The sequence below is a fragment of the Pan troglodytes genome, chromosome 13 (genome assembly GCF_028858775.2).
Source record: "Pan troglodytes isolate AG18354 chromosome 13, NHGRI_mPanTro3-v2.0_pri, whole genome shotgun sequence".
NCBI classification, from domain to species: Eukaryota; Metazoa; Chordata; class Mammalia; order Primates; family Hominidae; genus Pan; species Pan troglodytes.
This window is the reverse complement of record NC_072411.2, coordinates 20346394-20405627: the sequence shown is the minus strand read 5'-3', so window position 1 is coordinate 20405627 and position 59234 is coordinate 20346394. Positions and strand designations below refer to the sequence as shown.

The window sequence follows — 59234 nt, the reverse complement described above, 5'->3', positions numbered from 1 at the left end:
TTATAGTTTTATAATAAAGAATATCAATCAAGAGCATAGGACAAGACCTAAGAGCTTCTAGAATGCAGAGCTTCTGGGCCCTCTCCCCATGGAATTGGGCCATATCACTCTCCCAGTGCATCAGTGTGTTCATTAACCAGGAGATCCACTGAGCTTCAACATCCAGAGTTTTTATCAGAGTGCCATTCCATTGGCATGACTGAACATTGGCCATGTGGTTGAACTCAATCTCCAGCTCTCCTTCCCTCCTTGGAGGCAGGGCTGGTTCAAAACCCCAACCCTCTAATTACGTGGTTGGTCTTTCTGGTGACCAGTCTTAATCCTGAGCCATCTCAGCATAAACTCAGGTGTAATCCATGGAGCTCATGAATAACAAAAACACTCCTATCCCCTGGGAAATTCTAAAGATTTTAAGAAGCTCTGGGCCAGGAACCTGAGACAGGACCAGACAAATTCTTTCTTATACAACCCTGACCTTCAGACAAACCTGAAGGTTATGGAGAAAATACTGATAGAACAGAAGAGAGACAAAGCCAGAGCCCATACTACTCTGCATTCTCTGAAATATGAGCTAGTACTTTCCTCATTATTTAAGCCAGTTTGAATTGGGTTTCTGCACTTGTAGATAATTGATCTTACATTGACTATTATACTTTGAACTGCAAGAAACAGAAAACCCAACAAAAAATAACTTAAACAATAAGAACTATTATTCCACAAAATGAAAATCTGGAGGTAAAATAGTTCCAGAGTTTTCACTTTTTCACTCAGGGTTGGGACAAGGCTGGCACAAAATTTCAGGCGTCCAAAAAAATTCAGTCAGCAAGATAAATAATATTTATGACAATATTTTAAAAATGAAAATTAATGCAAAAAGTTGACTGGGAATAGGCTGGGCATGGTGGCTCATGCCTGTAATCCCAGCACTTTGGGAGGCCAAGGTGGGCGGATCACCTGAGGTCAGGAGTTCAAGACCAGCCTGACCAACATGGAGAAACCCTATCTCAAAAATACAAAATTAGCTGGGTGTGGTGGCACATGTCTGTAATCCCAGCTACTAGGGAGGCTGAGGCAGGAGAATCACTTGAACCTGGGAGGCAGAGGTTGCGGTGAGCCGAGATTGCGCCATTGTACTCCAGCCTGGGTAACAAGAGGGAAACTCTGTCTCAAAAAAAAAAAGTTGGGAATAAAATATCAAAATTTTAAGTAAAGACAATCAGCATTACTGATTTTCTTTTTTTGCACTGGGCTTCAATATCACTCAGCATGGCACTGTTAGTAACGCTGTGTTTATTTAAAATTTTGATATTTTTAACAATTTTGGATATTTGCATTATTTTATTTTTAAAACTGTTAATTCTAGGCTAGGCACGGTGGTTCATACCTATAATCCTAGCACTTTGGGAGGCTGTGGTGGGAGGATTGCTTGAGGTCAGGAGTTTGAGACTGGCCTGGGCATCATAGGGAAACCCCCATCTTTACAAAAAAGATAAAAATTAGCCAGGTGTGGTAGTGCACAACTATAGTCCCAGCACTTTGGGAGGCTGTGGTGGGAGGATTGCTTGAGGTCAGGAGTTTGAGACTGGCCTGGGCATCATAGGGAAACCCCCATCTTTACAAAAAAGATAAAAATTAGCCAGGTGTGGTAGTGCACACCTATAGTCCCAGCTATTTGGGAGGCCAAGGTGGGAAGATTTCTGGAGCCCTGGAGTTCGAATCTGCAGTGAGCTATGATTGCACCACTGTACACCAGCCTGGGTGACAGAGTGAGATACTGTGTCTAATATATATATAGAAAATCTTGATTACTGAGATTGAGATTTTGGGTACCCCTTAAACTTTGTGCCCTAGGTGAGTGCCTCCCTGACCTAGGCCCATTCCCACTCCATTTCACCTTCCCATCCTCAGATGTTGACTGGAGACCTCAGCTGTTTCCCTTCATGATTGTAAGCTGACTGCCACTATTCTGGGAACAACAACCTCAAACAAAAACCAAAGAGTGTTTTGTTCTGTGCATCTTTTCATCAACAAGGAAAACTTTCCCAAAAGCTCCCAGCAGACTTTCCTCACTAGCCAGAATTGCACCTCATGCCATGTCTAAACCAGCCACTGACAAGGCCGGGGCAGCACCCACGCTTGGCTTACAGCAATCACACTCTGAGCCTGGGGAGGATGTTGCTTTCCTTGAGCACCTGGCCTCGGGGAGGCTGGACACCTGATCAAGTTCAAGACTTTACCCCAAAGAACACATACTATGTAAAGTTTAGAAAGAAGCCACACATCTCACTTCTCAGCCTTTTGGCTAAGATTAAGTGCAAAAACAAGCCACACTAGTCTATGGCATAGAGCTCAGGAGTGTGGTCATCTTAGGGGAGGTGGATGAGAGTAGTGATTGGAAAGGGGCAGGAGGGCAGCTTCTGGGATACAAGGAATGTTCTCTGTTTCTTAATCTGAGTCATGGGTACTTGGGTGTGTTGACCATTAAGCTGTGGGCATGATTCGTGAACTTTTCTGTAGGTATATTTGAGGCTCAAAGTGTGGTCCACAGCCCAGCAGCATTAACATCACCCAGGAGCTTGTTAGAAATGCAGAACCGAGGTCCCAGCACCTACTGAATCAGAAGCTGCACTTTAACAACATTGCCAGGCAATACACTCACACGTTAAAGTTCGAGAAACACAATACTATACTTCAATTTTAAAAAACTGCTTTCATAGGAAACATCGGGGCTTTCCCAGCAATGAAGGTGGGGAGACTGGGTTTGGGTAGAGCAGGAACAGCGCTGACTCGAAAGCCTGTTACAGGGTTTACGAAGTAGCTACTCACCAATCCCTACTCAGTGGCAGCTGTTTCTGCCGCTCTTCCTCTCTTCAACTGTTCTTCACTTTCTCTCCTTTCAACAATTTGTTTTTCATAAAACAGGGGCTCAGGCAGCACCTGGGGGCTCAAAACACACTGGATGCGGACCTAGTCACGTGATAAGGACAGCCACATGAAGTAAGAGTGAGATGGTGATTTCCTCTGAAATATGAGCCTCATTCCTTTGAAAGTAGCAAATAATTATCCAGAGGCGTTGGGAAAATAGTAAGAAAATCTTACCTCTATTGAGAAAGAGTGAATGCCAAAGGCCTCCCTTCACCTGCTCCATTGCCTGAAACCAAGCACTCGCCCACCTCAGCTGGAGACATTAGATTGAAAACAAACCCCCAGTCCCCGTTTAAAGAGGTCAGCCCTGGGCAGTGAGGATGGGATGTTCACGGAGGTGGGGTGTGTGGTACTCCTTAGTGGGGGAAATGACTTAAAATATACATCAGCGTAATGGTGATTTCAGCCTGACACAGCTTGGTAAGGAACAGTGGTTCTGCAAGAATCCTTTGTATATGGTTTGCCAGAAGGAACATAAACTGAGATTCTAAACTCTAGAAACACAGGCATTTTAGGAACTGTCTGCTTTATTCCTTTTGCTCTGATTTAAGATAAAAATTCTGCTTCTGATTCCTGCCTGCAATTTCAGCTTACTCAGACCCCTATTTGTGCCCCCCCTCCCTTGGTGCTGAAGACCCCCTAGGGACAGCAGAACGAACCAGCTCGGAGAAGGGACCGGGAAGCAGGAGCGGGGAAGAGGTATCAGCTAATACGTATCAGGCACATCCTCCTTTTAAAGACTCAAGTCGGCCAGGTGCGGTGGCTCATGCCTATAATCCCAGCACTTTGGGAGGCCGAGACAGGTGGATCACCTTAGGTCAGGAGTTCGAGACCAGGCTGGGCAACATGGCAAAACTCCATCTCTACTAAAAATACAACAACAACAAAATTAGCTGGGTATGGTGGCACACGCCTGTAATCTCAGCTACTCGGGAGGCTGAGGCAGGAGAATTGCTTGAACCCGGGAGATGGAGGTTGCAGTGAGCCAAGATTGCGCCACTGCACTCCAGCCTGGGTGACAGAGCAAGACTCTGTCTCAAAAAAAAAAAAAAAAAAGAAAAGAAAAGACTCAAGTCAATGGCAAAGTCAGCCATGGGGGAACTGAGAGAGGTTCCAAGAAGCTGTGGCCTAGTAATCAGACAAAAGGTGTATCCACCACCCAGGGGCCCACAGAAAAGCTCCTGGGTAACCCACATCTACACTCATAACTATGGGCAGGGCCAGCTTCCTGGGGGTGCACCCAGTGCAGGCATATGGGGCCCCACACTCACAAGAGCCCTGCCACTGTCTCAGACTTTCTTTCCTTTCCTTTTCTTTTTTTTCCAGATGGAGTCATACTCTGTTGCCCAGGCTGGAGGGCAGTGGTGCAATCTTGGCTCACTGTAACCTCTGCCTCCCGAGTTCAAGTGATCCTCCCACTTAATTAGTTTACACAAGGGGCCCTGCATTTTCATTTTGTACTGGGCTCCCCAAATTATGTAGCTGGTCCTGAATGCTAGAATGGCCAGCAAGGGGAGATGTCTTTTGCCTCTGCCCCACCCCCGAGGCCCATGGTGTCCCATGAAGAATCAGATCTTGGCAAAAGCCTGTCCCTTTTGTATTAACCATAAAGAGAAACTGATGGAAAAAAGAAGAGAAAAAGGGGTGGGGGGAGAGAGGTGAAGGAAGTAAACATGTTCATCATCTCTCGATTTATGTTTTTACGTTCAAAACTCCCTTCACTACTTCCACCTCTGTTTAGCACTACTATGCCTTACGCACTTGAAGATCTACAACATTTTTAAACTTTGAAGGAAAATGTACTTATGAGAAAGTGATAGGAATCATACCCATTGAGTAGACATAGGAATTGAGGTCTTAGAAAAGGGCTTTTCAGAAGGAGACTAGAAGAGAGAGACCCCCAAATAATTGCATTTCCCTCTTCTGCTTCTGAATATGGGATCTATATTCTGGATCTGACTAACTGCCTGAGACTCTTGAATTTCCCTGGAAAGTCTTCAGTCCTTTCCTCCTTCTAAGGTTCTCCCTTCCTTTGAAGGAGCATGTGGAGCTCCAAGTCAACACAAATTGTTCCCCTGTGGGTCCCTTACACCCATTTCTCCCCTGGCTGGGACTCGAGCATTGCAAACACGAGCTCTTGGGCATATTGCTGAGAGAGGATCCTGGCGTGGCAAGTGCAGCCAGCTGGTCTCGTACCCACATCTTTTCAGTAAATTTCTCTCAAGCATATGTACACACACAAATACGCCTTCTGTTGAAGGCAATGAAATAATCTTTCACTGCAGAGGCTGGAGAAAATGTGCAGAACCATGAAATGAAAGCAGTGCTTTCGGGTCTGGGGATGGTTTTTCATGGAGTAGAGACCCTGTTGTCACTATTGCTGAGCACTCGCAGGCCACGTGGAAGTCTGGTGGGACACGCTAGTCTCCAGTGCGGGCTCCTGGGAGAGGCATCCCTGTCCAGCCTGGCTAAGGAGGCTCCACAGTCAGCCCCGTCGCAGGACCTGTCTTCCTTTCTTGGCGGCACAGATCACTCTCGGATATCACTTTATGGATCTGCTCATGTGTTGTCCAACTCCCCACCGGAATGCAAGCCGAACCATCTGTTCTGTTTCCTGCTGTTTCCCCAGTGGACTTAGATGCCCAGTCCACTCTGTCACATGCCTGGGTGTGGGTAAAGTGTGTCTTTGTTCTGGGCCCATGGGTCACTGCGCTTGTGGGTTGGGCCACCCTCCCCTCTGACGCGGGGTTGCCTACCTGACCCAAGCTGCTGGCCCGTCTGCTTCTCCCTCTGGGGAATCCGACTTACAACACAGGGACAGGCTTTGCCAGCTAGCGGTCACCCTGCAGGAGACATGGGGTGCACCAGGTCCTGGGGAGCTGAAACGACAAGAAAGCAGAGGAAGCTGATTGCTGCCAGGACTGGGGCAACAGCAAGGGAAGCCGAAGTTCCGCTGGTCCTTCTCAGGGCACCGTCCAGTGGGAGAGAAGCAATGAGCCCTTACAGCTCAGCACCATGGTGCTCTCACGGGGCCAGCTCTGGACTGCTGGGCACAGAAAAGCAAACTGCTCTTTCCGTCTGAGGGCAGCCTGGGAAGGCTTCCAGAGGCAGGGATCTTGAGTCGAAACTTGAAGAATGAGTGGGGGCATGCTGGGGGTGAGGAGATGAATGCAAATCCCGTTACTGCTGCTGTGCGAGATACTCTCCCTAAAAGAAATCTTCTGTCTGTCTCTGTCTCTCTCTCTCTTTTTCTCTCTGTCTTTGAGACAGGGTCTTGCTCTGCTGCCCAGGCTGGAGTGCAGTGGTGAGAACATAGCTTATTGCATCCTCGACCTCTTGGGCAAGCAATTCTCCCACCTCACCCTCCAGAGGAGCTAAGACTACATGTGCAAGCCACCATGCCTGTCTAGTTTTTATTTTTTATTTTTTGTAGATGTAGGGTCTCACTTTGTTGCCCAGACTGGTCTTGAACACCTGGCCTCAAGTGATCCTCCTGCCTTGGCCTCCCAAAGTGTTGGGATTACAGGTGTGAGCCACCACACCTGGCCTTCCCAGTTTCTTTCTCTGTGAAAGAGTGATAAGAGCCTCCATGCTTTGGGCTTTTGGGGGTCATGACAATGGGAGCTCAAGTGCCTGGTTCCTAGCACTTGTAGCAGGTAGTTCTCATTCCAGGTGACAAGGTGGCATACACTTCCTGTCTGCTCTCTGCCCTTCATTCCCTCCCTATTGCCTTGTCTGGGTTCAAACCCTCTTCCTTGCCCAAGCTTGCATTGCAGCTGTTGCCTGTACCAATTTCACGATTAAGTCCCATGTGCCTCAGCCAGGGCTGTGGGGTCAGTGTGACCCCTGATCAGTAGCCCAGGCTGCCCCCTGGCCATTTTCTTGCCTTCATCACTAGGATCTAAGCAGCCCCCTCGGGCTTGCAGTGACCCCCAGCACAGCTGCTGTCATAGCCTGCCAACTCTGCCTGCCTCACCCTTTGCTGCTTCATAGCCAAGCCCTTAACTAGGCTGGGTCTGAGGAACAGAGTTGGGGCAGATCGAAGGAGTGGTCATTTGAGGGGCATCCCATGATAACATCTCCAGCAGCCAGATTCTGCTGCTTTGGGGAAGGCACCCATGCTTTGTCTCACCTTCTTTTTCTATATTTTTCTCAGGGCCATGGAGAAAGGATTCATGAGCTCATGTCTCGGAAATGCTTTGAAGATGAGAAACACTGAGCATTTTCCCAACAGCCCTCAATTTACTTTTTCAGCATTCTCTCTGGGTTGTCAAGCCTTTGTAGTTATTTTTATAAATAGCAATTGCTGGCTGCTTCCATTTTTACCCAGGAAAACTCCACCTCCAGCTGGAACTGGCTGCCATCCTACGGCAGATCAGCCATGGGGCTAGATCTGTCCCCATTTCTCTTGACCAACTCCTTTTGCACATCCCTCCCTTTGTTGCAGACCCCACCTCACTGTCTCTTGTATGCCTCCAATGCCACCCTGTCTCCCTGTCACCAAGCCACTGATCTGTCCCAGTGACTCCTCTCTTCATACACAGCCCAAGTTCTCCAACATGGCACACAAGGCCCTCTGTGCCTTGGCCACCACTCATCTGTTCAGCCACATCCCTGGTCTCGTGCCACTTCTGGGCTCAGTCATCCTGAACTACCTATTGTTCCCTGAAGCGGCAGGCCAGGTCATGGCTCCAGGCCAGGAGGGAAGACAGTCCATAGAAAATGGAGATGGAGCCTGGTGGTGGGTCTGCCCTGGTGTGGAGGGTAGAGCAGGCTCCTTGACTGATGCACAGTTATGTTTTGTTTTGCTTTTTGGAGACATGGCCTCACTCTGTCACCCAGGCTGGAGTGCACGGGCACAATCATGGCTCACTGCAGATCCAAGCTCCTGGGCTCAAGTGATCCTCTCACCTCTGCCTTTCAAGTAGCTGGGACTACAAGTGCCAGCCATCCCACTTGGCTAATTTTGTTTTAAGAGATGGGGTCTCTCAATGCTGCCCAGGCTAGTCTGGAACTCCTGGCCTTGAGTGATCCTCCTGCCTCGGGCTCCCAAAGTGCTGAGATTATAAGCTTGAGCCATCATGCCAGGCCAAATGGTACACAGTTTTTAAATGAAATATTTAAATCATACAAAAACTCATGGGGAATAATATAACGAATATAATACGATACAATGCATGCAATGAACAACACGATGGCCTAATACATGACAAGTCACCTTTATTATCTATGGGCCTCTTTTTACCCCTCCAGCTCTCCCCACCAATGAAAACCATTATCAGGCCAGGCACAGAGGCTCACACCTATGATCCCAGCACTTTGGGAGGCTGAGGCGGGCAGATCACCTGAGGTCGGGAGTTGGAGACCAGCCTGACCAACATGGAGAAACCTGTCTCTACTAAAAATACAAAATTAGTCAGGCGTGGTGGCACATGCCTGTAATCCCAGCTACTCAGGAGGCTGAGGCAGGAGAATCACTTGAACCCGGGAGGCAGAGGTTGCAGTGAGCCGAGATTGCGCCATTGCACTCCAGCCTGGGCAACAAGAGCAAAACTCCATCTCAAAAAAAAAAAGAAAACCATTATCATAAGTTTGGTGTCAAATATTTCTAGGCAAATCTTTATGCTTTATGTGTGTATGTACCTAAATAATATATAGCATTGTTTTGTGTGTTCTTAGACTATGTAAATGCTGACTTAATGTACATATCCTTATGAGATTTACCCCCTGCTCAACAAGCTAACTCTTGCTTTCTTGCTGATACCAATAATAATCTTTTTATTACAGTCTTAACAAGAGTCATGCCAGTCAGTGAGGTTCTAAGGATGGGAGTGGTGGGAGCAGTCTAGGCTGCAGGAAGGAACATTTTGTCACTGGCATTGTTTAGAATTGCTGGTGCATGCATGCTGGTAATAAAAAGCAGACCAACTTTCAGTGTCAGGCTGCCCTAACAAAGTACCATGGACCGGGTGGCTTAAGCGATAGACATTTCTTTCTCACAGCTGTGGAGGTTGGAAGTCGAAGGTCAAGGTGTTGGCAGGGTTGGTTTCTCCGGAGGCCCCTCTTCTTGGCTTGTGGATGCCGCCTTCTTGCCGCGCCTTCATGTGGCCTTTTCTCTGAGCCCATGCATCCCTGGTGTCTCTGTGTATCCAAATTTCCTCTTATAAGGACACCAGTCACACTGGATTAGCGTCCACTCAAATGACCTCATTTTAACTTAATCATCCTTAAAGGCCTTACCTCCAAATACAGCCCCATTTTGAGATACTGGGGGTTCAGGCTTCAACATATGAATTAGAGGGGACACAAGGCAACCCATCACAATCACCAAGCCCCAGTGTCCATGGGGGTGAAATATACTCTGCTGCTGTCGGGCACCGCAGAGCCATGCGGCAGGAGAGAGTACAGAATTGACAGCAACAATCCACCTATCAAAGTGAGGTGCTATCTCCATTTTTACAGATAAAGAAACAGGCCCAAAGACCAGCCCCAGGCCACACCACATATCTAGGAAGCCGCATCAAGGGGTGCCTTAACGCCAACGTCTCAGACAAATCCAGGTCTCTTTGCTGCCCTGGAGCGCGGCTGCTCCACCTTTTTCTTGTTCTCAACCCCCAGGCTCTGGACCTGTCTCTGTCCTCAGGACCATGCACGTGGAAATTCTGCTGCCGGAGTTGCCAGCCCATAACTTTTGGGAGAAACTCTCCCATCAGGTGTCCAGTGACAGCTGCCAGTGGGTGCCAGGCTAACAGGGTATTTGTGTTCCAGGTCATCTGGCGTAACTTGCTCCTTTCCCACCCCAGGACTGTCATCTCGGGGAGCCTGTTCTGGTGACTTCTGGAAAGGCCTGGACTCCTTTGTTCCATGGAGTCATCAGGTAACTACGAAGAGTCCTCAGTTTGCTTTTCCCCAGCGCCTTGTCGAGCTTCCCTGGGTGTCCCAGGTCTTACTGTGTTCAGTGCGGCTTGGGTCATACTTGGTCTTCTTGGGCAATGACAAAGGTGGCTTTTAGTTAGGGAAGGAAGACAGCCTCAGAGGCGAGGTGGCTTTTAGTTAGGGAAGGAAGACAGCCTCAGAGGCGAGAAGCCTATCAGTATTTCAAGCCCCAGGCGAGGTGAAAAACTGAGCCTTTGTTTGGGAGTGTCAGCCCCCAGGACTTGCCTGTTTCTGCCCTGAAGCGTTTTCTGCTTTCTGAAGGCTGCAGTTCTCTTCCACGTTTTATTGACTGCCTACGTGCCAGGGGCTTTGTGAATATTACCGCACTGAAATTCCCAATACCCAGCAAGAAGGCATTATTATCCTTATTTTACAGGTGAGAAAATAGAGATTAAACAACTTACTTAACTGTTTGAACTCCGTGGGGGCACAAACATGAAATGATTCTATTTTTTCTCCAGATCTTTTTAGAGATTTATACCAAATCTCCTTTTCATAATTCCATAGGTTTTTGGTTGCTTTTAGGTATTAAAAAACCCCTACGGTCCAGTCCACTTTCTTTTCAAAGCCTCAAATCTTGAATCCGATATCATATCCACTGCCTGCGCTTCCCTCAGACCAGCCTGCCTCGAGCCAGGCACCTATCGTGAGGGTGGGGTGGTCGGTCTTCATCCCTCTCCTCCCTCTTTTGGTGCCTCTCTCTTCCTGTGCTTGGGGACTTGGGGAAGAGGAGGGAGTGCAATGGGGAAGATAATCTTTTCACTTCACTGGGCATTTGATCGTAGCCTCTTCTTTGCAGGTTTTGTGGGTTCTCTACTGCTGTTCTCAAGATGGCAGGTGTTGGGCCGGGCGTGGTGGCTCACGCCTGTAACCCCAGCACTTTGGGAGGCGGAAGTGGGTAGATCACGAGGTCAGGAGATCGAGACCATCCTGGCTAATACAGTGAAACACCGTCTCTACTAAAAATACAAAAAAAATAGCTGGGGGTGGTGGGGGTGCCTGTAGTCCCAGCTACTCGGGAGGCTGAGGCAGGAGAAAGGCATGAACCCGGGAGGTGGAGCTTGCAGTGAGCCGAGATCGTGCCACTGCACTCCAGCCTGGGTGACACAGCAAGACTCTGTCTCAAAAAAAAAAAAAAAAAAGATGGCAGGTGTCCAAGTGCCATCTCCCAAGGGGGATGACTTTGGGTCTCTCCCTCAAGACTCTCCCTCTGACAGCTGGAGTCCCTCTGTCTGGGGTGGGCTCCTGGGGGCAATGCCGGTAGACAGGCCAGGAAACCTGCTGCCCCACTAAACTCGTGGGTAGGGCTTGGGCATGTGAGCTGCTCCACTGCAGACTCCTCCATCCTGCCCCGTGGATGCTCAAATGTGCTTCTTACGGGCATCCATGATCTGGAATTCTCTTTCAGTGCCTCCCTTGACTGAGGAGGGGAAAGCCAAAATACTGCCCAATACACTGCTCCTATAAACTCCAGGGAATTTCCCCCTGGAATCTCATCTTCTGCTTAACACAGTCTGAGGGGATGGCAAGGCTGGGGTGTGGTTGGGTCTAGCAGAGCTGAGTTAGGACATTCTAACCAGTTTATTTTTATTGGGGTGAAATCCACATCAAATAAAATTAATCATCTTAAACTCAAAATTCAGTGGCATTTAGTATCTTCACAATGTTGTGCAACCACCACTTCTATCTAGTTCCAAAACATTTTAATCACCCCCAAAGAAAACTCTGCACCCATTAATCAGTTACTCCCCATTTCCCCTTTCCCCAGTCCCTGGCGACCACCAATCTGCTCTCCATCTCTATGGGTTTACAAGTGCGTACATTTTGACATCTTTCTTTTGGGTCTTCTTTCCCTAAGATTAGCTGGATGACTCTATCAACCATGACCAAAAACTCCTTTTTATTTATTTATTTATTTATTTGAGACGGAGTCTTGCTCAGTCGCCCAGACTGGAGCGCAGTGGCGCGATCTCGGTTCACTGCAAGCTCCACCTCCTGGGTTCATGCCATTCTCCTGCCTCAGCCTCCCAAGTAGCTGGGACTACAGGCGCCCACCACTACGACCGGCTAATTTTTTTGTATTTTAGTAGAAACGGGGTTTCACCACGTTAGCCAGCCAGAATGGTCTCGATCTCCTGACCTTGTGATCCGCCCATCTTGGCCTCCCAAAGTGCTAGGATTACAGGTGTAAGCCACTGTGCCCAGCCTAATATTTTTATTTCATTTTATTTTTTGTAGATATAGGATCTCACTATGTTGCCCAGGCTGGTCTTGGACTCCTGGGCTCAAGTGATCCTTCCCTCTTGGCCTCCCAAAGTGTTGGGATTACAGGCATGAGCCACCATGTCTGGCTCACCAAAGGCTTCTGATATCCCTAATGGATCAAATATTTCTTGAAAATTCAAAGGGATTGTAGTATGTGGTGGGATTTTTAGGCAGGAACCACCAATTATTAACTTTCAGTAACCATCTCTAAATGGCCACGACTGCATTGACCTCAGAGCCACAGTCTGTCAGGCCACAGGCACTTAGTGAGGACCCTTGTCTGCATGTCATAACACAGTGGTGGGTGCCACAGAAAAATGGAAAGAGACGCGCATGGTACAGTGGAAAATCCACCCAAAGTGGATGCCTGTTCTGATGCCAACTTGCTGTGCATTCTTAGACAAATTACTCAGCTTCCCTGGGCCTCAGTTTTTTTATCCATAAGATGAGTGATGACATATTATTTATGCAAATTGTAAAACAATAAAAAAGAAAAATCAAGTCTCAGAATAGGTAACCTTTAAGTTTTCTTTGATGTTAAGGTCATTATGAGACTTAGTTCTTGCCTCTGTGTGGCATTACCTAGTATGAGGAAAACAAAACAAAGAAATGTAGAAAACAATAAAAGAGTCAGTACCAAGCTGTGGCTCAGTGACTTGGAGTCTCTAGGGGTCCAGAGAAGGGAGGAGAGGGTGTGTGCCCTGTGAGAGAAGGGCTGTGGACCAAAACTGACAGGATAGTTTTTACAAAGAGTGCTGTGAGAAGTGGGCATGAGCAGGGTGTGCCAGTGCGACTGTGTGTGTGTGTGTGTGTGTGTGTCTGCGTGTGACTGTCTAGTGGGGAGGACTGCTTAAGATTAAAAGACGCTCCGGAGACATATCTACCAAATGCAATGTGTGAACCTTGTTTAAATCTTGATTTGAACAAAGCAACTGTAAAATAGACATCTTTGGAACAATCAGGGGAATTTGAATATGGATTGCATATTTGATGGCCATAAGGAAGTTTTGCTCATGTTGTTAGGTGTGTTAATTTGTGAACACGGGTGTGAACAACTAAATATGCCTGTTATGTAAGAAAATGTCCTTATTTTTCAGAGATACATGCTGAAATCATTTAGCAACATTATGATGCCTGAGATTTTTTTTTCCACAAAAATAAAAATAGATGAAACAAATGTGGCAGAATGGTAATCATTGTTAAAGCTAAGAGATGGGTGTTTGGGTATTTCTTGTATGGTTTGTATGAGTCAGGATCTAACCAGGAGACAAAGACCACTGGAGTCTTGAAAACAGGAGGACTTTGAGGCAGAGTATTGGTTATTGGTTACACAGTGGGTGGGAGACTGAGCAGCCAAACACACAACCCTGAGATTAGTGTCAGATGTGACAACCCTGGGCTGGGGGGCAAGGCCAGGAAAGTGCTGTCGCTGGAGAGCAGGGGCTGTAGCACAGGGTCAAAACAGAAACCACAGCAGGCCTTTTGGGAGAGGCGCTGGAGCCATGGCAGAACTGCAGCTGCAGTAGGGACACTACCCAAGGTAGAAAGAGAGGGAAAACCTTGGCTTGTCCCATCCTCCCACCTCCCCATCTCCTGCTAGTGCTCCCCGTTGGCCAAGCCCCGTCTCCAACCAAAATGGAGTCATCAGGGCAGCTCCATGCAACACGGAGTGGAGGAGGGGAGGGGCGAGTGGCATGGATGTGAAGCCAGACAGGTCCAGGGCCTAAGCTCTGTTCTCTCTGTGCATTTTTGTTTGTTTGTCTCATCTCTGCCCTGAAGCATAGTTTGCACATTAGCATCTCATCCCTTCAAGCTTGCCATGGAGGCCTCTTGCCACCTTCCAGAGAGCTCTGGACAGCAGGGCCCTTGGGGCAGAAGAGCCATTATTTCCATTTTACAGCAGCTGCTGGAAGCTCAGATAACACCTTTCTGGCAAAGAAACCAAGAACGTTTCTGTGTCAGCTTCGCCTGCTGACAAGGACCCAGAAAGAATCCACTGCTGTCACTGCAGAACCTTCAGCTTTGAGGAACCATGGAGATTTGGCCTAATTCTCCGCAGTGGTCCCAGTGGTGACCTAACCCAAATCCGTTTCCTTGTCTTCCTGCCACCAGAACCTTGATTTTGTTCAGGCTGATAATGTGCCCAGCTAAACGAATTTGCTTCCCCAGTGCTCTTGGGGTTACTGATGATCACGTGATCAAGTTCTGGCCAGTGAGGTGTAGATGGAAGTCCTTGGGGTGGGTGTTCCTTCCAGAACAAAAAGGCAAGTCTCAGGCCGGGCGCAGTGGCTCGCGCCTGTAATCCCAACACTTTGGGAGGTCAGTAGTTCGAGACCAGCCTGGCTAACATGGTGAAACCCTGTCTCTACTAAAAATACAAAAAATTAGCTGGGCGTTGTGGTGGGTGCCTGTGGTCCCAGCTACTCAGGAGGCTGAGGCAGGAGAATCGCTTGAACCTGGGACGCAGAGGTTGCAGTGAGCCGAGATCATGCCACTGAACTCTGGCTTGAGTGACAGTGCGAGACTCCTTCTCCAAAATAAAATAAAATAAATAAATAAAATAAAAAGGCAAGTCTCTTTACTCTCCCACATCTTTCTGTGTGAAACATGGGTGCAATGCCTGGTGATGCAGCAGCAACCTTGTGACCATGAGGGCTAATGTTAGATGCTGGGAGAAGAACAAGGCTGGGACAATGATGACATTTTTGAGCAGCTTCACCGGTCCTAGAGTGCCTAACCCTGGACCTCTTGTAAGGTAATTAAAATAAATCTCTTATTTAACCCACTGTTTCTTGGGTTTTGTGTTATTTGCAGGTAAATACATACCTGATTCAAAGCAAAAAATATGTTTTTTAGTCAACAAAAGAAAAAAAAAGGAAGCTAGCTTTTCAAGGAGGTAACACAAAAGAAGCAAAGTCAGTTACCAAGGAAGAGACTAGCAGCATTACCTCTGTGGCCCAGCACTAGCCACTCAGCAAAGGAAATATATGCTGACAAATGGGTGAACAGATGTGAACAAGTGAGTGGCCATCTGAGCAGTGAATCTGGAAAGCGTGAAGACTCCTAGTGGTGAGGCCACCCCTTCCATTTCCCCACAGGAAACCAGCAACAAATACTGCCAGAATTCGGCCAGGCGCTGTGGCTCACGCCTGTAATCCCAGCACTTTGGAAGGCCGAGGCGGGCAGATCACCTGAGGTCAGGAGTTCAAGACCAGCCTGGCCAACATGGCGAAACCCCGTGTCTACTAAAAAAACACAAAAAGTAGCCAGGCGTGGTGGCACGCAATTGTAATCCCAGCTATTTGGGAGGCTGAGACAGGAGAATTGCTTGAACCTGGGAGGCAGAGGTTGCACTGAGCAAGACTGCGCCACTGCACTCCAGCCTGGGTGACAGAGCGAGACTCTGCCTCAAAAAAAAAAAAAATATATATATATATATATATATAAATATATAATATATAATATATATATAAATATATAATATATAATATATATAGAGAGAGAGAGAGCCAGAATTCCTGGCATTGTCACAATTACCAGGGGTTAAGGAATTATTTCCTGAATGTCATGGTAAAAATGCAAGTAGATAACATGGAAGGAAAATACATAAGTTTGTTCGTCACCCAACAGGACTCTAAGGTGATAGGTGTAGTGGACACACCCTAAAATGGCCCCCAATGAGTCACACCCTGTATAACCCCCACCGTCTATTCTTGAGTGTGGGAGGAAACTGGGACTTGCTTCTCATCAACAGAATATGGCCTGGCCAATGTGATGGACTGTCAGTCCCTTGATTAAGTTACATTATATGGCAAAGGGGGTTTTATACACACACACACACACACACACACACACACACGGATCCGAGTGGGCTGAAGGGAGAGAGTAACTCGTATGTGCTGACTTTGTGGAAGTAAGCTGCCATGTTGTGAGAATGCCACATAACAAGGAACTATGGACAACCTCTAGAAGCTGAGAGGGGCTCCTGCTGACAGCCAGCAAGAAAATAGGGACTTCAGTCCTACAACCGTAAGGTGACAGATTCTGCCAACAATCTGAATGAGTCTGTGAGACTTGGGAGACCTTGAGGCTACTCAACAGTGTGTGCCCAGGCTCTGAGACCAGCCCCAGTCCAGCCTCCAGTTGAGAATGCAGCCCAGCTGATCCTTTGATTGCAGCCTTGTGAGTCCCTGAGCCGAGGACCCAGCTAGGCTGTGCCCAGGAACTGTGAGATAATAAATGTGTGCTGGAATAAGCCACTAGGTTTGTGGAAACCTCATACACAGCAGTGGAATAGAGAATAAAGATGCTTTGGTACAAGAAGGCTTTGAAAAGTCAGCCTGGGACCTGGCCTGGGGAGGGGAGATCTGGGCAGAACATTCATTTGTTCATTCATCCATTTGTCAGCTGCTTAAAAAGAGCCACTAATACGTGCCAGGAACTAGGTCACCAAATGAGGCTTTTGTCTCACACTCCTTTTTTCAGTTTTAGCCAGAGCCACAACTTTCCCTTCCAGATGTGGTTGAAGGGACAGGAAGGGGAATTCAAATTATACTGAGTTCCCACAGGACCTGGGCACAGAACCAGATGCTTTCCATATGTTGACTCTATCAATCAACACAATGACCCATAAGGCATGGATTAATATAACCATTTTACAGATTTATAACACTGAGGTCACACAGTGGTAGAGCTGAGATTCTGAGAAATTAAGTCAGCTCCTCCTATTCTAAGCTGGGTTTTTGGCTTAGGGAAAAACCAGGTCATCTGAGCTCATGTGGCCTACTTTATTTTCTTATGTTTGCACAACGATGAAAATGTGTCCTACTTTATCAAGCCACCTTCCTCCTCCTCCTTTCCTCCCCTTCTTCTTTATCAGAAGCACATTCTTTTTTTTTTTGAGACGCAGTCTGGAGTGCAGTGGCACAATCTTGGCTCACTGCAAACTCCACCTCCCAGGTTCAAGCGATTCTCCTGCCTCAGCCTCCCAAGTAGCTGGGATTACAGCCATGCGCTACCACGCCCAGCTAATTTTTGTATTTTTAGTACAGACGGGGTTTCACCATGTTGGCCAGGATGGTCTCAATCTCCTGACCTCATGATCCACCCACCTCAGCCTCCCAAACTGCTGGGATTACAGGCGTGAGACAACATGCCTGGCCCAGAAGTACATTCTTAAGAGTTAAAATATTATGCATTAAAAAAATACAATCTGGTAGTAACTTATGGCAGCTTCTAAATGGAATAAATGTCTAGAGTACCTTCTTCACTTCCTTTGTCAGCATGTTCTTCCTCTTCCATGGAGACATTATTAGACCATGCTTTCAAATGCTTTCTAAATTTGAATCTGGTGTCAACACTCCTTTCAGCTGCATTCCACTGCATTGCTGTGAGGGTTTAGTGAAATAATACAGATAAAGTATCTGCCTTTTTTTAAATACAAAGTTCTGTATTTTTCTCTTTTCACTTACCATGTGCATTGGTCAGAGTCCTGGCAGGAATGGCATTCATACTGATGCTTCAGATGAAGGGCTATTTAGTAAAGGATGATTTACAGAGATGTGGACAAGTTTAAGGAAACCAACAAAGGATGTTGAGGCACCCAGCAGTTGGCAATAGCAGGAAGCTGTTACCACCCTTAGGATCAAGGGGGTAAGGGCAAAAAATGGTGGTCACAGAGTCCAAGGGGAGGCTGTCCAGTGGAAGCTGCAGTCCTGGAGGCCCTGAGACAGGCAGAGAGTGGAGGAGACAGATCCCAGCCTCTCCTCCCAGCCTTCCATCTTCTGCTGGTGTCTCCTGTGGGCTGAATCCAGCTTGGAGCCAGAGGGGAAGGGAGTCGGGGTGATCCGGAGCATGGGACCAACCTCCTGGGGTGCGGGGCAGGGCAGAGCATGATTCTGGAAGAACGAATGGAGAAAAACATCCACATTATATGTGAGCACTATCCCATGTCATTAAATATCCCTGGACGCCAGGGTTTTTAACTGCTAAATGACATTTCATCATACGGTGGGACTACAAGTTATTATCAGTAGTAGTATGAAGAGACATTTGGAATGGCCCCTGCTCAATGAGTGTGATGGGCATCTTTGCCCATAATTATTTGTCAACATCTGCCATTTTACATGACTCAGTGGATGGGGCCTCTCCACAGGCCACAGGCTTGGAGAGTTCAGGCGAGAAACCCCAGAGGCCCAGCCTCGCTCCCAGCTGTCCCAAGAGGTCCCTGGAAACCTTGATGTGCCATCAACTCCTATTTTCTTTGTCCAGTTACAAGTCAGGAGTAGCACCCAAAAGAACTGTTCTAGAGGAAAATGCAGGGCTGGGCCCAGGGCTGAGGGCTGAGGGATAAAAGTCTAACGGTGACAAAGGTGCCACTCCCTAGCAGGCTAGTAAAGCGAGGAGGCGCTCCTAGCTCTCTGGGCTTCCACCGGCCCTTCTCCCGCGGGCTCCTGCTGAGCCGGCCACGCCCTGGGCCACGGTGAGCTTGCTCCCCCTGCTGGCAAGATAGGGCATCTGCGGGAAACAGTGCCCAGCGGGCTCCTGCCGGTCACAGGAATTGGCCACTCTGAGGATAGTATGCACCCAGGCTCTGGTACCAGCCCCCTGAGAAGTTCCCACAGGGCTTTGAGCATCCAAGGGATGACATCCCTGGGATAGAGGACTGTTTTGGTTAGAGCAGGAGGTCTGACACTATTGGAAATTTAAATTGGCATACATATCAAGAACCTTAAAATGTTCAATTCAGCCTCACCTCCTCCAGGAAGCCTTCTGCAATCACACTCCCCAACCACCCAGTGCAATCTTTATGCCCTTTTCCCCTGATCCCATGGCATTTTTGCTTGTCTCTGACTCAGGTGAATAAGAAAAGTAACTTTATTTTGCATTAATTTTTACATTTTTATTTTGAACTCCAATTCCATCAAAAAGTGGTAGTAACTTAATTTTAGTCATTTCAGGGTTCTCTCCTGCCCTTTCCCTGGGATTATGTCCTAGAGCAAGGTGGGTAAACAAAGGAACTCTTATGTAGTGCCAAGACATAGGAGCCACCAATCCTCTTTGTCATCTGTCCTCATAAGCACCATCTCACTCACTGCTGAGATGTTCCTGGGCAGCAGCCAGCAGCCAGCAGCGAAGGAGTCCCCATGAGAGGCCCCGCATTCCTGATGGTGGGACCCCTTCACTTGTTACATTGGTGAAACTGCCTTTGCAATATTATAACTGAGGAAATGATGACAGTGAAAGAAATCAGACCTAACCGACCCCATCTTGCTTCTAACATTTAAGCTGTCCTTGTTCATTCCTGGGTGTAGGCCTAACTAACTTTGGGAAGGAATTCAGTTCATGGTTTGACTATGAAACAAAATCAGTTCTTGCCTGGGGACCAGCCCGGCTTTGCAGGACTAACAAATTAGCTACAGGATGAGAAATTACATTTTGGGGGTCATGCAGCCTCCAGCTCCAAGAGTCTGAACTTCCCCACATTGCTCCTGAGGATAACATCACTATTGTAAAACCTAAGATCCGTGCTTGAGATATTTTGCAGACCCTGCATTCAATGGATCAGCTGAGAAACTAGACTGGTAATCTGACTCAACCTGTTCTGCTGTCCCACCCAGGAACAGAAGACAGCAAGAAAAGCTCACTTTGATCCTCTCTGATTCCCTCTCCAATCTGACCAATCAGCACTCCCCACTTCCCAAGCCTTCCTATCTGCCAAATTATCTTTAAAAACTCTGATTTTAGTAATAATAGAGACTGACTTCAGTAATAATAAAACTCCCGGTCTCCCGCCCAGCTGGCTCTGCGTGAATTCCTCTTTCTCCATTGCAGTTCTCCTGTCTTGATAAACCGGCTCTGTCTAGGCAGCCAGCAAGGTGAACCCATTGGGCGGTTACACTGGGATTCACTGGAACCCCTCTGTGGCCTTGTCACTGTGCTGGGACACCGGACTTTCTGAAAGAACAGGTAAGGAGAGCTCTATTCAGCTCTCCGCACCCCACCCCCAACTGGGCTCCCCCGACCCCCTAGGGAAATGAGGGCCAGGCTCCCTCTGCTCTCAATCCCCTCAACCCACTCGCGGTCCTGCCACCTCCCAGGGCCTCAGTTAGGAGGCAGGACCCAGAACCCGCTTTTCACCTTTTTCCCTTCACCCAGCCCCAGGAACCTTAGCCTGGCTCAACTTCCTCTCTTTTGCTCCTGTTGTTTTCTCCTAGATCTTTTGTCCAAGGCCAAGTAACTTTCTGTTCCCCTATGGCTCTAGGAAGGCTTGGAAAACAAAAGCCAGGAAGCAACTCCTTTTTTCTGCTTTCTGCTCTCATACCTCTTCCCTGGGGCAAAGGACACAGCAGCTTAAATAGGGAGAAAAAAGGAATAAAGGGAAAAGGAGGTCGGAGGGATGGGGGAGGAATAACCTGCTGTTTCAGAACTACCAGGTCACCACACATTCCTGCCCTCCTGCCTCCACCTCTGTCCTTGGCTCTCTTGTCCCCAGGATCAGTCAGACCTGTGGCGAGTCAGAGAAGAGAAGGCTGTGAGCCTTTTAGGGACAGGGTCCTCCCTGTGGTCGCTAGCACAGGCCTGGCCTGAGGGAATTGCAAATGCATGCATGTAAAGATCTCAAAACAGCCAGAAAAAGCAAGGTTACCTATTCATGAAAGAGGCCGAGACAGCTGCGGAGAAAAACAAAGCCATGTGGATCTCCTAGGACAGAAATCTGCAGGAAAAACTGCCTTTAGTGAAGTGACACTTGCCTAGGAGCCAGGAGACCTACAAAATGGTGTTTCCATTTTACCATAGGCCAGGTCTTGTCATTGAATCTGGGAGGCAGAAGTAAAGAGAAAAGATCATGGCCTTTGCAGTTGATGCTGCCTTTTGAAACATGGCGCGATGGTGGGTGCAGCTGTGGGTAAGTTCTTAACCCTTAACCTTTCCATAAGTCTCATTTTTCTCATCTGCAAAGCAGACAATCTCCCCATTGCAGTGTTGTGAGGATTAAAGGAGAATATATATCAGAAGACCTAACATAGTACCTGTTTGGCGTATGGAGATGGGGCATTCTCTCCATGTGGACAAGCTCGAGTTGACCCTTGCTTTAAATGTCCCGGAAAGCCAAGGACAATGCCACGGGAACTCTCAGGCTCCCAACAAGAGTAAACTGAAAGAAACAATGATACTGGCCTCACCTTGAAAGTCACTGGCCTGCAGATTCCCATGGCACCCAGCTTCCTGCTTGTTCCCTCCCACGATCCATGCCCCAAGTACACCCACCTCTTGTTCCCATTCCTGTTTCCTGTTCCTTCTTTCTTTCTGTTTCCTTTTAATTGCATTTATTTTATGCTGAATTTATTCCAGAGCCATACGTTTTTGTTTCTTTAGTTTCTTCTGCGCTAACTTTTTCTTCTGGGCAACCTCCTCTTCTGGTTTAGGAACAATTTGTTCCTTTTCAGTAAGGATGATCTCGATGTGGCAGGGAGAGCTCATGTGTGGGTTAATCAACCATGAGCTCTCTAAGTCTGGAGGGGCATTTTACGTGCTTTATTCACCTGGATGTGCTCAATGACCAAAGAATCTACATCTAAACCCTTAAGTTCAGCATTGCTGTCTGCATTTTTAAGCTAGTGCAACAAAAACTCAGCACTCTTTTTGGACCACTGACCTTGTGTCCAGCCTCACTTCTTGGCCTGGGCACTACCAACTCCCCCACTGTAACATCAGAATGGCACTGATATGGTCTGGCTCTGTGTCCCCATCCAAATCTCATCTTGAATTGTAATCTGAATTGTAATCCCCATGTGTTGGGGGAGTGACCTCTTGGTGAGACAGCCAGGTGGGAGGGGGTCCCTGGAAAAACTTCAACCGGCTTGCACCCTGGGGTGGAGCCTTGGGAAATTCACTCCTTTTGCAGTGGGGAGGAGCCTGGCCCCTCCTCTTCCTGTGTGGAACCTGGGATTCTAGCTGCGGGTGGGAAGCACCCTAGTAGGGACTCTAGCCTAACAAGACAACGGAACCCTGTCTTACTCACCATTCAAATTGTCTGCAAGCCTGAATTTTCGTAGCTGTGGGACAAAGAGCCCTGTCTTTAGCTGAACTAAGGAAAAGTCCTGCCACAGTGGGAGGGGATTGGATCATGGGGGCGGTTCCCCCATGCCGTGCTTGTGATAGTGAGTGAATTCCCACGAGATCTGATGGTTTTATAAGGGGCTCTTCCCCCTTCGCTTGGCACTTCTCCTCCTGCCATCTTGTTGAATAAGTCCTTGCTTCCCCTTCGCCTTCTGCCATGAACGTAAGTTTCCTGAGTCTTCCCCAGCCATGCTGAACTGTGTGAGTCACTTTCCTTTATAAATTACCGAGTCTGGGGCAGTTGTTTATGGCAGTGTGAAAACGAACTAATACAGGTACACACTGTCTCTGTAAAGTCACATCGTTCAGACACTTCGTGGCTTTTCATATAAGCACACCCTTGATGACCTGGGCAGTTTCATGAGTGTCCTTTTTTTTGGTTTTGAGACAGAGTCTCACTCTGTCGCCGAAGCTGGAGTGCAGTGGCATCGTGTTGGCTCACTGCAACCTCCATCTCCTGGGTTCAAGCAATTCTCCTGCCTCAGCCTCCCAAGTAGCTGGGATTACAGGTGCCCACCACCACGCCTGGCTGATTGTTATATTTTTAGTAGAGACGGGGTTTCACCATGTTGGCCAGGCTGGTCTCGAACTCCTGACCTCAGGTGATCCACCCACTTCGGCCTCCCAAAGTACTGGGATCACAGGCGTGAGCCACCACGCCCAGTCTCACGAGTGTTCTTAAAGTGAACACAAAGATGGAAACACCTTGATTTGCAAGATTTAGTAGGGTTTTCTGGGTCAAATGAATAGCGAACCATTTTCACAGATCATCTCAAGCCACTTAGGAGAAGACCCCCATCTGCTGTTTCACTTCCATCCTAGGTTCCTCTTCACCCTGAAGTTTGGTCATTAGAACCAGTGAGCCAATAACTTGCCTCCTTACCTCCTGTTGTTCAGCCAGGATGTCTTGGCACCTGTGTGCAAGCTGCTGGGGCTCAGAAAATTATACCTCAAAGTATGGTGCTTCGGTGTGCTGAGCACTTTTAAATGAAAGGAAGTTGGAAGGCCTTAGAAGCGGTCTCAGAACCAAAGACTTTCTAGCCTTCTCTTGTTTCTTCCCCCACCTGTGCAGGGAGGGGATCTCTCTGAAGTTCCCTCCAGAAGGAACACTTTGACCCCCTTCCTAGGAATCTCATCAAATAACCGGAAAGATTAACCACGGGAGAAGAGAAAAGAATAAAAGTTGCTACCACACCCAGGCAGACTTTTCATCTGTTCTTCTGAGGGCCGCTCCAAAAGATTACCGGGGAGACTTTGCCTGCAAAATAAGGCAACCTCTGTTCACCGTGAAGTTCTGCCCCTCACCTTCCTGCAAGTTGGCATTGCCTCCCCTGGAGCTCAGAGGAACTTCATCCCAGGCTATTGTCTGTTTTTTAGGCTCATTCATTTCCCCTAAAAATAATTTATTATGCCTCAAAATTGCCTATGTTCCCCCACCTCCCTCTCCCCTATGAAGAGGGTGCTATTTAAGCTCCAGCCATCTGGCCCTTCTTTGAGCCTCATATTTTGTATGGCTCCTGTGCATACTTGCACATTCATACATTTGCATGCCTTTAATCTGTCTAGTATCGTTTCATTTCAGTGAACCTTCAGAGGGTGGAGGGGAAGCCCTCAGCGATGTTGCTGTGAAGAGGAGGGAGACAGAAAGCAAGGAATCCAGAGTGAGAGAGAGAGAGGAAGCTGAGGGAGCCACGACAGCACAGACAGAGGGGAGGGGTGAGGAATCGAGTAGTTTTCTGGGAAGGGGGGCCTGCAGTGCTTTAGGCAGAGGGAACAACATGTGCAAATATCTGGAGGTAAGAAAGAATAGCCTGGACTTCGTTTTGTTTTGTTTTGTTTTGTTTTGTTTCGAGATAGAGTCTCTCTGTTGCCCTGGCTGGAGTGCAGTGGCTCCATCTCAGCTCACTGTGACCTCCGCCTCCTAGGTTCAAGTGATTCTCCCGCCTCAGCCTCCTGAGCAGGCACACACCACCACGCCCAGGTAATTTTTATATTTTTAGTAGAGATGGGGTTTCACCATGTTGCCTGGGCTGATCTCAAATTCCTAGGCTCAAGTGACCCACAAGCCTTGGCCTCCCAAAGTGCTGGGATTGCAGGCATGAGCCACAGCACCTGACCAAATAGCCTGTACTTCTACAGAGCTGGATCCCTAAAGCAGGCACATGTGGAGACGGGAAGTGGAGGCAGACCCTGACCCTGCAGTCCTGTTTAGGAGTTTGGTTCCGTGTTTTGTTGTGGTTCAATTCAAGGCAAGTTGAGTGTGACCAGCACCTCTGGGAACTGTACCTTTGGATCTCCTGAGGAAGCCAAGGTGTGCTGGAACTGTCAGCACCAGCCTGCAGCTGGTCAGCCAGGTCTGTGTCTGGCCATGTGAGAATTTCCCCAGGGCAGGGTGCTTCCCTCAGAGACCGGAGTAGCTGGAGAGACAATGGATTTCAACAACAGAGTGAAGCTAGAACAAAAGCTTCCAGACAAAGGTGGGGAAACCCCTGTCCATCCTTCACAAGACCCTATACAATCTGGCCCCTTCCCCCACCTCCCTAACGTCATTTCCACTTCTCCCCTCCGACCTCCCTGCTCCAACTTCAAATGTGCCAGGCCCGCTCCTGCCTCAGGGCCTCTGCCCTTGTCTCCCCTCTGCCTGGAATGCTCTTTCCCCGGATTTCCACTTGGTTCACTTCCTCTTTGCTCCATCGTCACCTTCTCAGTGTAGGCTGTCCTTGGCCACACTGTTGAGAAATGCATCTGCCCCCTATACCCAGCCCTTCCCATCCCTTGTCCCACTGCTGCCCTGCTTATCATCCTGGATGCTCTATAATGACTTATTCCTTGTTTATTGGCTGTGCCTCTCACTAGAATATAAGAGCAGGCATTTTTATCCATTGTGATTTCTCTAGGGCCCAGAGCCTGGCACATAGCAGATGTTCAATAAATGTGTGCTAATAAATGAAGGGTTGGTGGTAGGGATGTGGCAGGTTTGTGTGAAGCACTGCCCCCACACCGTGGTCACCATGAGGTCCGCGACAAATGATAATACCAGCAACAGACCTTCTCCCCGGGTCTAGTCCTACTGGGGTTTACAGTACCCTCAATAATGACCTCAACAGCTGCCACCCAGCTACACTCTTCCCTTGGTTCTAGTTTAATCCCTGAGGACTGAGCTCTGCCCTCATGCTTTTGAACAGCTGGGATTTCTGAACACTGTCCCCATTCAGGCTGCCTATACCTCACTCATGCATTAATTCACTGCATGCCTCCGGGGCCAGGCCCTGTAGGATGGTCTGCAGCCACAGAGATGAGATGGTCACAGCCCCTTGCGCCGCTCCCTGGTCTGGCTCACCCCTGAGGTCTGAGCTTGCCCACAGACTCAGGGCAGCTGCACACCTTTTGTTGGGTAAATCAAACAGTCCTAGGTTTCAGGCCAGGCTGGGCCATGCTTGCAGTGGGCCCCTGCAGAGCCAGTCCCCTTCTTTTGCTGCTGAGGCTTCCCAAGACCACACAGCTGGATGGGGGCAATGCCAGGACTCAAAGCCAGATGCACAGTCAAGGCCACTGCCATTTGTGCTATACACCACATCAACTCTGTAAATCCACTCTCAAAAGAGGATCAACTGTGTACAATTTACTACCCCAGGGTGCTGTGAAGTTCAAAAAAATAACATATATGAGAGTGTTTACAAACTGATAAATATGTCTTACAAATCTGGACTTTTCCCCAGAGCCTTGCGCTGTGACTTGTACACAGCGGGTGCTCACAAAATGCTTTTGGGTTGGATTCTCAGCCCGCAGGCCGTCCTGCATGGTGCTTCCTCCCCACCTCTCTGCCCTTGCTCCATCTCCCATACCCCCCACCCACTCACCAGTCACTGAGCACTCCAGCGGACCAGGTGCCCAGCCAGGTGCCCAGGATGCAAGAAGGAAGGCCAGGCCCCGCCTGTGAGACATTCACAGCCCAGTTGGGAGAGACAGACAAGGAAGCAGACAAAATGCAGTGTGAAAAGTGCATGGCAGAGTATGCCAGGCTGCCATGGGAACAGAGGGGAGGGCTTGTAACCACAAGAATGAAAACAGCTCCTTACATCTGTGCATTGCTTTCTGCTTTTCAAAGGGCTGGGTGTGAAAGGTGGGGGAGGGATAGAGAATGAAGACATGGCGTTTTCCCAGTCCCATTTGTCCACATTCCGGGGCTGTCACCTTCGTTGAGCTTACGCTCTTTCAATGGAAAAAAAGGAAGGACATAGAGAGACTCTTTCCTACCCAGAAATGAAGGATTTTTAGCAGCTGTGTTGCACAATCATTGCCCGATGTTTGTTTTTCAGAAGGGCTTTGCCGTATCCGCTGACACTGAGCTGTAAAGATCCAAGCATTAAAAATGTGCAGCGCTGCCTCCCAGGAGCAGAATTCTCACCTCTGCTTAATGAGCCACTCCACACGTCCTTCTAGCTTAGTGCCCAAATGACATGAATTGTCCAAATAGAGTGAGTGAGCCCTTGTGGTGGTTTGGCTCCTAAGTGTGGCATATAAGCAGGCTGGGGTAGGTGATGCTGTGGTAGCAACCCCCAAATCTGGGCCTTAAAAGTACAGAGGCTTATTTATTGCCCTGCCACAGGCCCATGATGCAGTGGGCTCTGCTCCCCGCCACCCTCACCGGGGGCCCAAGGTCTGGGGCCCCATCAGGGGCATGTACGACAGAGAAGGGCACCTTGGCTCTCAAATGCTTTCGCGGGGAAGTGACCCTGCGCATATGAAATCCACCGGCCAGAGCAGTCATGTGGCCACACCTACCTTCAAAGGGGCCAGGAGGAGGATGGGGACAGTGCCCGGCCAACAGCACTGTTGCACACACAGGGTCCAGGGCAGAGCCCGCTCCTGCACTAAACTCCAGCCCTGCTGTCTCTGAGGGGCCCTAAGGCCCTACTAAGAGCTGACCCACTCTCCCCACACCTCTGCTTCAGATATGCTGAGAATCTGGTGGGGGCAGTGAGTTAACATCACCCTTATTTAGGCTGGACTTCCAAATGCTGCCTGAGGGGTGTGTGTGTGTGGGTGTGTGTGTGTGAGGTGTGAGGTGAGCGGTGTGTGTGGAGGTATAGTGTGTATGTGTGTGTGTGGGGTATACCACACAGGTGTAGTATGTTGCACATGTGTGGTAAGTGTGATGTGTATGTGGTATGTGTTTGTATTGTGTGTGCATGGTATGTTGTATGTGGTGTGTTTGTGTGTTGTGTGGCACGTTGCGTGTGTGTGGTATGTGCAATGTGCGTGGCATGTGGTGCATGTGGTATGTGTTTGTGTGTGCCGTGTGTGGTGTGTATGTTGTGTGTGTGGTTATGTGTGATGTGTGTGGTATGTGGTTTGTGTATGTGGTATGTGTGTGCTGTATGTGTGTGTGGTATGTTGCATGTGCGTGATGTGTGTGGTATGTGTCATGTGTGGTATGTGTAATGTGTATGTGGTATGTGGTGTGTGGTGTATGTGGTATGTGTGTGTGGTATGTTGCATGTGTGTGGTGTGTTTGTGTGTTGTGTGTGGGGTATGTGTGATGTGTGTGGTGTGTTTGTGTGTTGTCTGTGTGTGGGGTATGTTGTGTTTCTGTGGTGTTTGTGTTGTGCGTACAGTATGTTGCATGTGTGGTGTTTGTGTTTTATGTGTGTGTGCCATGTTGCATGTGTGTGGTATGTTTGTGTTGTGTGTATGGTATGTGTGATGTGTGTGGTATGTGTGATGTGTATGTGATATACATTGTGCATATGTGGTTATGTGGTATGTGTATGCAGTATGTGTTTGTGTGCTGTGTGTGTGGTATGTTGTGTGGTGTGTTTGTGTATGGTATGTGTGATGTGTGTGGTATGTGTAATGTGTATGTGGTGTGTGTTTGTGTGTCGTGTGTGTGTGGCTTGTGTGATGTGTGTGGCATGTGTGATGTGTATGTGATGTGTGGTGTATGTGGTATGTTTGTGTGTTGTGTTTGTGGCATGTGATGTGTGTGGTGTGATGTGTATGTGGTATGTTTGTGTGTGATATGTGTGATGTGTATGTGTGTCTTCTGTGACTGCAGCTGGTGGGCAGCGGTCATGTGGGTGGGTCACGTGGCACCCACAGGAGCCCTTTGCTTCAGGTGTGGCCGAGGCCTTTTTCCTCAGAAGGGGCTGCATGGGCTTGAGAGGCTCTGCCCCCAGGTATTTAGAGAATGTCAGCCTCAGTGTTGGCTTCCCTAAAAGTAGTGAATCTTGACCTCTAGGGCACACACGGGTCAGCTCAGAGAGAAGCTTGTGCAGACAGCAGCCTCTGGATCTTGCCTGTGGACAGTCTGAGTGGCTCCCAGGCCAGCCTGAAACTGCATTTAACAAGGGCCAGGTGGTGCAGATGCTCCTTCTCCAAAACCTGACCCAACTTCACTCCGCATCTTCCTCTCGGAGGAAGTTTTAGGAGAGACCGATCTTTAGCAGTGAGGCCTCCGGCCAGCTCTGTCATACGAGGACAGAACAGTGACCGCGTGACTGAGATGCCCATTCAGGGCTCCTGGGTGCCCTGTGTGCTACTGCGTCAAACCCACTCCCCAAAAGCACCCTACTACAGGGCGGGGCACCCCAGGGTCTCCAGGGGGCTTTGCTGCTCCACAAAAGGGTGCTGCTGTGGCCCCTACCTCCTCACTGCGGCCACGGCCTTGACCTGTGACCCCCTACCTCCTCACTGCAGCCACGGCCTTGACCTGGGACCCCCTACCTCCTCACTGCGGCCACGGCCTTGACCTGGGACCCCCTACCTCCTCACTGTGGACACAACCTGGACAGGGAAACAGCACAGGCTTTACGTGCGGATGCTACAGGTCCCCATGCCGGCCCCACTGCCTGCAGCTTTGTGTAGTGGACCTAACCTCTCTGAGCCACTGCTTTCCACAGGGACCTGGGGACAAATCCCTGCCTTTTTTTTTTTTTTTTTTGAGACAATCTCGCTTTGTCACTCAGGCTGGAGTGCAGTGGCGTGATCTCGGCTCACTGCAACCTCTGCCTCCCGGGTTCAAGCGATTCTCCCACCTCAGCCTTCAGAGTAGCTGGGATTACAGGTGCCACCACCACACCCGGCTAATTTTTGTACTTTTAGTAGAAATGGGGTTTCACCATGTTGGCCAGGCTGGCTCAAACTCTTGACCTCAAGTGATCCACCTGCCTTGGCCTCCCAAAGTGCTGGGATTACAGGTGTGAGCCACCATGCCCAGCCTACCTGCCTTTCTCTAAAGGATTCATGGTGGCTGAATGAGAAGGTGAGGAAACAGCCTGAGGCACTGTGTGGGAGCTGGGATGTTGTTCCCTGAAAGAAGCTCCAGCATGGAGCTGGGCAGAACAGGCCAAAGGGAAGCTTCACCTCAGGTGAGGCACCAAAAGCCAACTCTGCCACCTCTGTGGAGGGCCACCCCAGCGCCGACCTCGTCAGGGGTTGGTGGGAGCTGCTGTTCGCCTGGGGACATGGCCTGGGCTACACCTCACGGCTCCCTCCTCGGGCCACAGGCCTTCACGCTGGCTGGATCTCTCTAGCTGTATCCAGGCTTTCTTCCTCCTGCCCTTTGCTGGGCTGTCAGCTCAGCCTTCCCCAGGTTAATGCAACCTCTGAATAATTCAGCAAATCTCCTCTTGCTCAACTGAAGATCTTAGGAGGCAAAACAAAATCGATTCATATGGATGCAAGCATTTTCCCACCAGCTGCCACCAGCTCAGGCACAGATGGCTTCTGACACCCATTTGGCTGACAAGGAAAGCCTTAGGGCTGCATTCAAAATGGCTCCAACGGGAGTTGTTAGGAGGTAGAGGAAGTGAAGGGTCTCCAGGCTTAGGAGAGGGAGGCACTGACGGGACAGGATGGGAAGCTGTGGCCCAGCTCCCGAGTGGTCTTTGCACCTGTGACATCGGTTGTGCTTCCTCTGCAGGGGTGGAGTCCAGACTGCGAGGCTGGGCCATCTGCAGGGACCAGCACAGGACAATCAGGTGTCAGGACGTGGGCACGTGGCTCCGGACCTGGGGATCTGGGGCTGAGGGCAGCCTCCAGCTGCTGCCACAGCAATGTCACCAGGTGATGGGGACCTTTCAGAGGAGCCTAATCCAGAGGGGACAAGACTGGGGTCTGCAGGCCTCGCCGCAGCAGCCTCTCCCATGTGGCCCCCAGAGAAGTGTGTGCTGAGCTGACCTTGACGCGGCAGGACCTCTGGGGCCTCCCCACACGCCACACTCCCTTCCCTTCTCTCACACAGGTCATGTGTCCAGCAAACACTTCCTGAACAGCGACATGGTCCAGTACTGGGAAGAAGAGGTGCATGTGGCCCACTGCTGCCCCTTACAGAGGTCCCAGCTGGCAGGGGCGTCAGCAACATCAATAAAACCGTACTGGGGGCTTGAGAATGTTGTGTGAGGCAGTGCTGCCAACCCTGACTCACCTCCCTGCCACCTGAGACATCTCCAAAAGTATCACCCTGGGCCAGCTCTAATTCAGTCACTGCTTGACAACTGCACCTTGGGCAATGACTGGTGAATGGAAACTATGCTCCGTTTCCTCAGGCTTTAACTCTGTGCCAGGCACTGTCCAAGGTGCTTTAAAAATATTCACTCAAACCAACCCCAGGGGCTGGGCACTGTCATTATTCCCATTTACATATGAGGGAAGCTGAGGCACGGAGAAGCTCAGGAACATGCCCACAGCAGTGAGTTGCAGAGCCGGGATCTTAGCCCGGGTGGTCTGGCTCTGAGGCCAGACGCTGCCTGGAGAGGCGCCCACAGATTTGCCCCCCGGCAAGGGCACCTCAGTGGACTCCAGGCTTCCAGGACTCTGATTCCAGATCCTTCCTGCCTCAGAAAATCAACAAAGACATGTATGCTTCAGGCCTGCAGAGCTGCTCACAGCTATGGAACCAGAAGTGCCTTCCCAATCTGCTGTGCTTAACCCTGAAGTGGACCAGCCCAGGGACCTGGGAAAGTGAGGGTGTCCCTGCTGTGGGGGAAAAGGGCTAGGACTTTGGTCTTTCACAAGTGGATAAAATTAGGGAAAATTCAACACTGACGTTGATTTCAGGTCTTGGAAAACCAAGCCAGTGAGCTGAAAGTGTCCACCTGATGGGGATGGGTAAAAGCGAGCATAATTCCAGCCAGGCTGTGAGCTGTCCGTGCTTAACTAGCGAGCCAGCGTCAAGGGGTTAAGACTCTGGCAGGTCTCATTTGATGATGACAATGAAGTCTATAAACACGCAGGGTGTGATGATAGAGCAGTGACACTGCCGTCCATGTGGCATGTGGACGCCGGCTCCCTCCCTCTCTCCACGTGGGCTCTGCTCCTCAGTTTGCTCCTCAGGCCCAGGCCCCAGCTTAGGCCCTGCAGCCTTTGTAATGCTTTCAGGGTTTGGCATGAGCACCCTGTCCTCACAGCCTGCTGGGGAGAGGGTAGGAGAGGTATGGGGTAGGGGTGGGCTGTATTAGTTCATTCTCGCATTGTTATAAAGAACTACCTGAGACTGGGTAAATTTATAAATAAAAGAGGTTTAACTGGCTCATGGTTCCACAGGCTGTACAGGAAGCACGACGGCTTCTGGGGAGGCCTCGGGAAACTTACAAACATGGCGGAAGGTGAAGGGGAAGCAGGCACGTCCTACACGACTGGAGCAGGAAGGAGAGAGCGAAGGGGAAAGTGCCACATACTTTTAAATAACCAGATTTCGTGAGAACTCATGAGACAGCACCAGGGGGACAGTGCTAAACCATTAGAAGCCACCCCCACGATCCAATCACCTCCCACCAGGCCCCACCTCCAACACTGGGGATTACAATTCAACATGAGATTTGGTTGGGGACACAGATTCAAACCATGTCATGGGTAATAACAAGAGTCTGGGTCCATTGCTATGACTTACCTTTGACCTCTAGCGGGGAGCAAGGCTCTTTGGGGAGCAAGGTCTCTAGGGGGCTGAGACTGGAAGAAATCCAAAGCTAGGGTGGCTCTGAGTCCAGGTGGCTCTGGACTTCTTACAAGCCAGTCCTCATCACTCCAACCCTCTGTTGTTATAATAGTAATAATATTCCTTACAGAATAATAATCCTTTATATTAAATTCTCTCTGTTCACATTACAGTACGGTTTCAATCTCTTGGTTGGACCCTGATAAAGCCTACATAAACTATCGCATTCCTGGCTTGGTACAGGCTGTTCCCATGGCCAGTTTCACTTGCCTAAGTGAAGGTGGAGTGGTTAAGGGCACAGGCATTAGAGCCAGACTGCCTGGGTTCAGTTCCCAAGCCCAGCACTGGCTGGTGAGAAGCCATTCGACTTCTTTATGCCTTGATTTCCCTACCTGTAAGATGGGGATAATAGGATAGTTGTGGAAATTTTATGAGTTCTTATATGTAAAGCACTTGGCACAAAATAAGTGTTAAATAAGTGTTTGGTATTATTGTTGTTGACTTCCTTCCATTCACTCCTAGGGGTTTCAGCAACAGGGTCACCTCTCCTGGGAAGTCCTCCCTGACTACCTCCCATCCCAGCTGAGTTGGCTGCCCTCCTCCTATGCTCCCTCACACATCTTCACAGCACTGAACTCACATATTGTCACTGCAGGTGTACTTGTCAGACAGTCTCTTCTGTAGAACTCTGAGCTGGCTGAGGGTACTCACAGCAAGTGTCCCCAGGACCTCACACTGCACCTGACTGAGTGAGGGGTAACCGTGTTAGTGGAGGTGCTCTGAGAACCAGACACAAAGACAGGATTGCATGAGTCAGAGCCATATTGGGGGAACTGCCTGTGAAGGACAAAGAAGGAGGGGATAGAAGGCAGGGAGATCCTTCAGACCACAGTACAGGTGTGACACCCGTGGAGGAGTGGGGACGATGGGCCTCAGACTTCAGAGCAGTTCTGAGAAAGGCTTGCCCAGGCCACTGCGGAGTTCTCGAGCCACAGTCACCTACTGGAGGAGTCCCACGATCCACTTGCGGCAGTACTGTCCCCACGCTCCATCGCTGGTGGAAAGCAGCCTGTGGAGGCAAAGCACGGGTGGACGGAGAGAAACAGCAGCTGGGGCTGTCAGTCAAATCCGCTCTGCAGCAGGTCTGAGTGGCACATTTTCATGGGCACCACAGTAACCGACAGACAGAAGGCTGGCCGTGCCCCAAGAATGCAGGGCCAGAAGCAGGGATGCCAGAATCTGTCACCTTGATGCAGGGAGAGGGTGGAGGTCCAGGGTACCTCTGAGTAGGCCTTCATGCTTACACACAGTCACACGCTGCATGATGACATTCAGTCGGCGAGGAACCACGTATATGACAGTGTCCCATGAGATTAATACCACAGTGTTTTTACTTTTCTATGTTTTGATACACAAATCCTTACCATTGCGTTACAGCTGCCCACGGTATTCAGCACAACAACGTGCTTTACAGGTTTGGAGCCCACTAGCAAAGGTGACACCATCTAGCCTAGGTGTGTAGGAGGCTGTGCCATCTAGGTTTGTGTAAGTACACTATGATGTTCACACAAAGATGGAATTGCCTTCCAAGGCATTTCTCAGAACATATCCCTGTCGTTAAGTGATGTGTGACCGTAAATATATATAGTGCTAAGTCCTTATTATTTGAATTAATAAAATCACTTAAAATTCCCCTATAACACAACCACTTTAAATTTTGTGAATTTCCTCCTAGGTTTTATCATGTTTACATTATTGCAATCACCATGCAGATTGTACATTTGTAAAAAAAGATTTGATATTTATAACTAGTATTTCCCCATGCTTCTACTGTAGTCTTCATAATTATACTTTTTAATGGCTGAAAATGTTCAACAAGTAGATACCTCCAAAGTCACTGCTATTCAACATTTCCATTATTGTTATTTTGTTGTATTTCTATCTAATGCTTTTATGTACCTCTTTGGGCATGTAGTATTCAGTTTCTATGGATTACAGCCCTAGGAAATACATAGGTTTGAAATTACTGGGTCACAAGATAAACTTTTATGATTGTATCAAGTTTTGCCAAATTGCTTTCCAAAAACATTATGCCAATTAATAAAGAGTATGAGTTATCTATTTCTTCATACCAAGTTACCCCACCAAATGGCTTACTACAACACGGATTTATTGTCTTGTTGTTTCTGTGGGTCAGGAATCCAGGCACAGGTTAGCTGCTTCTCTGCTCCAGGGGCTCTCAAGGCTGCAGTGAAGGTGCTGGCTGAGGCTGGGGTGCTATGATTTGGCTTTGTGTCCCCACCCCCATCTCATCTTGAATTGTAATCCCATAATCCCTGTGTATCATGGGAGGGACCTGGTAGGAGGTAACTGAATCATGGGGATGGTTTCCCCATGCTGTTCTCATGATAGCGAGTGAGTTCTCAAGAGATCTGATGATTTTCTACTTCCATTTTCCCTGCTGACACTCATTCTCTCTCCTGTCGCCCTGTGAAAAGGTGCTTTCTGCCATGATTGTAAGTTTCCTGAGGCCTCCCCAGCCATGTGGAACTGTGAGTTAATTAAACCTCTTTTCTTTATAAATCACACAGTTTTGGGTATTTCTTCACAGCAGCATGAGAATGGATTAATACATGCGGTCTCATCTGAAAGCTTGAGTAGGGAAGGATTCTATTCCAGGCTCACACGGTTCTTGGTAGGATTCAGTGCCTTGTGGCCCGAGGGCCCCAGCTGTTAGCTGGCTGTTTGCTCAGAGGCTGCCTTTAGTTCCTCGCCATGTGGGTCTCTCCAACATGGCAACTTGCTTCAAGATAAAACATGTGAAGCCAAGAAGACAAGGGCCTCTTAGCAAGACAGAAGTCATAATCTGTTGTAATCTAATCACTGAGGTGATATCCCCTCAATGTTGCTGTATTCTATTGTTTAGAACCAAGAGGAGCAAGGGGAGTGGATTATGAACCAGGGCCAAAAATATTAGGACCAGGGATCATTAGGGTCATCTTAGAAGCTGCCTAACACAAATGTCACCAAGGGCATATGCTTGTATCAATTTTACCAGAACCTTACTAACACTGAATGCTTTAGTATTTTAAAATTACCAGTACGGGCCAGGTGAAGTGACTCACGCCTGTAATCCCAGCACTTTGGGAGGCTGAGGTGGGTGGATCTCTTGAGAACAGAAGTTCAAGACCAGCCTGGGTAACACAGTAAAACCCCATCTCTACAAAAAATAAAAAAAAAATTAGCTGGGCATGGTGGTGCACACCTGTATTCCCAGTACTAGGGGGGCTGAGGTGGGAGGGTTGATTGAGTCCAGGAGGCCAAGGCTGAGTAAGACTCTTCTCAAAAGAAAAAGAAAAGAAAAAAAGAAAGAAAGAAAGAGAGAAAGAAAAAGAAAAACATTCCCCGTAGAGTAGGTGTAAAGGACCACCTTCCATGCTAATGCCCTCTTCTCCAGCCTGGTGTTTTCTTCTCCAGCCTGGTGTTTCCCCCTAAGGCCACGTGTGTCCTCTGCTTTCAGCTGCTGCCAAGTACCTTCCAGAAGATGCCAACTGATAGCCACTTGAAAAATTGCCCTAACTGAACTGGGGCTTTGAAAAGCTTTAAAATAAAGCTGTATTAGGCAGCAGCGAGTTCTCTGGAAATTGCTGGTATTTGGGCAGCAACTCCAAGACCTGAACACCTTATGCCATTTAGGAGCACTAACATTTAGAAAATCAATCTTTTTTTAAAGCCTACTATATACCCTCACCAGGCTCCACATTTCGCAAACTTTCTTTCACTTTCATCATCAAAACAATCCTGAAAGATAGATAGGAATGCACCCATTTTACAGACAGGAAACTCAGGACCAGAAGTCACTTGTTCCAGATCGCCCTGTTAAAGTGGTAGGCCAGGATTTGAACCCATGGCTGGCTGCCCAGTCTGCTCTCTCCCTACCTCCTGAGATCCCCTTTCCTCAGCTGGTGCCTCCTAGAGCTCCATGACACCCTGCCCTTCCGTCCTGTTCCCCCTGCTGCACTAAACATGGTAGGCTGGTTGTCCCTTTCTCTTCAGTTAGCTGGAGGGGTCTCCTCGGAAGTTCTGCTCAGTGACTATTTTTTCCTAATAAAAATAGTGAGCCTGAAAAAGTTACTTCTAACCCAGCATGAGGAAAAGGGCTATGGAGTCCACAGTATAAGTCTGCACCATGAAACTTTCAGGCTAAATAGGACAGTATAAATTTAGTGTTTTAAGAATGATACCTGGAACCAGACTGCCAGCTTCAAATCCTTGTTCTGCCACTTACAAAGTTTTATGATTTAGGGCAAATTTCTTCACCTTTCTGTGACGTTCCCTTTCCTGTAAAATTGAAATAATAATATTACCAACCACATGCCCCAATTGGGAATAAATGAAAAAATGTCTCTGAACACCTAGCACAGTGTCTGGAGGATAATAAAGGCCCCATTATGTTACTATAGGGACATGGTGGGGAGGAGACAGGCAGGAGGCCTCGCCGGGTGAGGACCCATGCATTGATCTGGAACTCAGCCTGTGATCTACACACACATGGGGATCAGGTTTGTGTGTGTGTGCGCGCCCAGCTCCAGGCAAGGCTGAGTGGAACCTTGCATTGTGGACACTGGTGGGGACTGAGGCAGCAGGGCTAGGAGGGTCAGTGAAGAGCAGAGCCAGCATCAGCGCCATGACTCTGAGACTCCCCTCCCTGTATTCTGGCTGTGTCCAGATGTGCGTGTTTGTGTTTGTGTGTGTGTGTGTGTGTGCCTGCAAAGGGTGGGGGGCAGGCTGAGGAGGGGGAGTCTTTGTGTGTTGTAGTTTTCTGTAAGTCGGCCAAGTCCTGGGTCTGTTTATGATTGCTCTGGGATGTCGGGCATCTTTGCAAGTTCATACCCAGAGAACCATGAACCTGGGATGGGGAGAAGCGAGGCCTAAGCCAGGAGAACAATGTTCACAAGGGATCTAGGACAGAGTGCTAATGATTCCGGCACACAGCAGGCATGGGAGAAGGAAAAGTGCAGGGTGACAGTTACAAGGCAGCTGCCTACCACCCAACTTAGCGACAAAGCCCTAGAGCATGTTTCTTCACCTTTCTGAGATCAACCTCTGACCTGTGTGTAGGGACACAATATTATAAAAAAATCCTCCTAAAGCCAGGGTCCCTGGTGCCCTAGGTAGTAATCTGTGCCCTACAGGAAGTGACCCAGAAGTGTCCTGATTTCCCCACTGATGTCAGCAATCATGGATGACTAGGGCCAGGCTCTGTCCTTGGCAAGTCCCAAGGTGGGAAACAGGACAGGGTCGGATAGGATTCAGAATGGCCGCATACAAGGAACGCAACCAGCCTTGCTGTAATTGCTCAGAGGCTTTTAGGAAGCTGGGGCTGTGTCTGTTACAGCTTAGAGCCCTGTTCATTTATGAAAAAATATTGTTTCTAGTTACTGAAACTGCAAAAAATAAATATTATGGAGAGCCTCAATTTAGAGCTGTAAACAAGATACACGATCCTGCCACTGCAGATTTTACATTTCAGTGGAGGAGATGCTAAGCCGCTAGCTCCATGGTAACTTAATTAGTCAGCAGTAGGGCGAGGAAGGGGTATTGGGTGTACAAACGGGCATCTGACGTGAGACAGGGAGGCTTCCCTGGGAGAAGCAACGCGTGAGTGAACAGGTTCCCCTGGGCATTCCAGCAGGAGGAACACTAAATAACCGAGCACCGGGCAGGCTGTGAGACCGCAGCCCAGATCAAGGACACAGCGAACACGAAAGCTGTGTGGGGAGGAGGGGAGAGCAGTTCAGGAACCAAACTGCAGTGAGGCTAGGATCCAGAGCAAGGGGAAGTGGGACACGGATGGGCAGGAGATGCGGTTTTCGCCAGAAAGCACGGGGATGTTCCTAAAGGGCTTTAGGCAGGAGAGTCACCCAGTCAAACCTGCACTTCCAGGAGCTGGGAGAACTGGGAGAAGAGTCAGGAGGCCCAGTGGAGATGAAGAAAAGGGGATGGAGACGAGAGCTACTGGGAGGGAAAGCACCAAGGCTGGGTGCTGGGTGAGTCATGCAGTGGGAGGGTGGGAGGGGGAAGAAGGGACACGGAGCTCAGCCAACCTGCCAGGGGGGCTCTCCGTGGGAGGGCCTGAGGTGGCCTGAGCCAGGCAGTGGAGGACTGGAGGATGTGAACAGTGCAGCAAGGCGGAGCAATGCACGCACACACACACGCACACACATACACACGCACACACATACACACGGCTGGAGGATGTGTGCGCCAAGGTTGGAGGGTAGCATGTAAGGCTTGTGTGAGGACTGGGAACAGCCTGTGAGTGGAGACAAGGTCTGTGACTTGGAGCAGAGGGAGCTGAGTAAGCAGCCTTTTCTCCCCATCGTGGGGCTGCCTTCGCTAATGGTTCGGGCAGATCGGCAGGAATGCCTGAAACCATCATGGCTCCTGCAGTACTGAGAGCAGATGGGTTGGGGGTGGGAGTAGTGAGAAAGTGGAGCCCATCAAATCCAGGCCCCAGACCGTACTGCTCTGGAATGAGGTGGCCTCACATGGCCTTGTGGCCCTTTAAGTACAGCAGCAGCAGGTGGGTGACACCCCAAGGGGCCCCACGAAATGGTGTGTCCCTGAGTGAAGACTGGTTCACCCAGCCACTGCCTCATCTATCCACCTATGTATTCCAAGCCCGTGCCCAGTGCCGTCCTAGGCACCAGGGCCTGGGGAATGAGCAAGGATGTGCTGCCCTCAGGAACTCAGCCTGTTCAGGTCCAGTGTGAGGACCTGTGAGCTGGCCCAGCACACTGAGCTCCAGCCCACAGTGAGGGGCCCAGCAGGGAGGTGTGCCATTCCCACTGCATTCTGCAGCCCTCCTGGCTCACTCTCCTCTCCAGGTCTCCTGCCAGGAACTGCCACCACTGTGTTCAAATACTTTCCCAGGGAAAACCTCATCTCCAACTAAAAGATGTCATGAAGCCAAATTGCGTCTGGCTCCCTGATCACAACTCTCCTCACCTTGCCCTGCTGTGGTCCCCTGTCCAAGGATCTAACCCAGGGGCCCGGCTCCATCCACCACCGGAGGGCTCAAGGGAAATAAGCAGGGCAGGGCTGCAGTCTCCCCTGGGTCCTGAGTGGGACCAGGCCTAACCCACTGCCCACCTCCACCCCTCTGCTCTCCTTGCTGACCCCTACGAGCCAAGCTCACCCCCACCTTGCTGCCTCTCCTCTCCAAGCCCTGGCCACGCTGTGCCTGGGGAGGCTGACAGCTCTGGATGGCGCCAGTGGGCTCCCTCCCTGCAGGGCCTCAGTCTTACAATGGTTTGTTCCTTCCTCTACATTTGAGTGAAGCTCTTGCCAAGTCTCCCATGCCACAGATCTTGGAGTTCTGGAACACCTCCCCCCCCTCAGGTCCAGGGACTCTCCTGGCACATGCTGGTCTCCTTCTCCCTGAGTGTGCCATCTGCATCCACGGGACCTTGACTGACACAACACTCTTAAGGCCCCCTCACCTTAAAACAGCCTCTCAGGACCACACTAACTTCTCATCTTGGGTTCTCTAGTCTTTTAACCTCTAACAGAGTGGAGGAAAATTGGGATTCGACCACCACTTAAATTGAGGGGTGGTTCTTCACTGTAGGAAAGTGTTCACATAACTGCAAGTACCCTGGTGTTGAGGTGTGCCCTGACTCCCACAGCCTGGTGGCACTCAAGACCAAGAAGGAGGCTGGGCGAAGTGGCTCACGCCTGTAATTCCAGCACTTTGAGAGCCTGAGGAGGGTGGATCACTTGAGCCCAGGAGTTTGAGGCTGCAGTGAGCTATGGTCACCACTGCAGTCCATCCCGGGCAACAGAGTGAGATGCTCTCAAAAAAAAAAACCAAGGAGGGATGTCTGTTTATTTACAGCGCACCCTTTGCGCCAGGCCCTTATGTTCATGACCTTACCCAACTCTACAATCTTGCAAGGCAGTTTACATCATCTCCACTTTACAGTTCAAGAAACAAAGGCTCAGATTCATAGTCCCTGAATAGTCCCTCACAGTCCCTGAGTTCATAAGTAGTGGTTATAGTACAATCTAAGCTATTTAATTCCAAAGCCAGTGATTTTTCTGGCCTTGAGCTATAGGTCCAAAGGCTCCAACAGGGCCCTCCAGACTCAATGGCAGGGTGGTGTCTGCACAAGCTGGAAGTGTCCTTGTGATGAGCCCATCAGGAGCGGCCCGGATTGAGCATCACCCTCCACATCTGCAGCACAGAGTCCCGGCGGGTGGTGTAGGGTAAATGTTTGATTCGGAACAAGTGTCTGGGGACGATGTTCCCGCTGGGTGTATACAGCTTCTCCCCCTCTTTGCCCAAGAGACTGCGCAGGGCCAGGTTGCCCGACAGAAGCTTCTCATAGAACTCCACTCCACCACAGGCATAGGCTGCAGAGAGGGAGGCCGTGCGGCGGTCCAGCCAGGACTCCACGGCATGAGTGAGAGAATCCTGGGAGAAGGCGTAGGCCACAAAGCCTGCCACTGCTGCCACCAAGCTGAAGGCAGCCCGTAAATTCATGGGGCCTGCATGGAGCCCCAGGGTGTACTTGGCACCCACGCCCAGTGCCCAGGTCCCTGCCAGGCAAGCTGGGGCCAGCAGGGCCTGCACGGCAGTGGTACTGCTTTCCAGGTACACCACTTCCCTGGCCAAGGCGAACTTCTGAGCTTCACGGGACAGGGTCAGGGAAGCTCTCAGCCGGGCGCCTGCTGGGCTCCGCCAGTCCACTGTATGCCCATGTATGACCACGGGATGGTTAGTGTTGATCACTAGGTCTCCCAAGAAACTGGCAGGGATGCCCACCACAGCCCCAGCAGGGAGTCTTGGGAAGCCTGCACTCACAGGCTGGAAGGTGAAGGTGGTGAACGGCTTGTAGCAATGGCCTGAAGGAACACCTATGTCCTGTAGCACCTCTTGGAAGAGGCTCTGCAGCTGTGGAGGGAGCGGAGCTGGCTGGCCCTGAGGCCAGTACTGGTACAGCCATTGGACCACGGGATCCGGGAAGAGGTGGTACGAGATTGGAACTCCAAACAGGCCTGCACAGGAACCCACCAAGAGGCCTGTCCTGTGTCTCTGCACAAATGCTGCGGTCCGCCACAGGGGACCTGCCATGAGTGTAGTCACCGCGGACAATCTGGGCCAAGAAGAAGAGAAGTCAGCCAGTTTCCCTGGGTCAGCCTGCAGACTGAACATCCTCCAGGGTCCACACCACCTTTTTAAACCAAAGTAACACAGCATAGTGGTGAAGAGTGTGGGCTCTAGAGCCAGAGTGCCTGTGTGCAAATCCCAGCTCCGTCTCTGTGCGTCAATTTCCCCATGTGCCAAACAAGTGTGTCGTAATGGCCCACCTCTAGGGTGGCGGTGATGAGCACATGAATAAACATACATAAAACATTTAGTGTCTGGCACAGCAGCAGATATTCCTTATAATAATGGCTGTAATGACTTTTATTCCCATCGCTGGGCACAGCACTCCAACTGCCTCATTCCACTCATCCCACGGTAAAGCCCTATGATTACTAATTTATAAGGAAAAACGTGTTCAATTTATTGAGTTCTTACTATATGCTAGACTCAGTTCTGAGCACTCTAACGATTGAACCCTCACAACCCCATGACCTAATTACTACAGCTAACCCTATTCCAAAGCTGTGAAAACTTAAATGGCCAAAATCCTAAGCTAGTAAAGTGACAGTGTTATGGGCTGCACTGTGTCTCCTCCTCCTCCCCAGTTCATATATTTAAGTACTAACCCCCAGTACCTCAGACTGTGGCTTATTTGGAGACAGGGTCTTCAAGGAGATAATTAAGATAAAATGAGGCCATCAGTATGGATCCTAATCCAATTTGACTGGTGTACTTATAAGAAGAGATTAGGATGTAAACAGGCACAGCAGGAAGATCATGTGAGGATCCAGGGAAAAGGCTACCACCCACAAGCCAAGAAGGGAGGTCTCAGAAGACACCAACCCTGTTAACACCTTGGTCTTGAACTTCCAGCCTCCATAACTCCCAGAGGACAAATTTCTGCTGGTTGGGCCACCCAGTCTCCGGTACTTCGGCATGGCAGCTCTAGCAGGCTAACACAGGCATAGTATTTGAGCACAGGCTGTCAGGTGTCCACAGCAAACTTTTTGTTTTAGAAAACTTGTTATGCCAAATTACAAGCATATACCAAAGTAGACAAAATAGTACATCCATCAACTTCAATCCCATCAACTCATGGCCAATCTTGTTTGATTTCTCTTTCCACACACACCTCTGTCCAACTGGTTTATTTTGAAACATCCCCGGGCATCCTATCACTTCATCCGTGAATACGTCAGTAAAAATTCACAATTATTTAACTTTGATTGAAACTTACTGTATTCCTGTCCGTGAAAAGTGCTTAATGAGCAACGAATGAGTTGCCGCAAACAAAAACGCAGGGTACCGCTTGGCCTATCTTAATCAAGAACTCCTATAAGAATCATTATCATTCGGGCTTTTTTTTCCCAATGCGGAAAGTGAGGCTAAGAAAGGAAAGGTCTGGACCAAAGTCCAACGTCCCTAGGGCCATCGCGCTGCGGGGTGGGCCTAGAACACAGTACCATGCAGCCCGCCGGTGGCTGGGGGAGGAGGGGCTGCAGGAGCCCCGCAGAGGGGTCCTCGCTACGCTTCCACTCTGGGCCCCTAGGCTGCTCCGCAGTCTGAACGCGTTACCGGGTCGCATCAGGCCGGAGAAGGGTCCCTCCCGCTCGTCCGTGCGCTCACCTCTGCCGCCGCTCGGAACGCCTACATGTGCGCGCGGCAGGGCGGCCGCAAAGCACGCCGGCCGGGGATCTGGGGGCGGGGACTTCGGGAGGCGGAGCTCGCCGGCCCCGGATCTTGGGACGGAGACTAAAGGGGGCGGAGCTCGCTGGCCGGAGATCTCGGGGCGAGGATTTCAGGGAGGGGAGCTCGCTCGACGGGTCTGGGGGCGGGACTCTTGGGGGCGGGGCTGGGGGGCCTCAAGGGGATGTCCGTGGGGGGCTCCGGCCGCCGCAGAGGCTTCTTCTCTAACTGTGCACCTTGGAGTGGGTCCGCTAGCACTTCCTCCTCTGCGTTGAAATGCGTCTTTGATTAACACAAAAATTAGCTGGGCGTGGTGGCGGGCGCCTGTAGTCCCCAGCTGCTGAGGAGGCTGAGGCAGGAGAATCGCTTGAACCTGGGAGGCAGAGGTTGCAGTGAGCCGAGAATACGCCACTGCACTCCAACCTGGGCGACAGAGCGAGACTCCGTCACACACACACACACACACACACACCCCGGTGTCTTTGATCATGACACACACACACACACACACCCCGGTGTCTTTGATCGTGCCACACACACACACACACACCCCGGTGTCTTTGATCATGCCGTTGAACCCCCGAAGGAACGGCAGCCCCGCGTGGGTCACCAGGCGGCCTATGGCAGAGCCCCCATCAGAACCCATGCCCATCTGACTAGCCGGCTCGTGTACTTCTCCGTCTGGAAGCGCTCACCCTTGGCGGGGAGCTCTGAGCTTTATGTTTATTACCATGTTCGCTGCCCCCCAAGCTCCTCCCAGGTGCTTCACACTGTACAGTCCACAGAGCAGCGTGCCATCTGTCATTTCTCCTTTCCAGCCGCTCTGTGAGGTAGATGAGGGATCATCCAATCTGTGCACCAAATCCAGCTCTCCACCTGCTTTTGTAAATAAAGTTTTCTTGGAACACAGCCATGCCCAATCCTTTACAGAGGGTGAAAACAGACTGCCTAGGGTTAAAGCCGGGCTCCACCCCTTACTAGCTGTGTGATAAAATGAGTTGGTGTATATGTAACCTGTGCCTCACGGTTTGTGCCGCCTAGCCATTAGCTATTATTATTAAAGTCTGTTCTGTTTCTGAGACCACCCCCCCAATTTTGGCTGCTCAGTTGTTTGTATGTAAATAGTGCAATGTGACCTCAGCCAAAGCCAGAACGTGGGACATTCTACAGGGCAAATGACGTGGTTTATCCAACAAATCAATGGCATAAACAGGGAAGGAGGGGGACTCAAAAGAAAAGAGACTTGAGAGTCATTGCAGTTAAATGCAATATGTGACTTTTATTGGGATCCTCAACCAAATAAACTAACTGTAAAAAAGACACCTTGGGCTGGGCGCGGTGGCTTACGCCTGTAATCCTGGCACTTTGGGAGGCCAAGGAGGGCAGATCACCTGAGGTCAGGAGTTCAAGACCAGCCTGGCCAACATGGTGAAACTCCGTCTCTACTAAAATACAAAAATTAGCCAGGCATGGTGGCACGCGCCTGTAATCCTAGCTATTCAGGAGGCTGAGACGGGAGAATCGCTTGAACCTGGGAGATGGTGGTTGCAGTAAGCCGAGATTGTGCCACTGCACTCCAGCCTGCGTGGCTAAGCGAGACTCTGTCTCAAACAAACAAATGAACAAACAAACAAACAAAAGGCACCTTGGAGAAATTTGAATTTGGATTTGAATATTAGATGATATTAATGAATTATTGCTTATTTCATCAGATGGGATGATGACATGGAGTTTATATAAACCAAAAAATTCTTACTAGAGATGCATACTGAAGTGTTTACAGGTGAAATGACACAATGTCTACTATTTGATTCAAAATATTCCAACGAAACCAAATCCAAACAACAACAACAAAATAAAACAGGGGCACAGATGAAACAACATTGACAAAGTGTTAGTTATTGTGAAGCTGCATGACAGGTTCAGGGCTCTTCATCATACCATGCTCTACTTTTGTGTATGTTTGGAAATTTCCATAATAAAAAGTTTAAAAAAATTTTTTAAAGTAGGCTGGCCAGTTGGACTCCATCAAAATGAAAAACTTTTGTGCATGAAAAATACTATCAAGAAAAGTGGAAAGACAATCCACAATAGGAGAAAATATTTACAAATCATAGATCTGATAAGGGTGTAGTATCCAGAATATATAAAGAACTCTTAGCAACTCAACAAGCCAATTAATAAATGGGCAAATGACTTGAGTAGACATTTCTCAAAAATATATACAAATATATGCCAAAAAGCATATAAAAATGTGCTCACTAGTATCAGTCACTAGGGCTGATCACAGAGCGGCTAGGGAAATGCAAATCACCACAATGAGATACTATTCACAACCACTGGATTTCTATAAGAAAAAAAAAACCTAGAAAATAATATATGTTGGAGAGGATGTGGAGAAACTGAAACCCTCATACATTGCTGGTGGGAATGTAAAATGGTGCAGCCACTGTAGAAAACAGTTTAGAGCTTCCTCAAAAAGTTAACCTTAAGCTAAGCTAGGCTCAGTGGCTTGTGCCTGTAGTCCCAGCTACTCAGAAGGCCGAGGTGGATTGCTTGAGGCCAAGAGTTCGAGGCCAGCCTGGGGAACATAGTGAGACCCTGTTTTCTAAAAAAAAATAGTAATTTTTAAAAAAAGTTAAACTTAGAATTACCATATGAATCAGCTATCCACTCCTAGAAATATACCCAAAATAATTGAAAACAGGCACTCAAACAAATACTTGTACCTAAATGTTCATAGCAATGCTATTTACACTAGTGAAAATGTAGAAATCAAAATGTTCATCAACTGATGAATGGATAAACAAATTATGGCATAGTTCATGCAATGGAATATTAGTTAGTCATAAAAAAGAATAAATACTGAGCCATGCTACAACATGGATGACCTTACAAACATTATGCTAAGTGAAAGACGCCAGACACAAAAGGACAAAGACTGTATCATTCCATTTATATAAAATGTCCGGAATAGGCAAATCCACTGAGACAGAGAGCAGGTTAGTGGTTGCTAAGGGATGAGGGAGGGGTAAATGGGAGTGACTGCTAACAGGTACGGGGCTTCTTTTTGCAGTGATGAAATGCTTGTGTATTAGATAGTAGTGATGGTTGCACAACATTGTGAATAGACTAAAACCCGTAAATTTTTACCCTTTACAATGGTTAAAATGGTAAATTTTAAGTAATGTGAATTTAATCTCAAATTTAGAAATGCATTTATACGTAGGTTGGCCAATCCTACTGCAGAGCTGATAGAACATTTATCAACCGTTCAACTACAGCACCTGGGAGAGTTATTTTTCAGGAGTCAGGAGTGAGAACCCACGGAGTAGGCAGGTGTTTTGCCTGAAGTTGGGCTTCCCAATCAGAGTGTGTGGTCCTCCGCATCCCGTGCTTGCGGGTACAACCGTCTCCAGCAGCTCCTCCTTCATCGCTTTCTGGATATCTGAAACGCTCCCACTTACGTGTTCTTACACTTATTCATTCAGCTCCTACCCTGTGCCAAGTGATGGGGGCAAAACACCGATAAGAAAAAGTCACAGTCCTCCATAGCTCCCTGATCATTAAAGCAGACACATGAACCCCTGGGAGCAAAGAGTCCTCCCCTCTTCCCTCTGGTAGGGCCACAAAGGAGGTAACGGCCACTTCTCCACAGGGTGGTTCCCTGGTATCTGAACTCTAGAAGACTCTTTGGAATTTATGGGTGGTCAAAGGGGCAGGTTGGAGTGCTTTTCCTGTAGAGACTGGTGAGGTGAGAGCTGGTCCAATCCCAGCTCTCAGCCAGATCCTCTCCTGAGTGCAGAAGTGGATGGCATTGAGAAAGAAGCAGCCACAACGAAACGGGCAAGGCCCCAGAGGGAAGCACCTTGGGTGACTTTAGGTTTAGGAGGCAGGCTCTCAGAGCTGAAGCTTATATGGTTCCAAAACCTCCTTACAACCCTCTAGGTGAGGCCAGAGTGTTGCAAATGTCCAGCCCCGTCAGCGCAGGCTGCCCGGCTGCCCGGCTGCCAGCTGGGTGGGAGGCAGCACTGAGCTGCTGCTGTTTGTCGGGATTCAGGAATGGCTGTGACAGATCTCTTGTCCCTTCTCCTCCTCTGCTGGGATTCTCCTTTTCAGGAATGTCCTGCTCTAGGTCTGGGGCTGGCTGTGGTCTGCTCCTGCTGTGGAGCCCCTGTCTTCCCCCTGCCAGGTGGCCCTGGCTGGGGACAACACCCAGGAGTGCACTGCGGGGTTGTGAATTGGGCCCACAATTGTGCCCATAAATGGTGCTCCTGGGCTGCCAGCCAGCCAGGCATCTTAGCGGCAGAACCCACACACAGGCCCTGGTTCTGCTAGCTGGAGTCTGACTTCTTGCCCCCTCCTCTCTGCTACTTGTGGGTTTGGCCAAACTTCCCGTAAGTGTTTGCTCATTCGTTTATTTTATATTTTGTATTTATTCAGCACTTGCAAACATAAGAAAATAAGATATTTTACATTAGGGATAAAGTCTTATCTTTTTTTTTTTTTTTTTTTTTTTTTGAGACAGGGTCTCACGCGGTTACCCAGGCTGGAGTGCAGTGGTGCGATCTTGGCTCACTGAAGTTTCCAACTCCCAGATTCAAGCGATTCTCCTACCTCAGCCTCCCAAGTAGCTGGGATTACAGGCGAGCATCACCACACCTGGCTAATTTTTGTATTGTTAGTAGAGACAGGATTTCACCATGTTGGCCAGGTTGGTCTTGAACTCCTGACCTCAGGTGACCCGCCTGCCTCGGCCTTCCAAAGTGCTGGAATTACAGGTGTGAGCCACTGTGCCTGGCAGGGATAAAGACTTATCTTACCAGAGTCAAAAAAAAAAAAAAAAAAAAAGGTAGGGTAGGGGGTTCTTAGCTAAGGTGGTAAGGGAAGGCCTCTCTGAAAAGGGTATGTCTATGCTGAAACCTGAGTGAGGGGAAGCATGAGAGGGCTGTATGTGTGGAAAATGTCCTCAGCAGAGGAAATGGCCAGGTCCAAGGCCCAAGGGCAGGAATGGGATTGTGGGCCCAGGGGGCAGAAAGTCCAGTGTGGCTGGATGAGAGGGAAGCCTGAGGGGAAGGTGGGAGGGGACTTTGGGGAGGTGGGCAGGGGCTGGACTGCCACAGTCTTGTAAGCTGGAGTGAGGTCCTTGCATGTTATTCTAATGGCAATGGCAGGTCACTGGTGACCTAGATGAGAGCTGATCTGTGAGGTGAGCAGGAATGTTCGAATGGTTGAAGAGAGAATGGGCAGTGAGGAATATGGACCACTCTTCTGGCTGTGAAGAGGCGTAAAGATGGGGTGATGGTTCAAGGTGCACATGGGGTGCAAGGAGGGCTTCGTTTATTTTGTTTGTTGCCAGAGAGAGGGACCACTGCAGGAAGGTTCTCCAAGGGTAGGTAAGAGGGGATGGGTCTGGGGTAGGGAGGAGGAGGGGGTCAGGAGCACTTCCTCACTGTAACGGGAGGGAAGCTATGGTCAATGGGCCCGGGCTGGTGAAGTCGTGCTGGGAAGAGAGGTTGTCCTTATTGGATGCTGCTTCTTTTTCCCAGTGATCTATGGAGTGAGGTCATCAGCTGAAAGTGCAGTGGGGACAGAGTAGGGAGGGAGTGGTGAAGGTTTGAAGAAAGCAGAAGAGATGTAAATTTCTAGGTGAGGAAAAGAAAGACCTTTCTACCAGGAAAATGAAATGATTGTTGTGTACCGCTGAGTGCCCATTTGGGATCTGGGACAAAACCACAACTTTGGTGAGACAAGTTAGTATGGTTGTGTGATTCTTTCCAACAATGTTGGGATGCTCAGGTACAAGAATAAATAGATGGATAGTTGGGTTTAATTAGAGCTGGGTTTGCCAGTCAAGTACAAAGTGGAGAGAAAGGGGCAAGGTTGGTGAGGGTGTTTGCAAAGAAGTGATGACATAGTGATGGACCATGCACTCTCAGCCAGCAGGGAGGACAGTGAGGGCCTGTGGGGTGTCTGTTTTACTTAACACCTAAATGTTACACACCATGTGCCCTGCGCTGCTCCTAAGCACTTTGTTCCTAGACACTTTGCAGAAGGAAGAGATAGCGAGATCATTGGCCTGGTGGAACATAAGGAATGTTCTAATGGGGTCACCATAGTAAGCCAGGTAGAAGTATAAGGAGGTGAGTACAGGGTGGGTGGGAGTCTTGAAATGGACCTTTCACAGGTGGTATCCATATTGGTGATGACAAGGTCAAGGGCATGTCTGCGGGAGCTGAGGTGGGGTGGAAGAGAAGATGATTAAAAGTTAGGGGGTATATTAATCATTTTTATTTTCTATATTTTATGAAGCTTTGACATCTGGGAGGCCTTACTAATCCTGGAAAGACTGCCCCTCCCAGGGCACTGGTTCCTAGTGATGGCGAATGACTCTCCCATGAGCACGCCTTTCATATGCAAACCAACCAATGCACAGCCCATACCCCAACCACCTCTTTCATTTACTTTTCACACTCCAAGTCAGTATTCTCCTGGCTCTAAATATCCCCAGGATTAGGTACTGGACAACTGGAGAATACCCCTATCCTCCACAGCCCACTGAAAGCATCTTAACTACCCAATCCTACACTTGCTTCAGTGTGACTACCCTGCCTTGCCTATTCCTTCAAAAAACCACAATGAAGCCTCTGGGCCATGCCTTCCCCTGGCTCCTTCTGCCTCCCTCCTGACTGACCTGGTGTTTCCCCAGGTGGGTGGCTCTGTGTGGCATGGTGTGCCTCCCTCCTCTCAGGAACTGCAAGTAATAAACTATTCTTTCAATGGCATTGGCCACTGGGGAAAGGGGGAGTGGTAAAGAATCAGGGATCACACCACAGCACTGAAACAATTCAAGAATGAGAGGAAGCAACCAGGAAGCTGGTAGATAGCAGCAAGGATGGGGGGTACTGGAATGGTCTGGTGGCATGCGTTTCAAAGGAGCTGGGGTATGTATAGGAGGAAATGGCTGTGGGGAGAAAAGGGAACATTCATTCTGCCCTGATTTCAGGGGAATATGGGGAAGAAAGTGACTTCACTGGAGAGGGCTGTGGTGTCCTCAGCAAAGACAGCCAAGCTTTGGAGAGAGCAAGCAAACGAGAGGAGGTGGGGCGGGGGTTTACTGATGATGGACCAAGCCTGCCAAAGTCACAGTGAAACGGCCCTGGGAGGCCTGCAAGGGTGAGTGACTGGGGCTAGATTAGGGGATAAACAGGAAATGAATACATGGATAAGCCCCCAGGAAATCATGGTTGACACAGCATAAGATGGGTTTAAAAAATTTCTCGGGGGGCTTTTGGACATAAAAGGAATACTTAAGAGTTACTAACATTTTCAGTACTGTATTAAAGCAGTAAGTTTGAATACCCTGTCTCTTAAACCTAAAGTGTCAATTTACAAATATTGTCATCTTATTAATAAGTCCAGTAATTTTTGTATAAAACATGGGAATTTTTTCTACTTGTCCTTGATTAACATTCAGTTAATTCCTAGGGTTTACAGATTAAATCTTTCTTAATTATACTGTACCACTTCTGTACTTAATTGATCAAATTTCCTTAGACATTTCAAACCACACTTTCAAATTTAATTTAGCTGATTCTCTTAAATATGTTAACCTGCTGTATTAGTCAGGGTTCTCCAGAGAAACAGAACCAGTAGAATATGTGTGCATGCACACGGGTGTGTGTGTGTGAGTGTGTGTGTGTGCGTGCAAATGTTTATTTAAAGAGACATTATAAGGAATTGGCTCATGCAATTATGGACACTGAGAAGACTCAAGATTTGCAGCTGGCAAGCTGGAAACCCAAGAGGGCTGATGGTGTAGTTCCAGTCTGAGTCCAAAGTGCTAAAAAGGCAGGAGAGCCAAGGCTGAGGCTGAGTCAGAAGGCAGGAGAAGACTGATGTCCCAGTTCTAAGACAGTCAGGCAGAGCAGGAGAATTCCTTCTCACTGTGCCTTTGGTTCTATTCCGGCCTTCAATGGACTGGAGGAGGTGCACCTACACTGGGGAAGGCAACCTGCTTTGCAAAGTCCACCAATTCAAATGTTAACCTCATCCAAAACACCCTCACAGTCACACTCAGAATGTTTAACCAAATATTTGGGTGTCTCTTGGCCCAGTCAAGTTGACACATAAAACTAGCCATCGAGTCTCCCACAGAAAGTAGTGTTTCAAATTTAATAAGTAAAATCTTCCTAAGCCTTAAAGCAACTCTCAAAAATCCAAAAAAAAAAAAAAAAAAATAGACACAGAAATGTAACAGTTAAGATTCTCTCTCTCTCTTTTTTTTTTTTTTTTTTTGAGGCAGGGTCTTGCTTTGTCACCTAGGCTAGAATGCAGTGGCACTAAGACAGCTCACTACAGCCTTGACCTCCAAGGCTCCAGGGATCCTCCACTTCAGCCTCCTGACTACAGATACCTGCTACCATACCCAGATAAATTGTTCTGTTTTGTTTTGTTCTGTTTTTTTGTTAGAGACGGGGTTTCACCATGTTGCTCAGGCTGGTCTCGGACTCCTGGGCTCAAGTGATCCACCTGCCTCAGCCTCCCAAAGTGCTGGGATTACAGGTGTGAGCCACCGTGCCAGGCCAGATTCTCTTAACTGTTTCAAACATCTTAAAACTGAAGTACATATGAAATGGTGGAATGATTACAGAACTCCTTATTACAGATAACCTAACCAGCATAAATGTATCAATGGAAAATTTGAATAGATTCTTTTATTCTTCCTGGGGTTACAGACATACTCTCCTAACCCAAGTTCACAGAGCCATCATCTCAGGCCGCTTCATGCTGAGGCGCAGTAAGCTGAGCTGCTGGGGGGTCCTCGTGCGCAGGACAGGGGGCCAGAAAGGCTTCCAGGAGATTCATCATAAGCTGGGGTCTATTAGGCTGGGTATCTGTGGGGAGAATTAGACTATCCAAGACTATTTATCTTTTCTGTTATAGTAGGATCCTCCATAAATTTTCTTTGCCTGAGTAGAGCTGTTAAGATTCTGGACCCCCTACCAGGATTGCAATGAATCTTTTAACTGCTTGATTTGCAATAATGAAATTGTGAAGTTGACCAAAACTTGAGTACTTGAATATAGCATGCGTGTAGTTCAGCTTGGTCAATCAACTGTAAACATCATTAAAATATTGTACATGCCTTTCTTCTTCTTTATTTCTTTTCTCTTTCTTTTTGTTTCCTTTAACATGCCTCATACGGCTCTGCAGAGAACTATTGCTTTCTTTCAAATGCGAAAACCATCATACTTTGCTGATTGAGAGTCCCTTTAAGCCGACTTCTTTAGCCTTTAAAACTGCTCTGGATAGTTTTGGAAGAATACTTTCTTTCTGGCAGCAAATTGATGCTTCAGACCCATCTTAATTATCCTTGCTCTAGGATGTAAATTATCCTTGCTCAGATACTTTTCAAGGAACCCTCGTTCCTTTTACTGGGGAACTGCATTTGAGACCAAAATTCCTTTTACTGGGGAACTGCATTTGAGACCAAAATCTGGGTGCTTTGGGCACATGTGAGGTCACTCTATTTGATGCTGGGAGTGAGTGACAGCACAGTAGGCCACATGAGAGGCAGACCCAGAAAAAAAAAATATATATATATATAAATTTATCTTTATTTTTATTATTTTTTTTTTGAGACAGAGTCTTGCTGTATCACCCAGGCTGGAGTGCAGTGGCGTGATCTCAGCTCACTGTAACCTCCGCCTCCTGGGTTCAAACAATTCTCCTCCCTCAGCCTCCCAAGTAACTGGGACTACAAGCATGTGCTACCATGCCCAGCTAATTTTTCATATTTTTAGTAGAGATGGGGTTTCACTATATCGGCCAGGCTGGTCTTGAACTCCTGACCTCGTGATCTGCCCACCTCGGCCTCCCAAAGTGCTGGGATTACCGGCGTGAGCCACCGCACCTGGCCCAAGATATATTTTTTAAATGTCAAGGGATCATATCATTGTTTTCAGTTTAACTCAACTGATAATTCAAACCTGTTCAAATATATAAAGATTTTCATTTTTCTGGTCTTCTCTGAGATACCAGCTTCTCTTATAGCCAAGTAGACAATATCCTTTTACTAACTGCAACCTGCCATGCTCTATATTGTGACCCTCAGAGACCGAATCCAGTCCTGGATTCCTTGCTGGCCTGCGCTGTACCTCCACTTCACCCTCTTGCTCCTTATTTTTCCGTCAGCTATCATTCCTTAGTATCTTTTTGACATCAGAAGCTGGGAATTCTGGTGATGACTGTAGTGTGAATTGTTTGCGTAAAACCGACTCATTGAGTGATAAATAAAATGACTTTTTTCCCCTGTGAACCTCATCTGACTGGAGAAATGACTTTATTTTTCCAGCGATTGCTGTAAACTGCCAGATGTCCAGCTTACTAGCAGCTTTCCTCAATGATGCAGTCTGTAATTTGTTAGTCAATATCAGTTACTAACACAGTCCGATTTTGGTTAAAACTCAGTCTTATTGTCTGCTTTAAAACTTCACTCTCATATTTCACCCAGGGCTGCCCCTACCACATCAGCTCCTCACTCCCAGGGTAGACTAAACTTGCTGTTCCAATGGCTTGGAGCCAGGGGTGGGATTGGGGTGCTCTCTCACCGATTGCTCTTTTCCTAGGGCTTCTTTTTTTTTATTTCTTCTAAAAAAAAAAACGGGATACATGTGCAGAATGTGCAGGTTTGTTACATAGGTCTATGTGTCACGGTGGTTTGCTGCACCTATTAACCTGTCCTCTAAGTTCCCTCCCCTCACCCGCCACCCCCCAACAGGCCCTGGTGTGTGTTGTTCCCCTCTCTGTGGCCATGTGTTCTCATTGTTCAACTCCCACTTATGAGTGAGAACATGGAGTATTTGGTTTTCTGTTCCTGTGTTAGTTTGCTGAGGATGATGGCTTCCAGATTCATCCATGTCCCTGCACAGGACATGATCTTATTCCTTTTTATGGCTGCAGAGTATTCCGTGGTGTATAGTACCACATTTTCTTTATTCAATCTATCATTTATGGGCATTTAAGTTGGTTTCACGTCTTTGCTATTGTAAACAGTGCCGCAATAAAAATACGTGTGCATGTGTCTTTATAGTAGAATGATTTATATTCCTTTGGGTATATACCCAGTAATGGGATTGCTGGGTCAAATGGTATTTCTGGTTCTATATCCTTGCAGAATCACCACACTGTCTTCCATATTGGTTGAACTAATTTACTTTCCCACTAACAGTGTAAAAGCATTCCCATTTCTCCACAGCCTTGTCAGCATCTATTGTTTCCTGACTTTTAATAATCGCCATTCTGATTGGTGTGAGATGGTATCTCATTGTGGTTTTGATTTGCATTTCTCTGATGATAAGTGATGTTGAGCTCTTTTTCATGTTTGTTGGCTGCATAAATGTCTTCTTTTGATAAGTGTCTGTTCATATCCTTTGCTCACTTTTTGATGGGGTCATTTGTTTATTTTCCTGTAAATTTAAGTTCCTTGTAAATTCTGGATATTAGACCTTTGTCAGATGGGTAGATTGTAAACATTTTCTCCCATTCTGTAGGTTGTTCACACTGACGATAGTTTCTTTTGCTGTGTAGAAGCTCTTTAGTTTAATTAGATCCCATTTGTCAATTTTGGCTTTTGTTGCAATTGCTTTTGGTGTTTTAGTCATGAAGTCTTTGCCCATGCCTATGTCCTGAATGGTATTGCCTAGGTTTTCTTCCAGGGTTTTTGGGTTTTACATTTAAGTCTTTAATCCATCTTGAATTAATTTTTGTATAAGGTGTAAGGAAGGGGTCCAGTTTCAATCTTCTGCATATGGCTAGCCAGTTTTCCCAACACCATTTACTGAATAGGCGATCCTTTCCCCATGGCTTGTTTTTGTCAGGTTTGTCAAAGATCAGATGGTTGTAGATGTGTGGTGTTATTTCTGAGGTTTCTGTTCTGCTCCATTGGTTTTTATATATCTGTTTTGGTACCAGTACCATGCCGTCTTGGTTACTGTAGCCTTGTAGTATAGTTTGAAGTCAGGTAGCGTGATGCCTCCAGCTTTGTTCTTTTTGCTTAGACTTGTCTTGGCTATACAGGGTCTTCTTTGATTCCATATGAAATTTAAAATAGTTTTTTTCTAATTCTGTGAAGAATGTCAATGGTAGTTCCATAGGAATAGCATTAAATCTATAAATTACTTTGGGTAGCATGATCGTTTTCACGATATTGATTCTTCCTACCCATGAGGATGGAATGTTTTTCCATTTGTTTGTGTCCTCTCTTATTTCCTTGAGAAGTGGTTTGTAGTTCTCCTTGAAGAAGTCCTTCAAGTCCCTTGTTGGCTGTATTCCTAGGTATTTTCTTCTCTTTGTAGCGACTGTGAATGGGAGTTCATTCATGATTTGGCTCTCTGCTTGTCTATTGCTGGTGTAAAGGAATGCTTGTGATTTTTACACATTGATTTTGTATCCTGAGACTTTGCTGAAGTTGCTTATCAGTTTAAGGAGTTTCAGGCTGAGATGACAGGGTTTTCTAAGTATAACATCATGTCATCTGCAAACAGAGACAATTTGACTTCCTCTCTTCCTATTTGAATACTCTTTATTTCTTTCTCTTGCTTGATTGCCCTGGCCAGAACTTCCAATACTATGTTGAATAGGAGTGGTTGAGAGAGGGCATCCTTGTCACATTCTGGTTTTCTTTCTTTCTTTTTCTTTTCTTTTCTTTTCTTTTTTTTTTTTTTGAGACCGCGTTTCACTCTTGTTGCCCAAGCTGGAGTGCAAATGATACAGTCTCGGCTCACTGCAACCTCCGCCTCCCAAATTCAAGCAATTCTCCTGTCTTAGCCTCATGAGTAGCTGGGATTACAGGCATGTGCCACCACACCTGGCTCATTTTGTATTTTTAGTAGAGACAGGGTTTCTGCATGTTGGTCAGGCTTGTCTTGAACTCCCAACCTCAGGTGATCCACCCGCCTCAGCCTCCCAAAGTGTTGGGATTACAGGCATGAACCACTGCAACCGGCCTTGTGCCGGTTTTCAAAAGGGATGCTTCCAGCTTTTGCCCATTCAATATGATGTTGGCTGTGGGTTTGTCATAAATAGCTCTGATTATTTTGAGATATGTTCCATCAATACCTAGTTTATTGAGAGTTTTTAGCATGAAGGGATGTTGAATTTTATCAAAGGCGTTTTCTGCATCTATTGAGATAATCATGGAGTTTCTGTCTTTGGTTCTGTTTATGTGATGGATTATGTTTATTGATTTGTGTATGTTGAACAAGCCTTGCATCCCAGGGATGAAACCGATTTGATCGTGCGGATAAGTTTTTTGATGTGCTGCTGGATTCGGTTTGCCAGTATTTCACTGAGGATATTCACATCGATGTTCATCAGGGATATTGGCCTGAAGTTTTCTTTTTTTGTTGTGTCTTTCCCTGGTTTTGGTATCAGGATGATGCAGGCTTCACAAAATGAGTTAGGCAGGAGTCCCTCCTTTTCAATTGTTTGGAATAGTTTCAGAAGGAATGATGGTACCAGCTCCTCTTTGTATTTCTGGTAGAATACAGCTGTGAATCCATCTGGTCCTGGGCTTTTTTTGATTGGTAGGCTATTAATTACTGCCTTACTTTTAGAACTTGTTATTGGTCTATTCAAGGATTCGACTTCTTCCTAGTGTAGTCTTGGGAGAGTGTATGTGTCCAGGAATTTATCCATTTCTTCCAGATTTTCTAGTTTATTTGTGTGGAGGTGTTTATAGTATTCTCTGATGGTAGTTTGTATTTCTGTGGGGTCAGTGGTGATATTCCCTTTGTAGTTTTTTATTGTGTCTATTTGATTCTTCTCTCTTTTCTTCTTTGTTAGTCTAAAGTGGTCTATTTTGTTAATTAAAAAAAACAGTTACTGGATTCATTTATTTTTTGGAGGGTTTTTCATGTCTCTATCTCCTTCAATTTTTCTCCGATCTTAGTTATTTCTTGTCTTATGCTAGCTTTTGGATTAATTTGTTCTTGCCTCTCTAGCTCTTTTAATTGTGATATTAGGGTGTCAATTTGAGATATTTCAACCTTTCTGATGTGAGCATTTAGTGCTATAAATTTCCCTCTTCACACTGCTTTAGCTGTGTCCCAGAGAAGCTGGTATGTTGTCTCTTTGTTCTCGTTGGTTTCAAAGAAATTCTTGATATCTGCCTTAATTTCATGATTCACCCAGGAGTCATTCAGGAGCAGGTTGTTCAATCTCCAGGTAATTGTGTGGTTTTGAGTGAGTTTCTTAATCCTGGGTTCTAATTTGATTGCCCTGTGGCCTGAGAGACTGTTTGTTATGATTTCAGTTCTTTTGCATTTGCTGAGGAGGGTTTTACTTCCAGTTATGTGGTCGATTTTAGAATAAGTGCCATGTGGCACGGAGAAGAATGTATATTCTGTTGATTTGAGTAGAGAGTTCTGTAGATGTCTACTAGGTCCACTTGATCCAAAGCTGAGTTCAAGTCCTGATTAGCCTTGTTAATTTTCTGTCTCATAGATCTGTCTAGTACTGACAGTGAGATGTTAATGTCTCCCCCTATTATTGCGTGGGAGTCTAAGTCTCTTCACAGGTCTCTAAGAACTTGTTTTATGAATCTGGGTGCTCCTGTATTGGGTGCATATATATTTAGAATAGCTAGCTCTTCTTGTTGAAGAAGAAGGGCACCTCAGCCTGAAGCAGGGGTGAGGACTTCTGGAAGGTGGGGGGTGGGGAGGTTTGGGTGCATAACAGATCCATTGGCACCCCAAGGATGGCCAGCTTGGAGCTCCAGGCAATGGTGACCTTGGGAGTAGCCTGTCCCTAGATTCAGCCTCAAATGAGGTCAACTTCCACCACCAGGGACAGTAAGCACAAAAAAAGCACCCCACATTTGGTGGGCCTCTACCTTTTGAGATATTGACAGCTGGACCTGAGACAGGGCACACACTCTGTGTGTGTATATGTATTTGTGTGTGTGTGTGTGTATGTGTAAAGCTTGCACTATTGGTTATGGGGGTGTGTGGGAGGGATAAGCATTCTTTGACTACCTTATATATACACCTCAAAGTGCATTGCTTCCTTGAAAAGTCTTTTCACAGTGGTTTTAACAAACTTCCTGTAAACAGAGTATCAGAAATGAAATACTTTTCTAAGAACACACCACTTTTAGAGAATGCGTCACCAGACCCCTGGGTCCATGCCTTGGCCAAGATCTGATCAGGCTTTTTGGTGGTAAGAAGCAGAGTCACTTAAGCTTTTTCAGGACAGAGGTGGTTTTCAGGTTGGGCCCTGTTCCAGCGGCTGGCTGGGAATGGGGGCAGGAACTCAGCAATGGGTGTGCTTGGGTTCTATCCCAGCTTGCTTCTTGCTATCTCTTGGTGCATCTACTTTTTTCCTCGTGTTTTCCAAACACCAAAAACCCACTTCTTCTTTGCCTACAACTTCAGTCACTCATGGCCCATCGCAGCTGCCCCACCCAATTTCTCCATTTCATAACTGTCCAGCTTCTGTCCTTGTTGCTAACTTGCTTGGTCTCTCTCTACTTCCTGGTCTAAATTCCTGAAAGAAGGGATAAGGTAAGCTCAGCCTGTCTTGTAATGCCAGACTATCAGTTTCTGGCCTGCCTGGCTTGCTCTGATGGGGCTCACGGTGAGGAGGAAGGGGAGGGGTGCTGTGGCTCTCCCTCACGGTAAGGGGCTGCCCATTTTCTTGGTGCTCCCAGGCCTCCTGCAAGATTTCCTCCAGGAGAGGTAGGTCTCCTTGCCTTCATGTTGAAACGCCTCTCTGTGATGCCATCCAGTGAGAGAGAGCAGGAGGCCAGTGGTCTTAATCCAAAAGGGAAGGCTGCATGGTTTGGGCAAAGAGACCTGAGAGGGATGTCTCCATATCTTTGGAAGAGACATGAGTAGCCCTGGGCCAAGTCCACTCCCCTACCTTCAGGGAGTCCATACTCTAATCATCTCCACTCTTTAAACATTTACCGAAACCCATCCTCAAAATCCTGCTGGAAGAGAGAGACTTTGTGTGTGTGTGTGTGTGTGTGTGTGTGTGTGTTTTGAGAAAGAGTCTAACTCTGTCACCCAGGCTAGAGTGCAGTGGTGCGGCGATAATGGCTCACTGCAGCCTTGACCTCGTGAGTTCAAGCAATTTTTCTACTTCAGCCTCTTGGGTAGCTGGGACTGCAAGCACGTGCCACCATGCTTGGCTAATTAATTTTTT

At 48.1% G+C, this 59234-nt stretch overlaps 1 protein-coding gene, 1 long non-coding RNA gene and 1 pseudogene across 4 annotated transcripts; all 3 read right to left on the bottom strand.

Annotated features, from left to right (window-relative positions):
- Window positions 1-21398: 21398 nt before the first annotated feature.
- On the bottom strand, window positions 21399-23071 carry LOC100615941 (large ribosomal subunit protein uL22-like; annotated as a pseudogene).
- A 10487-nt stretch (window positions 23072-33558) lies between these two features.
- On the bottom strand, window positions 33559-36526 carry LOC134807014 (uncharacterized). The gene is made up of 2 exons (XR_010149702.1): window positions 36430-36526; window positions 33559-35405 (listed from the first exon to the last, which is right to left on the bottom strand). It is a non-coding gene; the product is annotated as an uncharacterized LOC134807014 (long non-coding RNA).
- A 3532-nt stretch (window positions 36527-40058) lies between these two features.
- Window positions 40059-43633, bottom strand: TMEM177 (transmembrane protein 177). Of its 3 annotated transcripts, XM_054678902.2 has the most exons (3): window positions 43576-43633; window positions 42966-43398; window positions 40059-41346 (listed from the first exon to the last, which is right to left on the bottom strand). In XM_054678902.2, exon 3 carries the CDS (start codon window positions 41322-41324, stop codon window positions 40389-40391), a length of 936 nt encoding a protein of 311 aa, XP_054534877.1. In that variant the 5' UTR covers window positions 41325-41346; window positions 42966-43398; window positions 43576-43633; the 3' UTR covers window positions 40059-40388. The 3 variants fall into 3 exon arrangements, with proteins under 3 accessions (XP_054534877.1, XP_003309268.1, XP_003309267.1); XM_003309220.5 differs by lacking the exon at window positions 43576-43633 and having other exon boundaries at window positions 42577-43036; XM_003309219.5 differs by lacking the exon at window positions 43576-43633 and having other exon boundaries at window positions 42915-43021.
- Window positions 43634-59234: the final 15601 nt, after the last annotated feature.

Bases quoted from the DNA above. Each gene is read 5' to 3' on its own strand.
- TMEM177 (XM_054678902.2), bottom strand. From the start codon at position 41,324: ATGGCAGGTCCCCTGTGGCGGACCGCAGCATTTGTGCAGAGACACAGG.